The following is a 59,037-nucleotide window of genomic DNA, read 5'->3' as shown; positions in this document are numbered from 1 at the left end:
AAATTTTATTGATATTTATAGAGAAAAAAACTAAAAAAATTGAAAACTGACAATGGCCGTAAACAGCTCAAAAAGAGTTAAAATATTTTGTAAATTTTATGGTGTATAGAAAATGCTAATATAAACATTCAGTCAAAATTTCATGTCCCCTACAGTCATTTGTTTTAGAGTTACACCAAAAACCAAAATCGATTTTCTCGAAAACAAATTTTGCGTAAAAATTCCGGTTTTCCTTAATTTTTCTTTTGTTTTTCACGTCGCTTGTGAAAACTACTGGGAAATTTTTACTTTTGACCCCCCAAAGTACCAACTAGATTCACTTTCCTATCAGAAAAGTTACTATTGAAGAAAATCCAAGCACTTTTACTGTCCTAAAAGGTGATGACAGACACAAAAATAAAAAAAAAAATTTTAAAAATTTAAAAAAATTTTAAAAAATTTTAAAAAAAACACACATCATTGTAAAATCAATACATTCATCGCTTCGCTCAGAATCTAAAATATATGTAATAAAATACAATTATTGTTAATTGCAATTAACTTACTTTTGAATCCACAGGACGTTAAAATCACTATTGTATTTCAAAATAATTCAAACAAAATTAAATAAATACAAGCTTGAATAGGTTGGTACCATAAAAAACTGATTTAATGGTTCACTAATCTCAAATGAATAATAATCAAATCATGGGCCACTGCAACTTACTCAACATTACACACGCAATTCTAAAGATATTTTCCTAATAGCTATAATAATTTATAAATACGACAAGTCGAAATTGAAATGAAAATCAACGTCAATTAACAATAGTTTTGGAATGTATTCTTTTCGTGAAATTGTCAGTTAATGGTCATTAATTTTAACTTGAATATTTAAGAATACACAATATACATCAAAAATAAAATTTCATTCAAGTACTTAATCAACTTTTTTCTTCGGGTTTATCCGAACTAGGACCAAGTTGTCACACCGTCGTAAAATATATTTTATATAATCCCAGAGTCTTCCAATTTTATCCACCTCCTAATGCAGGAATTCAAATACATGACCCACGAGAAACATTTTAGGGCACGCGAATAATTAAAATATTTATATTCTATAATAATATATATACCTATGATTTATATTTTCAATAATAAATAACATCAGAATATTAGTACTTTTTCAGTATCGTTGACGTCTTATAGAATAATTCGATTAGTAGATTTGTTAAAACGTAGCTAACATACTGATCGCAATATAATATTATATATAATATATAATATTTTTCATAATTTTATATTTTATATTACATAATATTTCAATACATTTGCTGATCACTAATTAATACATATAAAATCATCCCAGCAGGACAATGTTGCACAAAAATAATGCAATCATGTTATGAAAAGATTGAAAAAGGTACCACCGATATGTAGCATTCCCAATCGTATTCTACCAGATTTTATAAGATTGCATTTTTTAGAACCAAGCTATCTTTTTTTTTTAGTATGTGTATAAAATTCTTTATATCATAACTTTTCTAAGTTATTGTTTATTTACTTATAATTAATTTAAAATATTACCATCACAAGCATCTGAAAAAAAAAAACATTTTTATTATTCGATAGTTGTAAATCAATAAATTATCCTTACCGCATGCTAATCCTACATTCACTGCAGCAGATGCAGGCTTAACCCAAACTGCAATTACTATACATGTCAGCATTAGTAAATACTGCTTGAAGAAAACCATTTTGAATTGGTATAAGGTATAAGAAGGTTCAAACGTATATGAAATTAATGAAAAATAATAAGAACGTTGAACAGTAAATGAAATAAAATTTTACTTCTCAGTTCTTTTATAAGCGACCTTTTTCCATACTATACTGCCTCAGCACAAAATAAACAATGTTCACAATACGTTGTTGATTTAATAACAACTAATATAATATAAGAATATAACAAGAGCCTAAATATGTCAGTGAACGCCATATGCCATACCTATTTATAATTGTTTAACGCTTCATTAAATGCGAAGTTTTTTTTTAAGAAAACTATTTACAATGTTAAAATTCAATACACATATTATATAAAAAATACATATCTCCATATTATATAATACTTTAATAAAATAAAATTAGTTTTTAAGAAATTTACTTTTGTATCGGTAAAAATGTATACTACATTAATTCTGGGTATTGTACCTATGATTGTATAATGTGGATCTTTCATAATTTGTAAAATTCTATTAATTTGTATTTTTAATTACAATGAAACAAATAAAAATATATTATATTATATAATTATATACATGTTGTAAAAATATATTTAAATTGATCATAGACAATCCTAAGTATTTTAAAATGATATTAGTTGTATATCTATGACTTGGGACCTAACATGGATGCACCGGGCAAAATATGTGGCGAGGTCGCCGATCGGTAAAATGTTCCAGCGATAGCGACCGCAGTATACACGCCGCAGACGTGACCGGTTTCACCCAAATCATCTTCCCCATTTCGCCAAAATTATGTTATGATATGATTACCGTTTCACCAAGACTAGTTCAGATAAATTAAAAATTAAGTTGGCAAAGATTGTTTTAATACAATCATTCATTATCATGTTTTTTTGGACATTCATATATTTTGTATGCTGTATAATTTATAATACACTAGCTGGTTAGCACTTCGTCGCTTGTAAAAAATTACAACTTATAAAAAAATTGTCATTGTTCAACTCCTTTTGGATGTAACTCAGTCTCCCCGGTAGGTAATTCTACTACGTCGGATCGCGGACAATGTCAAGTAGGCAATGTGTGCAAATTCGATTTGATGCATGCTTGCACCTGATCTGCCCGATTAACCAATAGCAACCATTTGTAAACGAAAATTTCCTCCGTAATTCTCAAAATCCCCGTTTGAGCACATCCACGGGTCGGACCTCTACTTTAACCTTTTTAAATCAGCCTATATTGTAATGTTTGAGTAGCATTTAGCATTACCCAGAAAACACCACAATACTTGGTTCTAAATAAATTTCAGTACTTTTTTATACAACGATTTTCTTATTTTGTTGTTGTACAAAAACTAATAACCACACATGCTTGCATTTTACATAATTATATGTTGATTTTATCATTTCCTATACTTGGAAATATACTTTAAATATTTAATAATTTAATAACCCTCTAATATGAGGAATCTCCTATTATATTTTGAAACCTAAGTTTTTTGAATAAAATAGTTTTTGAATTTCTTACAACAAACTACCTACATTTTTATAGTTATAATTATAATTAAACTATTTTATTTAAATATATTTTAATTTTGTGAATATGTCGAAAAATGCTATTATAATTTAAAAAATGTGACAATGTCTATATTTTTCAACTGAGGTAGGTATGTGCAACTCTTCATGAGCATTTTAATATATAGAAAGAAGTAACACTGTGCCATTTCATTCCACCTATGTAAACTTTAAAAACTTTTAACTATACTCGCTCATATTTTAACTTTTTTTTTGTATAAAATACACAACAAAAAATATTTTGTTTCGAAAAATGCAATGAGCAATATTCATAATATGTTGTTGATTCAGTAACAATACTCATATCATATGAAATAATAATATGCGTCGTAAAATCCATAGGTACCTACATTATTTTTTTTTTTTTTATCACTTGAGTAAATAATAAGTACGCAAAATTAAACACGATGAAAATACAATGTGTTAATTTGAACTGATTTTTTCAATTTTTCCACTTTGTTCAACTGACTTCAAAATACTACTAAAAATTTTCAAATGAGTTTCTAGTAATTACATTTGATAGTTATACACAAAAAACTAGTTAGAAACATGTCTAAATACATAATTATTATAAACATATTATAGTATACCTAAGCAATTTAATTGTATGCTTCATATTCGTGATACATCATACTTTTAAAATATATATGTCAAGCCAAAGAAAAAAATGTATGTCTGTTAAATTAAGCAGGCATCTAAATGTAGTCTTCTTCCCACTATATAAATCTGTTTTACCTAACCCGAGGGCGCTTCTCTGGCGATTATTTGAACTGACTTAGTGAACCGGCCAATGAAAAAATTCGACGGGCGGTCTCCCGGCGGCGGCGGAGCCGTCGCTGCGTTATCACTCCTTCTTATCACTTATCACGATTTTTTTCAAAGTTTTTTCAGATTTTCGTCTTTACTCCGTCCGAGGACTTTCCGCGTCCCCGCTCGGACTTTATTCACGTTCCCCGTCAGAATTAGAGACCGCGCGTGGCCGTACTTTTTTCCCGGCGGGCCCTCCACGGCCGAGACGACGCGCTTTACGTCCGCCGCCGTCGCACGCGTTTTTTGCCTTTTTTTTCAAAAATTCGAGTTTTAGCCCTTTTCGAGGCGTCCGCCCTTCCAGTTCGCCTCTTATTCGCGTTCCCCGCTAAATCTATAGGCCGCGTACGCCCGCGCCCCGTTCACGGAGAGCGCCTCCGCGTAGAAATCCGTCGCCGTGGTCGTGGCGATGTCATTGGCAAAAAACGGGGGGGCTTGAGGGGGCTTAGCCCCCCCCCCAAAAGCCCACCAAGCCCCCCCAAACCTTCTTGCAAACATAACAATTTCGTAGTTTCATTTCATGTATTATATTCTTAAAAAACAAGAAATATAACACATAATAATTTTTTATACTATACATTTGTTTGTATAATATTTTACTTAATATTTTATACGAAAATTAAAATTATAAGTTGGAACACTCCGAACACTGTCCTATAGTGATTTGTTTTATCGTCCGTTGAATGAAACAAAATATATAAAATTATATTAATTTGGAAAAACCAATACTGCCGATGGTCGATACAATGATTGTGTTGATCGCTGCACCGTGGCAGTGAAAAATAATATACGATAATGTTTTATTTATAGTCATTAATTGTACATTTGTACGTTGTAGGTTGTAACCATTTATCATCACTAATCATTAGTTCATATCCTGCGGTACCGGTACGTCGTACTCGTATGTTATATTATATTATACTATTTATTATTTTACTATTGAGTTTTGCGTGTAAAGTGTTTAAGACAGACAAGACAGTTATTCCGTATAGTGCATTATTATAATATAATTTATATATTGATATATCATTATATAAATATGTTTAGTATTTTTAATTTAAAGAATAAAAGTAATACTACTAATACACTTGTGAATCAAAATAATAAAAATCATGAAAGTATTGTGACCGTCGAGCCCGTCGAAACAGAAACGTCTGCCACAACCAGTGAAATACTTAGTGATTTAGGAGACTTGAATTCTGGACCGGCTCAACCTAAAACTAAGGTACCTACCTACTTAACTATGATTTTATCATAATATTTTTTTTTTTTTTTAAATATATTAATAAATTATATTCCTACCTTTTATTTTTAATAATAATTTAGTTTCCTTTGACCAAGTTTGGAGAGCAGAAGCGTAGTTTTAATGAATCATACTATAAAAAACATGAATGGGTAGAGTACTCTATATCTAGAGATGCAATATTCTGTTTTGCTTGCCGCATTTTTGGAACAGATTCAGTAGAACCTTCATTGACAATATTGACATTAACGGGTTTCAAAAATTGGAAAAAAGCAAGTATTTTATAAAATGTTATTATTTCGTCATAATATTATTGTAACCATTTAAATAAATGTAATTGCATAGTTAAGTGGATCTAGAGGCACAAAGTACAACAAGTTTTCAAAACTAGAAGCACATAGTGGAACTAAAGTTCATTTAACGTCTATGGCTCGATGGAATGGTGTTACGTGCTGCCCCTTCAGGGATTCACTATGTAGATGATTTGGAAATAATGGTAGCCAAATTAGATTTATAATACAATGTTTTATTAGAACAAATATAAAATGTATAGTATCGTCGTGGTAATAGTAGTAGTAGTCGTCGTCGTGTTGTATATCAGCGGTTCTTAACCTTTGTGTAGTGGCGACCCAAGATATATACCAAATTTTTAATGCGATCTTTTTATAAATAATGTTCAATAGCGGGATAAAAAAAAACCACCGGGTACTCTTAATTTAATAATTTTTTTTACTCTTATTACTTGTACTAGTAACAGGTCATAATATTATTATAGTTTATTATTATAGTTTATTTTTAATAATTGTATTGTACATATTTTTTTAAATAATTTTTAATTTAAATATTTTTTTTAAATAATGAAGAATTTAATGACTTCCTTGGTCTTGATGTTGCTTCACCAATGAATCAATTTGAGCTTCTATGGAGTTATTAAGTGAAATACGCATCATGGGTTCGACATCAAGCTTATTTCTTGCTTTGGTTTTGATCGTAGTTAATGTCGAAAATTCGGATTCACATAAATATGTTGTTGCAAAAGGAACTAATTTCTTTAATGCTTCTTCGTAAAGATTAGGATACTCATTTCTTAAAGATATCCAAAATTGGTTTAAATTTTTAGTGTTAAAAGATTGTTCTAATAATTTATCTGACGATAATTCTAATAGTTGGATTTCATTTAATAAAGATAATTCATGATTTTCACAGGGTAAAAACGGGTTAAGAATCCACATATTGTTTGATCGAATATCAAAAGTTTATTTGGCTTTAAAGAAGCATTTGCTAGTACATTACCGCAAATAACACATTGTGGCAAATCTACTCCGTTTTCATTTATATAAGTAAACCCGTAACCAATATATTTATCAATGTATTTATAAGTGTAGTTCATTGATATTTTTACCTTTTGTCTAGGTATTTCGTCCTTCTCTATTTCTTGTTCATTTGCATTTGATTCCGTCTTTTCATTTTCATTTTCATTATTTTTAACTACCGCAGGTTTTATAAAAAAAGATGAAAGTGATGTCTGTTTACTCATTATAAATGTTTAATACACAATACAAAATTATACAAAATTATTAGTCTATTTACAAATAATATTATATTAAGAGGACGCTACACCAAAACGTATACGCGTGTAACGGCCGAGAGAACGCGCTGTTAAGTGTTTTCGCGATCCGCATGCACGCGACGTTTAAGTCACGCCCACTACCCGCAGTCGGCGGCCGGCCGTCGATTGTGCTCAGTCGGGACTTCGGGAGCGACTTTCATTATTCTATGAACGTTCGTCTAGGACGTCTCTCATCATTATAAAATATGTATACGTAAATGCCGCCGTATTATTTTAAATGTCCGCGCGTACCCATGATCTATTGATTATAATTTAAGTCACTGCTTACCTTAATATATTATGTAGCATTGTATAGATCGTATAAACTGTATAACATAGCTTGATTTGTATTTATTGAATAACTACTTTTCGAATATAATTAAATAGAAAACTTCTATATTACCTATTGCCTATTGGTAATCATACGTAAATTCTTTTGGAGTAGATACAATATACATACCTATAATTTTTTATTTAAATAAAAAATCAAATATAGGCAAAATTTATTAAAATTATATTAAGACCTAATATATATTATATATATATATGTTAATATATAATATAATATGATAACCTAATATAATATATTATACATTTTTGAAAGTTATACTGCTTACCTAAATATAATATGTAGCAATATATTATAGATAGTAAAAACGGTAATACAACATAATATATTGACTTTTAGTTATCGCATTATTACTGATTCAATTATAATACAAAGAGTAAAATATATTTATTGTTGAAAAATATAAAATGCATCAATAATTCTACGACCAGAACTGCAATAGTATTTATAATATATTCATTATTATTATTATTTATTATACATATTATACAATCACTCCTAACTTTTCGCTCACAACCATACTTACGCGATTGTATTTATCTCGTTATTACTTATTAGATACCTACTTCATGATATATAATATATTAATATAGTATTATTTACTATTAGGTAAAAAATAATAATGAATAATACCTAATAAATAACCTAAATACCTAACCCCTAGTCTCAAATAAATTAATATTTCTAAATACTTATCTAAATATTAGTTTTCTTGTAGGTAAATGTGTTGAGTATATTTTAAGTATAATTTTGTATAATATGCCTATACCACATATAATTTGTATAGGACAGTTTTTATTATAACTAATCATACATTTATTTACATTTTAAATAAATATTAAAACCATATCACTTTTATAATTATATTAAGATTTTTTAATTTTTTTCAACGATACTATTTTAAATCTTTCTTGCTGTTTTTCTAAAATGTCATCCGGATCCCTGATATCACTTATTAACAATCTTTTGCCATATAAGGGATCGACGAGTTCAGGCAAAAGACAATTTAAATAAAACCTAAAATACAAATTCGTGTCATATTCAATTAAATTAGTAGGACTGATATTGGTACTTTAAACTACTTACGACATTAATTTTTCAGACATATTTTGTATCCAAAATGTATGATCATAATAAATTTTTTCTACAGTGGTCCACTTTTCAGTGTATACTACCAAATAGCATAGTTCACGTTTAGTAATATGCAGTTGTCCAATAACTTGAAAATAATAATTACTATTTCGTTTTACTATGATCGAAGAATCTTTCATTATCCAATTTGGGAGCTGTAACATGTGTTATAAACACAATTTCAACTGTTATCTGCAGTACATAATTACCTATATATGTATTTCAGTACCAACAATTTTAGATTCTGAACGGAGTGATGAATATATTGATTTTACAATGATGTGTGGTTCTTTCTATTTTTGTGTCTGGGGACAACATTTGGAGCAGTAATAGTGCTTCAATCTTACAAATCAGGGGGGGGGGGGTTGTTTCTGGTAGCAAAGTGAATGTACGATTTTTGTAGTGATTGTATTTTTACGATGATAAAAATTATTGGAAATAAAATTATTCATATTACCCATCACTTACAAGTTTATTGTTGAAAGCTTCGATTAGACTTTCTGAATTACGAGCATTGTAAGGACACTTAATTTCTATTATGGCATTTTCTCCAACTAGACCATCTAATTAAAAAAAGAATATTTAAATGACTAGAAAAAATACATCTATAATTTAATAAATAATTATACCTGGACTTGCTGCCAAATATGGTAGATCAGAATCAATAATAAGACCACATGTTTGGACGTTTACGTTATACATTTCTTCGAACTTTTTCCGACCTTTCGATTCCATAACATTACCATAGGTTAGTTGTTTTGTTTTGGGATTTGGTGCGTATAGCAAGCTATGGATTTTTTTCTTACAACTAGTGTAAGGTCGCATTTTGCATATCGTGCCAAAATTTGACGCTGTGATTCGAAGTCTTCTTTCTTTAAACCAAAGAGAATTATTACTTTGATCTCTTGTACAAATTTCGATCTCAATTCTATCAGCCTCATTAAGTTTTTGTAAAAATAAAAATTTTTTTTTTGTCATAATCCTCTTTGATCATTGTATCGATTAATGGTTCAGCTAACCCATAATTTTGATCCGCTGCTGTACATTGAGATCGGCTTTTGAATTTTGAGCTAGTATTGTTAGAAAACAATTGTCGTCTTTTTAAACAATTGGCTCTTATACGTTCTACATTTTTTAAATATTTTTTGCCAAATTTTCCTTTAAAAAACAGTTTATAGATACAGAATAAAACATAAACACATTAATGTTATACTAGACAGTTGGATTTACCTGGGCTTATATTTTGCATAGTCTTATGAACCTGCCTAAGATACTGTTTTGAATTAAATGCAATTACAGCAGCTTCAACTCTAGTGCTGTAAGAATTTTTTTGTGAAAAATTTATTCTTTTTCCAGATATGTACTTATTAATAACACTATTAAAAATTTCACAAGCGTTATTATCAACATCCGATAAAAGGCTAGATGCGTTGCTAGTAAGTCGAAACAGTATTTGATTTATTTCTCGTAATAAACCACACTCTTCAGCCTGCGGTACTAAATTTATTTCACCTTCTTTTTGTCCAAGACAAAAGTAAGTTGCACAATTCGTGTGTTGGCCTAATCTATGATAAATACTATTAGCAATATCCGATCTGAGTTCTAAAAATTAACAGAACAAATTTAGTGTTAGTAATAGATTTTATTCGATTTACGAGTATATAATATTATGTACGATAAAATTGTTATAAACTTGACAATTTAATTCAAGGATTCTCATAATTTTCCACCACATTAATTTTAAAAAAAAGTCTACCATAAAGCTACATTCATTTTCTACGAGGGTTTGAGTTTGAATTATTTTGTAGACATAATATATAGGTAAAATACAATCTCCACTCAGAAAATAAAATACACAAAAATGGTCTTAATAACTATAAATAATTAGTCTTTTATAATAAACCTGTAATTTGTTGAGCCTTAGGTAAGTCTTGTTTTTTTCTAAATTGTACTGCCTTGGTAACGTCAGAACGAAATCTTAGAATTTGAGATAAAATAAATTTTCTCAAATTAATAGGAAATTCAGTTTTATTTGCTAAAGCTGTCATTTTTTGACCGAAATTCCTTAGCAAATGGTTTCGACATTCTATTTTTTCTATAAAAAAATCTGGTCCATATGGCAATATTTCATTTAATTTTTTTAACACACTGCTATCTCCGTCTCCTATAACAGCGAAAAATATAAAAAATAATGTTTTTTTTTGTGTCTAATTACAGTTTTTGGAGCAGAAATAATACATTAATTCTCGACTTTAGCACATTTCCTTTTAGAAAAGTGAATCTATTGTTTGTACTTTAAAGAGGTAATTTTTTTTAAATAACCAACATTTTACAAAATAAACAATTGTGGAAGAATGGGGGGGGGGGGAAGTACCCTTATTATCTACGTACCTACCTATTAATTTATTATATTTGAGACCATGCATTTCAATGCTGCGTGAAAAACCTTCAACCACTCCATCTGCTTCCATTGCAGTGGAGGCCTTACTCCAATTTAAAAAACATTCGTGTTCAGATGGTTTCTCATTTCGATTCGATGCTCTTTGACAAACAACACAGTACCTATTTCTTATTCCTACAAATAAAACTTTCCTGGTTCTTTTCCCAATAATAGTGGCCTATATAATATTGTTTTAATACAATTAAAAATTGAATACTATATAATAATTTGCAACTTAATTTAAACAATTATACTTTCATACCGTTCCTGATAAAGCATTGTACTTGGACTTATAGCTACGTTTCGACCATTGGCCATCAGCGATAACTGTACACATAGGTATACCGTCCACGTCAACTTCACCATTTTCTAATGCCATCTGTCGTTCTTCGTTTCCAGCCTTTTGCATTTCACTCCATGCAGTTTTTTGTACAACCAAATTAATACAATTTTGCATTTTTATGTACGTCGTATTGCACATAGTAGGTAGTTCAACTGAAGCAGAAAGCTCCGTTAACTGTGCGTATCCTATCCCTTTTGTTGTAATATTCAATATTTTATTAATTACTATTTATTTATACCATATTTTTTAGATTCTGAATGGAGTGATGAATGTATTAATTATACAATGATGTGTGTTTTTTTTTTATAAAACGTTTTTAAAAACGGAAATTTTCACGCAAAACCAGTTTTTGATAAAATTGAATTTTTAATTTGGCTGTCACTCAAAAACTAAAAACTGTATAAACTTGAAATTTTCACCAAATGTTTATATTGGTTCACCTATACATCGTATAATTTTTGAAAGATTTTGAGGTATTTTGAGCTATTTATGGACAGTTGACATTTTGGATTTTTCTTTTTTAGTTTAACTTATAGCCATTAAAAAAATCAAAAATCGTAAGTTACAATTTTTTTTATAACCGTAGAAAGTTAAAATTTTTACGAAATATGATAAAATTGCGAAAATTTGAAGTTATTTTGTAGTTGAAAATTCATAAAATTTTAATTATTTATACCTAAAATTTGAAATTTAATTACAATAGGTTCTCCATACATTTTTCTTCAAATACCTAATAAAAAAAAAAACTCTAACGGGCTAAAACCACCAATTTTTATGAGCGTTTGAAATAGGCATTTTAAATATTCGATTTTTTTTTTTTTTATATAAATGTCCATAAAGATTTTTTGGCTGAGTCAAAATACTTGGGGACATTGAATAAAATGTCCACATAAATTAATCTATGAGTGATTCAAAAATTATCAAAATACATATAGGCTCAATTTTTTTTATAAGCGTTTGAAATTCAAATATTCACTATGATTACGAGCGTTTAAATTAAAAAAATTATAAATTCACGCGTAAAAAAACGATTTATTATCAAACGGTTTTAGATATAAAATGAATAAATAAAATATCCTAGGCTGACAATTAATCGTCTCCGTTCAGAATCGTTTATATTAGTATAATGTATAAACCATTCATTAACATACCTGCAGCGATACTACCATTAACTAAAGATTTGTTAATCGGTATGTATGATTCTTTTGGATTTTCTGAATGAATTATACTTTCAATACTACAAATTTGACATTGAAATTTAAAACTTGAAGTATACCCGTTTCTAATTTCTGATTTAAATATCATATCTAAAAATGAACAATCAGTACCACCACTATGACGATTTTTTTTTATTTGTTCAAAAATATAAGCTATATCCACTATTCGTCTGCCTACTAAATTCCTAAATATAAATATACATTATAAGTAAGTTAGATGGGCAAGACAAAAAATAAATAACGTTATACATACTCGGAAACAATTGTGTCAGATGTAGTGTTGGAAATTACGCTAAAATTATGAGCATCAATATTCTGTGCAGTTACAGTATCACTATACAAACATTAAAATGTATGATCAATATTATCATTTATCAATTATAGTATTATAGTTACAATGTTTTTAATATAGATTTATTGGTACCTCGAACTAAATAGCGTAAAACTGTCAAAAGAGTCAGCTACATTTCTTTCATCCTCGTATTGCGTTTTATTTAAATATACATCAGTATCATGAAGGTTAGGAGTCGATGTACAATCGATATTAGGTGGTGTACCATCGAAACTACGTAGTTTAAATTGGAGTGTGAAAATTTAAAAATATATATTGCCAAACGAGATTAACCAAATAAAAATATTATTTAATTTGCATACTTACGTCACGGTCGTATTCAAATTGTGCGAATCATTAATCTCTATAAATTCTTCCGAAGAAGTTACTTGATTTTGCACACTCGTGGTGGGTTCCAAGCTAGTAAATATATTTATAGTTAGTGTTTTTCTGATCCAAGCTTGATTTTGAGATTTTATTTAATAAGTAAAAAAAAATTTACAAATCATTGATTTTTTATCATGACAAAAATAACAAACTATTGAACGTAATTAGTATGAATTTGTACGACCATTTTCGGAATTTGTACGCAACTTGTTCAACGAGAAAAATGCATTTGACATTAAATACTAACTCTTTATTTATTTAATGTGTACAATGTACATTCATGGTTTAAGATAAAAACATTTTAATAAGTGTTCAAAAATGACTCAAATAAGCGAAACATCAATCGAAACGACAATCGTGCGAATTTCGAAGTTAGTCGTGCAAATTCATGCTAATTACGTGCTGAAATTCTGAATGGTGGCGTAATCAAACTGTAGAAATTTGATTGATTTCGTATTCGAGCGGTGCTGGCGCAACGTACGTGTAAAAAAAATGGTAGGTATTATTCAACTTACCCGACATTATCAATTTCGAGATTTTCTGGATTCAAATTTTGCGGTATTTCTTTTTATAATTATACACAAATTATTCATTGGTATCCAAGTTTGCATATTATGAATAGAAGATAGACAACTAATTAGTAAATAAATACTTACGTAACATGCCGATTTTTTCTAGCCATGCTTAATCGGGCCTTCATTTCCGATTTATGCTGTTTGTTTTTTTTTTTAACAGTTCGAGCTTTTTTGTAGGGAGACATAATAAAAAAACAATTTTCACAGCACAGTAGCAATAAAATAAAATAAACAATCAAAAAAAAAAAGCGTGACGTTCACTGTTTGATATGTAGATCACAATTCCCAAATGAAATTACTACATGTATTTATAAAAGCCGGCTTCAAACATCGACTTGTGTGGCAAATAATTATTAATGTGGTACAAATTAATATTTATCGGAAATATTGCTATTTTTGTATCGACAATTTGGATATTTATAAACTATGCGCGCCTTCGATAGACCGGTCTTTCGATGAACGGTGCGTTACCGTGCGCGGTGTGGGGGTAACGGGTACAGTTTTGTACACAACCGCTATTATAGCCACCAGAGCAGGCAGCAGCACTATACGGTTATACAAATACGAATTTTTTTTCAAAAACATGTCTCAGGAGAATCACTCTCATTTGGGCTACATTAATTATACAAATACCTACTTTCGTAAACACAAAGGTGAGAACATTATCTGTGTTCCTATGTTGGATCTTTTAGATACCATCAACATAGTAACTTTTAATAAATGTTGAATATTTGGTTATTTTATCATTTTCTACAGTCCAAAACAGCCGACTGAGTAAACGTATACTTATTATCCAACATAGGAACCCAGATAAAATTGTTATCCTTAAATGGTCGAAATTTGAATTTTGTGCGATAAATACAGTTCAAATGAGAGCAATTCTACTAAAACATGTTTTTAGGTGGCGAAAACCGGTGTGTAGCGTCCTCTTAATGCTAATGACTATTCCGCACTGGGTACAGGTAGGTTGACGTTAACCTCACGACTACACGAATAAGTACCATACGACGTTCACAACATTGATAGTTGATTCTAAGAAAAATGCTGGTGAAAAACTTATCAAATACTATAACTTATAACTATAATTATACTTAATCGGTTGACATTAACGGAAACGAATGTAATTTGATAAGCTTCTTTGTACCAATTATCAATACTGGGAATTTACGAAAACGGTTTCATTTATTATTTATATTAAAAGGCTTAAAAATAAAAATATTATACCAACGTTTTAAATTTTAGCCGACCCATTTCAAATTATTGGCGACCCAACATTGGGTCGCGACCCTATGGTTAAGAACCGCTGCTGTATATGGTTAGTGGCGTGAAGTCGCTTCTGCGTTGCTGGTCCAGGTACATCTGTCTTTACTGTGTTCCCAGCCCTCCTATATATGATGTCGGTTCCTTTGATGGATCCTGCGCATGGACGGGGCGGTGTATGTAGCTGGTTCAATAAGTTGTTATTCTCGCAACCGTCGCTTCGTAACTTGTTGTTGGCCGCTCCCCTTGATTAGCTTGCCAAAATAGAATGTGGTTTCTAACTATGAGGTTACGTCTAGGAGATCATAACAACTCAAGGAGAACTGCCTCTCCGAGTAAAATAATACTTATATACTAATACGTGAATTGAGTACGTAAAGCTATTCCTTTACACCTCCCTGCCAAAAAAAAGATTATTAGCCTGTAAGGTTAAGAATCTTTAACAATACTATTTAAGTTCAATTGTCAACAGTAGTTGATTTTACAATTTGGTATACATTTACATTTACAATTTGTTATAATATTTACATTTCATTACAATCTTGTTTATAACAAGTTACAATAATTGATAGATATATATGTTTTACATTTACAATTTTGTTATAATAGGTTACAATTTGTTATACATATTTTATGACATTTTACATTTATAATGTAATTTACAATATTATTTAATTACTTTTGTGTTCTTTTTTTTTTTTACAATAAGATAAAATTTGAATACATAATAATATAAAATTTTGATTACCTGAAATTATAATATTAGAAGTGTTAAAATGTTAGTTTATTATATAATATAAGTTTATATTTCCCCTTTTGAATACAATATTTGTTAGTTATAATAAATCTTCCACCAATTGATAAGTTATGTGAATAATATAATAAACTGTTACACATATATGTCAACATAATTTCATTTACTTAGGATATTCGAGTATATAGCTTGGATCTCGTGTTTTCTCTATTAATTACATTCTCCGTTACAATGGTCATTCATAAAGAGTTCAATATTTCTGGTTATCTTATTTAATTTTTTGAAATCATAACGTTCGTTTAATCTTTTGTTTGCTTTTAATATGTGCCAGTTAAAGCATACCGATTCCATCTTATTTTCCTTAAGTTATAAATATGTACTTCGGTGCTTAATATTTTTTTTAATTCTTCGATAAATCTAAAATAATATAATTGTGTTAAGTCTACGTAATTACCTTCACCGTGAAATTATCCTAAAAATCTCTATATATATTTTTATTTTATCCTATATTTTCTACCTAGTCTATACAAATATATCGGTCCTATTGATCATAGTGAATTCGAAATCCATTATGAAAAAACGGATTTGAGAGCTAGAATATATATAAAATATTAAATTTATGCATATTATTATTACTATAGTTGCATATTACTACTATAATTAATTTTCCTGTGTTGTTGTTATTATGTTTTATTCTTCGAATATATGGTCCGTGGATATACGTCGTGAGATTAGTTGCTCTAAAAGCATTCCGACTTCTACACAGATTGAACTATCCGCCCTAGGGTTATTAATTACTGCGTGTATAAATGCAGTTACCGGTACCATGGCTTGATTTAAAACACGTTGTGTAAACGGCATAGTCATTTTCCTATTAGCCTCTATGACATGTCGCTTGAAACATCCTACACAAATCATATCCCCCGGACGAACTTGTTGTGCTGCCCGTTTAATAATTCGTTTTTCAGCTCTCTGAAAAAATCTATTGCTTGTAGTGTCAATGGTAGTTCTGCCGACAATGGTATGTTTTCGTTCATGGTTGTTTCTGTTAAAATCTTTTATATATTAAACTTTTACGTGTATTTATATTTCGTTTCTTCTTATACTCTGAAATAGTTAAAATTTCATTACTTATTACGATAGTTACGTTAATATTACTACTATTCTAATTTCTGTTAATATTACTTATGAAATATTATTTTTACGTATTATTTTTTTCTATTTGTACGTATTTATAATTTATTTTATTATTTTTTTAATTTTATTATTATTTATTTATTTTTATTTGATTTATTCTTATTTATTTATTTATTATTATTTTATTTATTTTTTACAAGGATTTATTTATAAAAAGAAATCGGTGGTAATTATACGTCTATTAATTAATTGATTTAATACTGCACCTATAGTTAAACAAATTGATCTATTCGGACGTGTAAGGTTACAAAATGGATGAAGATAAGTGGTTAAAGGAATCATCACTAAATTTAATTCTTCTTCTAATAATGTTACGGGCATCCTATTGTTTGCTTCTAGTACATGGTGTTCAAAACAGCTTACGTATACTATGTTTCTTCGTACTAATTGAATATGCGCACTAGTTAATAATACTTCCTTTAATTCTTTAATAAAATCGATTGCATGTAATGTAAATGAAAAATCTAAAGGTATTTGTGCATTTCCGCCCATGTTTATAATTTTAATTTAATGGTTTAACGTATATTTTATTTTGACGTTCTCTTGTTTATTTTCTGAAACATAATTTATATTATTTGATTGCATTACTATTATAATTATTATTAATATTAAGTAATTAGCTTATTATTTATATATTTTTTCTTATAATTATTTTTTTTTTCACATATATATATCACATTAGTTTTAATTGTAAAATATTATTTTTGCAATATTGGAAATTAACTGCTATTCCTTGTAAATATTCATTGGTTGTTCTATTTTTATAATCAAAGCCAATATTTTTCAAACGCTGTACTTTGTCTAACTATTTTTTTTCGCAGGTGGATATTCGCCAGCTGTACCTATATTGTTTAAGTTTTACTTTGTTTATATTTTATTTTTCTTCAACGCAGATATATGACTTTTTAAATACTTGGGATGGCATCGATTTAAATTTGAAGTAAAACAATAAATTATGCCATCCCTATATACCTTATTAGTCCTAGGTAAATCTTCCGAAATAAATGAATAACAATTCCAAATTGAAAAGTTAAATTTAGGTCCTTGTTATTTTTGTCTTGCGGTACCATAATGAGCAATATTGATTACATACCTACCTTGAGTTGTTAATATAATTTAAAATATATTTTAATAAACTTAAAAAAGCATATCACTTGTTTTAAATTTGTTTTATCCATTATCCCTAATGAATTGTCCTACAGTAGGTAGGTATATATTTTATTATTTTAAATAAAAAAATTATTTAATGTTATGGATACCATGTTATTTGTAAGTTTATTTTACTCAGTTGCCTGTAATGATATGCTTATTACAATTTAAAAATATTTTAGTATAAGTGCAATTAAGTTATCAGAAAATCAAATTAAAGTTGAAAGTAATAAAGTAAAATAGTTAGTGGGGTACTAGAGACCCGAAAACAAATTCTTAGATAGATATAAAATAATTATGCATGAATTGATAACATTATTGAATTATTGTTTCATCAGACATATAGTTGTTATATTAGTAAAGCATATTATTTTAATTAGAAAATGGTTATTAAAGTAAGTAAGAAAATATATCAAAACGTTAAACCACAGAAATTTCAAATAAATTAAATAAATGTATATTTTATTTTGTCTAGGTAGGTATACGATTAGGTACTGTAACTATTAGATATTTTACGTATCACTATATTCACTAGTAAAGGCTGATAAAAAATATTTTGCACTGTACTAATTAATTATTTAGGTAAGTTATTATTTATTTTAATTATATTTTTAAAATTGAATTACTCATAAGAGCCTAATTCAATTTCCTAAAAAGAAGAACTGACCCCTTGATGTCCTTAAAATTACCAATTTATCAATCAACTATTGTTGTCATTCGTTTATTGTGTAATTTACTGTAATGTTTAAGACAATGTTTGCCCATTGTTGGACCATTTTCCCATCACTGTCGGTAACTAATATGTATAATGGACCTGTATCGGTATATCACATGACATATCTATAATACATCTATTTGACTGTTACTATAAGTTTATAACTGTGTCTACAATAAATTTTGAATGACAAATGCAGGTCTGTAGTTCTGTACCTACATCGCTCACTGCCCTGTGCCCGGGGACAAAATATAATAAATTACAATATTCCAATGTATTTTCTTTTTTTCTCAATAATTACTAATAAATATTATAATATTGTAATACAATATAATCAACCTAATTTGTAATTTGTACTATATCAAACAAAAGCTTAATGTTAAAATATCTTAGAATATCCAATACAAATTTTAATATTTATTATTTATTTTATAATTAGTTTATGGAATAAAATGAATTGTTATTTCTAGTTAATATGGCATAATTTATAAGCTGTTTTTATTATGTATTGGACTAAAATAGTCACAACACTCCGTATATCGCCTAAACAGTTAGTTTTAAAATGGTTTTGAATAGACACATTTAGAATTCCCAACACGTGTAATAACTTTTTATCCTAAAACTTGAATTTTAATTTTGGTTTTGAAAAATCTAACGAAAACCTAAATCCTATAATAGTACAATATAAGTCCTACTCCTATAAAACCTACAAGGATCAAAGCAGAATCGTACCTACATGGCTACATAATTTCCCAGATGGTAAAAGTTGTTTAACACATTACTAAGGAGGTAAATTACGTGTTTAAAATTTAAATTATTAAAAAAAAAAATTGGTGGGTAATTTTGTTTTGTCAATTTGTCAATCTTTAGATCGATACGCGGCTTTTTTGAGAGCAGAAATTTGATCTAGAGGTGTCACTGCGTTGAACCTTGAAGATTTCAAGACGATACGACCAATATTGAAGGAGCTAGTACTTCAAAATGTACATCCAGCCGTTCCAATTTTGTGTTGTCGGCTCAAATATATTATATTAGAGTGAATTGGCCTATTATTTTATAGGTTTTAATATTTTATTCTTCTATACCTATCGATTTACATTAATAAATAATGAGATACACGCCTACTAAAATAAAATGTAAAAAAAAGTTCAAAATAATTATTACTTAAAACGTTTAACAGACGTATACCATAATGAAACGTCTGGTTATACGAATAATCACGTAATGCGTTTTTAAACTTTTTGCTACTCCGATTACAGACGAAATAATGGTCGTACGTACTTCGAACATAAACCATTTTTGAATCCTTGTATACCAAAGACTAGAATCTCGAGTTTTGTAGTGATCGAATGAAAATCCAAAATACAAGTTACAACGTAATTTTTTTAATTTTAGATTCTGAGCGAAGCGATGAATGTATTGATTCTACAATGATGTGTATTTTTTTTTTTATTTTTTTTATTTTTTAATTTTTAATTTTTTTTTTTTATTTTTGTGTCTGTCATCACCTTTTAGGACAGTAAAAGTGCTTGGATTTTCTTCAATAGTAACTTTTCTGATAGGAAAGTGAATCTAGTTGGTACTTTGAGGGGTCAAAAGTAAAAATTTCCCAGTAGTTTTCACAAGCGACGTGAAAAACAAAAGAAAAATTAAGGAAAAACGGGAATTTTTACGCAAAATCTGTTTTCGAGAAAATCGATTTTGGTTTTTGGTATAACTCTAAAACAAATGACCGTAGGGACATGAAATTTTGACTGAATGTTTATATTAGCATTTTCTATACACCATAAAATTTACAAAATATTTTGACTCTTTTTGAGCTGTTTACGGCCATTGTCAGTTTTAAATTCTTTTAGTTTTTTTTTCTATAAATATCAATAAAATTTTATCTGTTGAGTAAAAAAGCTTGAAAATTTAATAGAAGGCTCCTAGGTTATTGTTTCAAAGGCAGATGAAAAAAATTAAAAATCCTTAGTCACAGTTTTTAATTATAAGCATTTAAAGTTCAAATTTTGACAAAATACGGAAAAATCACGAAAAATAGCAAATTATTTTGATGAGAATTCATAAAAATTTTTCTTTTTAAATCTAAGATTTGAAAATGTAATATAAGATTACTCATAAGTTTGTCTACCTTTATCAAAAAAAAAATGTCTAGAAGAAACTTAAATTAAATTTTTATGAGCGTCTGAAATTTATATTTTTACAACATTTGATATTTACTCGATTTCTCATGTAACAATTTTCTTATTTTATTGTAATTAAAAAACGAATGACTGTAGATACTTGAAAATTTCACTGAATGTTTATATTAGCATTTTCTATACACCATAAAATGTTGAAAATATTTTGACTCTTTTTGAGCTGTTTACGGACATTGTCAGTTTTCAATTTTTTTAGTTTTTTTTTCTATAAATATCAATAAATTTTTATTTGTTGGGTAAAAAAGCGTGAAAATTTAATATAAGGCTCCTGATATATCGTTCTAATAGCAGTTGAAAAATATTAAAAATACATAGGCACAATTTTTTTTATAAGCATTTAAAGTACAAATTTTGACAACATTTATCAAATTTATAATTTATTAATTATTTTGTAGTTAAAAATTTATAAATTTTTAACTTTTATGGCTAAGGATTGAAAATTTAAAACAAGGCTCCACGTAAATAGGTTATATATAAATTACTTTATTCACAATAATATCATCAAATATACTTGGTAAAATCATAGGCTGACTGACCGTTTTCGCTCAGAATCGTTTTTCTTATACAATGATATTATATCATTGAATTCAAATTTAACACCATCCATTACAGTGACCCACTTGTAACCTACCGTACAGCAGAGCGACATCCACTTATCCACCTTTTTTTAATTGTTTTTAGATATCACTAATATTGGATTCTTTAAGAATATGCTGTCACACATTACTCCAATACAGTCAGCCATTACTGTACAGTCTGTGCACACATATAAATAAAATTTAATGATATTATAATATTTGATATAAAATACAATTTATATCAAATTATTTCATAATTTATACAACAATATTAAATTATTAGAATATTGTAATACAACTTTAATTGATAGGTATACTCTAAAATATAAAATATATTCACTATTTCATTAAACTAGTATGGACCCTCAAAAAAAAAACAGATTGAGGCTTTTAAATAAAAAAATAATTGAGTGTAGGTATTACTTGTACTTACATAAGAAAGTAATACAATTAATGAGATTGAAATTTTTTATTTTATTACGGCTATGTAATTATTGTGTAGAATTGAAAAAAAAACATTACCTACCTATAGTCTGTTCAGAATGAGATCGCTTCTCGGCGGCGACCAGTTTTCGTCGGGCGGCGGTCAGACGTTGTCTCCACTACGGCGACGCGTCGGGCACTGCCACGTAACAAAAACACGCCCATGCGCACTATTTGGCCGCCCGTACCGATCTCATTCTGAACAGACTATGAGTATGATTAAAATCTTTTAAATTATAAAATGTTAAAATATTACTTGTTAAGAATTTGAAATGGTTAATAAAGTTAATTTATATAAATTTCCAAAACAAATTCTGTATATAATATTCTGTAGGTAATTTATTTATACATGAATGCATCAAAGTTAGTTCAGACAAATTGAATGGTTTTAATTTATTATGGTGGATTTCAATATTAAAATAATACAAATTATACTACATTAATAAGAAATTTAGATAAGGAAGATCAAATGGTTGATGTTTGATAACTACCCATTTCACATTCGACATTTAGGTACAAGTAAATATGAAGTAATGCAATAATATAACGTACATAGGCGTGTTCAAACTTTGGTGGCCGAGGGGGCACAAAAAATTTTTAAAATGTGACACCTATTTTTTTTTTAGACATTTAGAAACTTTCATTTTTTATGTTACAAAATTCACAATGGTAGGAATATTTTTTAATTATGTTCAAAAAGTATAACCTTTGTCAAAACAATAAAAATACATTTAAAGCTAAATTAAAAACAGATACATAATGAAGTAAATTGTTGATAAAAATAAAGTGCATATATTATATGATTATTACTTATTAGTTGGGCTCGGATTTATATGTAAATACATATTTTTACTGTGACTTGATAAATTAATTTAGGTAAGTGATGAATTCGTTTCAAGGGATTTCCATTGTAATGAACTATATATAAATTCAAAATGGTCAAACGCTGTGTGCTATGCAGAGTTGTGGACAACATCGATGACGTTTCCGTACACAGGTATTTCACACAACACGTTAATACATATCGATATATATTATAATAAATAATGTGTCGCCTCTTAGATTTCCAATCGCCGTACATCGTCGTATTGAGTGGGTGGCATTTGTGGTGGACCAAGGTTTTCCCGTGAACCAAACATCTCAGCTGTGTTCGAGGCATTTCGTCCCCAGTGTCGACTACGCTGTGGGAAACGCGCAGCGCCGCCGTCGCCCGTCTGTGGCCCACGACAGTGCCTTCTTTGGTGAGTGTGTTCAATAAATATCATTTCATTGCAGTACACCATGACTGTATGCCCGTCTGACTGGACTTACTAATACTGTTGTATACTCTCGTGAGTTTGATGTACCTACTGTGTATTTCAAACCTAACTTAATTTAATAACTTAACTCAATGGCATTCAAGGTTTTTGTTGTATATAATACATATGACCTCACAAAAGTATACTTCTAGACCTTATAAATAGGCACGTGCTACGGTTTAATACACAATATCAAGTGAATGACATAATATTATAACACAATTCATGATATTACACTCATTTGGATCACATATCTTTATTATTTCAAGTTTGATCAATTTTCACAACATTTACAATTTCTGCAGTGCTAATTTCATTTCATTTGTTTACGTTTATCCCATAGTATGTAATTATCAAAGTTAAGCCAATGACAATGAGTAGTATCCAACCTACGGTTAAAATTCACTGTGCTCTTAGATACTACTATACTACTATACTATACTGGCTCGGTACAACATTCTTGAAAAGTAAATGTCTATTTTATCATAAAACTTTCATTCAACTTATTATATTATAATTGTATAGATAATTGTAAATTAAATTGTAGAATAACTTGAACGACATTCAATTGTGTTACTGCTGTTTCAGATTCCAAATACTGGGCCAAGCTTATTTTCATACATTGATTAAATTCATACATTTGATACCTAGATTAACTTATAACTATACTTATATATCAACTTTTAATATGGGTATATTGACCTAAACAGAACACTTAACGTTTTCTTACATACATTTTATTACTACTGCACAAAGTAGGTATTACTAGACTCTTAACTAACCTCTCCTTTTTTTGTGCATTGTTAACTGGATGAGTAAAATTTCACATATTGTCTTAATGTTAGCAATGTTAAGATTATTTTAATACATACTTTCTTTCCTTTAGTTATACAACAACTAACTTTGTTCGTACTACAGTGTAACATATTTACTACTGATGTGTGTTATATCAATACATAATGGTGATGAATATAGGTGTACTTGATTGAAGACTCACACCATGTATGATTTTATTAGTGTAACATAAACCTTACATTCAACTTATTATAAATGCACTTATTGCATATGAGTACTTAAACTTACTGTTATTGGGTGCTATACATTTTTAAAATGTAAGTCATTATTGTTATTGTTACGGTAATACCTAACCAACACAAGATTATATTAAATATGTATGAACAATACACAACACAGAGTTTTAATTTTAAGTTAAAATTTATTTATTTCACTATTTAAACAAATTTAAAACATATTTCATTATCTCAATATACCTGCTTACTGCTCACATTTAACACACATTTAGCTAAACATTATTTTGTAACACTTATAAACATAATTTGAACCGCAATTATTTGTGTAACAGAAACCTTACATTCGTATAAATTCAATTATTGCATATTATAGGTACCTACACTTACTGTTATAGAGTGCAATAATTATTGTTTTTATTGTTGTTACTGAAAAACATTGGAGCACATTACACAGTTTTAGTTTTTCAGCCTAACAAAGATTATAAATAATATGCATGAATACACAACTAATTAAACTGTGATTGGTACTTCTTAATTTTTTTAACTACATTTATCTTATACTAGCCATATTGTTGTACTGAAATTATTTAGGAATACTTTTTTCAGTGCTCACATACCTTCAATGGCAATAAGTAGTATTGTAGTACAGTTACAGTTAGTTATTACTCACTATATTTTAAATGTTCTTTTAATATAGGTATTCTTAATGTTTTCTTACACAGTTCTAAATTGTTGTTCTTTGCTAACAAATATTATGTTATCATAATTCCAATTTTGGGTACCACCAATGAGGTTTTCACGCATACCACAGGTTCAGAAAAACAGGATTTAATAGTTATGTATACAATTTATAATGTCATATTTTAATAATATATTATTATTCATTATGGGAAAACATACTTATCACGGTACGCTATAGGTAGGTACTTCTGTTATTGAACATATTTTACTAATTTTTTTCCTATTCATTTTTACCTTTTTTTTTTTTTTTCTGTTTGAACCGACGGCGTCGCGGGAACAGCTTTCGCATTACTTCCGCGACGCCGCCATCGTTTATTGATAATCAACATTTTATACATACATGAGGGGGGTAGACGGGACAATACCCCGACTTACCCCCCTCTTTATACATGACAACAAATTTATGTTACAATTACAGGTTGTGTGTGGGTGTCTGGTGTTTTCCCGAGCCGACCCGAGTCCGCCGCTCTGGATACTCGTGCTGGTTCGTTCGTCCTTTTGGCGGGCCGACCGGAGTCCGCCGCCCTTGCAGTCTCGTTCTCCAGTTGTCCAGCGATGCCGTGATCGCCGTCCCGCCCGTGGTGTCACAGGTGGGGGGATGAACAACGTGGTCGGTGACACCTCCGACGACTCGCGGTAGCGAATAGTGTGAGGGTCTGTCCAGTTGTTCATCGTTCTCGTATTCATTTTTACCTACTTATTTACAAAATAACTTAAAAACGTTTAACATCTACACTGATACACACTATATTATTCCTGGTTAAACAATAATTATATTATGCAATGGAATACTAATACTATGTAATACTGATGTAATAAAATACTCTAAACTCAATCAAACTTATAGGTGTTCAGGGACATCCAGATGGATGTGGACGCCAGATACATTGTTAATATTAAGTATGAGACATCCACACATTTTATAAAATCCAAAAAACTGGAAAAAAAGTGTATAAGAATAAAAAAAGTTTTGTGTATAGAACCTTTTCATTTTTCCAACTAAATTATAATATGATATACATTGAACTTTTTTCTTTTTTTGTAATTCCATACAATAATTTTACTTCTTATCAGAGTTATCGACACATGCAACATCAATATTTATGATCAAATTTGTTTTTACATTATTTTAACGTTTAATCGAAAACAATTATTAAAAATTTGAGCGAATAAATAATTAAATTGCTTAATGTACCTACCTAATTTTATTATTTTTGTTTATTTTGCAGATTGAGACTACATTATAATTTTTAACCCGGCAAATACTATAACAGTTATTATGGTTACTATAATAAGTAATATCACATCATCGTTGACACGTCTTAAAAAAAACATTAAAACAAAATTATAAATATAAATTGGTGGCAATTGAAATTGATAACATACTAAATAGATTTTAAATTCAATTTTTAACAATAAAATAATATTATTAAGTCTATATTATATTATGCCTGTTTTACAAAAATACTGTACGATATTATTGTAATTTTTATTTTTATTGTATCATCGACATGCATTATTGATAATACCTTTTAATACTAACCAACTTTGAATAACATGACGATAGAACCTTTTTATACTTACGTAAACTTATCAGAATAAAAAATATCTATCGAACTACAACTATAATCAGTAATTTTTCATGACATGGCACCGTTTCATTTTCTGTATCCCACTGAGTATTGTATGTAGAAACACCGTTTTTGAATAAAAAGATTCACAATTGAAAATTAAACAAATGTATGCAAAAAAACAATTTTTGAAAAAAGTGGACATAGAACCTTTTCATTCTCAGCCCGCGTACTTACTCTATTACTTTTAATTTTGTGTATTCGACTATCGTAGTCCTAGTGTGAACTTTTGGGGGGCCAATATAAATATTTATAAAAACAGGAATAGTCGCTTTTCGAAGAAAAAATAGCACTGATTATATGTATTTTATAATAGATGATGGTTTGTATAATCAACGACAATAGACAATAGTATAAAAATAAATTGACCATCGCAAATAGAAATATATCTGACTATCGATATTAATCATAACTGTGGATGATTTTATTATAAGCTAGTTATACATATTAAATTGTTGAAAAATTAAAAACATTTATTCAATATCCTGTAACGTATCATCATTACGTTTATTTAATAAGCACCATAATATGCACAGTAGACATATTATGCGCTGACTATAATATATTAAGCCTTTCCGTTTTAGGTGCCACTTATATATTTCATGATTGTAAGGCTCCGGCCAATATCGCTATGTAAGAGAAAGTTCCCCGCGATTTCATCACGCGCACCTGAACTTCGTACAATCCTACCTTTTTGGTTACTTTGTTCGTATATTGTAAGTAATAATAAATTTGTTTTTATTAATAATAATTTAGATCAATTGTTATTTATTTGTAATATTAAGATCCTAATACCATTCGTGCTTCCGAGCTACGGTAAAAATATATTCAAAAGAACTAATTTCCTCCCTGAATATCTTATATTTAACGGGTCATCCCCGACCACGTTACAATTCTTTTTGGTATATTTGAAATAAGTATTTAAATATCCCTATATTATAGTGTAAATAATATAAAAAAAACACTGATATTATATCTGGGTTGTTGGTTGAGGGGTGGGGGGGTCCAATACCCCTGTACCAACCCACAAAACTAAGAATATTGTTTTTCGTATGTATACAATTTTTAGTGTCTATGATTGGACTATTTTGATTTTTGCTATATCATTTTACGGAATAAAATATTATATAAGAGGGTTAGTTTTTTTTTTTGGAAGATACTATTATATTATTTTTCCTGAATAATATAATGTATAATTGGTGTAATTGTTTAACATTTTTCCTGGGTTGATGAGCGATTTTTTTGGTAAATCGTCCATATTTTATTCCCATATTTGGTACTAAAAACTTCTGTTTATGATTACTATATAGTCTCTTCGTTGTGTTTAATTTTCATAGGTATCTACTATTTATTTACTTAGGTGATAAAAAATCAAAAATACAATTGGTACTGTACTTATACGGTGTTTACGACGACTGGTGAATTATTGTCTCATAATATATGAGTTGTAATTAAATCAACTACTTAGTATGAACATTGGTAATTTTATTTTTCAAAACAGAATATATTTTGGAGTATTTTATACAAAAAAGTTGAAAATTAAAAGAGTATAGTTTTAAGTTTTTAAAATTGAGATAAGTGGTATGAAGTGGCACAGTGCTACATGTGTGTATATATACCATGCTCCAAGTTTGTCTACCTTTATCAAAACAAAAAATGTTTACAAGAAAGTCAATTTAAATTTTTATGAGCGTTTGAAATTCATATTTTTACAACATTTGATATTCACTCAATTTCTCGTGAACGATTTTCTTATTTTGTTGTAATTAAAAAACTTATGACTGTAGGTACTTGAAAATTTCACTGAATGTTTGTATTAGCATTTCCTATACACGATAACATTTTGAAAATAATTTGACTCTTTGTGAGCTGTTTACGGACATTAACAATTTTTTTAGTTTTTTTTTTCTATAAATACCAATAAAATTTTATTTGTTGGTTAAAAAAGCGTGAAAATTTAATATAAGGCTCCTGAAACAATAGCAGCTGAAAAATATTCAAAATATATAGGCACAAATTTTTTTTATAAGCATTTAAAGTTCAAATTTATCAAATTTAAAATGTAATAATTATTTTGTAGTTCAAAATTTATAAAATGTTCAACTTTTGTAGCTAAGGATTAAAAATTTAAAACAAGGTTCCACGTAAATAGGTTATAATATATAAATTACTTCATTCACAATAATATCATCAAATATACTTGGTAATATCATAGGCTGACGGACGGTTTTCGCTCAGAATCGTTTTTCTTATACAATGATATTATATCATTGAATTCAAATTTAACACCATCCATTACAGTGACCCACTTGTCACCTACTGTACAGCAGAGCGACATCCACTTACCCACCTTTTTTTATATTTCTTTTGTGTTTGTGTATACGATAAGTATTCGAAATAATGCTTTGATTTTCAACTTCAGTATCTTGTTCGATGGTATCTAAAATATTGTTGGTGCATTGAGGAGGTCAAAATTTAAAATTCCCAATAGTTTTCAAAAGCGCCGGGAAAAACAACGTAAAAATTAAGGAAAAACGTAAATTTTTACGCAAAATTGGTTTTCCACAAAATTGATTTTGGTTTGAGGTTACGAGAACTCGCTTTTCCAGCATGTGCACAAGATTTGCTGTTAGGGCGTTGCAGCGCATGTACCCTATGGTATTTCATGTCAATCTATTTTGTATTATTTATGTTGTTGTTCCAATAAAGTTCATAATTATTATTATTATTATGTTTCTGACTAGTTTTTTGTCTATAACTATCTAATGTAATATTACTAGCAATTACTTTGAAAATATTTAGCAGTATAATATACTATATAGAAATCGATCGGAAAAAGTGGAAAAATTGAAAAAAATCTGCTCAAAATGTACACATTGCATTTTCGCCATGTTTACTTTTGCATACTAATTAATTACTCAGGTGATAAACAAAATAAACAATAATTTACTTATGGAGTTTATAACGTATACTGAATTATCGTTGCATGTATGAATTGTTACTGAATCAACAACTTATTATGAACACAGCTTAATGCTTATTGTATTTTTCAATGCACAATAATATTTGTTGTTGTTTATTTCGTACAATAAAGTTGAAATTCAAGCGAGTATAGTTAAAAGAATTTAAAGTTTAGATAAGTGGAATAAAGTGGCATAGTGGTACCTCTATCTATATAATAGTACCATGCTATTGAGGAGTTGCACATATACACCTCGGTTGAAAAATATCGACATTTTCACAATTTATTTTTACGATAGCGTTTATACAGTATGTAATATAGTAGTTAACATTTTAAGAAATTCAAATTTGTCGGGTAAAAAAGCTTGACAATGTAAAGGAATAGTTTTACGTACTCAATTCATGTATTAGTATATAAGTATTATTCTACTCGGAGAGGCAGTTCTCCTTGAGTTGTTATGGTCTCCTAGACGTAACCTCATAGTTAGAAACTACATCCTATTTTGGCAAACTAATCAAGGGGAGCGGCCAACAACAAGTTACGAGCGGCGGTTGCGAGAATAACAACTTATTGAACCAGCTACATACACCGCCCCGTCCATGCGCAGGATCCATCAAAGGAACCAACATCATATATAGGAGGGCTGGGAACACAGTAAAGACAGATGTACCTGGACCAGCAACGCAGAAGCGACTTCACGCCACTAGCCATATACAGGACGACGACGACTACTACTATTACCACGACGATACTATACATTTTATATTTGTTCTAATAAAACATTGTATTATAAATTTAATTTGACTACCTTTATTTCCAAATCATCTACATAGTGAATCCCTGAAGGGGCAGCACGTAACAACAATTTAATACAAGGCTCCTACTATATTGTTACAATGATATTTGAAAAATATTAAAAATCCTTAGTCACAGTTTTTTTTTATAAGAATTTAAAGTTCAAATCTTGACAAAATACGGAGAAATCACAAAAACAAACAGTTAAAAAAAACACGTTCCTAACTTCAATACGATATCAACAAATTCGCTCCAAAACTTGCTTCTCAGTGTTATGATCCGTGAACGAATTCAAATGATCAATATTGTTGACTGCAGCCTGCTGTAGCGATATATTTATATTCTATGGTTGTAACCATAATAGTTTTGATACTTTGTAAGTACTCTAAAGATTATTTTACTTAATTTATAGTAGGTATTGTGACGTCCAACGCAAACGATACTACCATAGTTTATAATTGTACTAGCAGGTACCGGAGAGCGCGAAATGCGACGAGATAGATAAGGAATACTATCCCCCGCGCCTCAGTCTCCGCCGTACTACACCACCGTTCCGGCAGTCGCACACACGCTCCCCTCCTAGTACCCACGGCCCAGAGTACCGGCCACTCACGTTATCTGTACATATGTGCCCCCCTCCCTCACCTGTCGTGTTCCGTGCCACCAAAGGTCGCAAAGAACTGACCGACACCAGCAAAAGCCATCACTACCTTTTTTCCCGTCTGAGCTCCCGGTACCATGAGCGAGTAGCACGCGTTTCGCTGATGCGCCGAGGGGCGGCACGGGACCCACACTAATTTACTGGTAACGTTTTGGGTACATTTTTATTACTATTCTCACCGTGGCCGGTACTTATTTAGGGTATTATTATTATATTATTATTATTATTATATTATTATTATTGTACTTGTATTATTATTATCTTTATAGCTTTACTTTGACCGAGTTTTATGCCTTCGGCTTTCTCGGCACCAACTTAATACAAATTTATTCAAATAAACTCATATATATATATCTTTCCCCAAATTGAGGTGTTATTATTTCACCGTCGGTCACCTGTCCTATTACTGGGTCAAATGTATTCCCGTTCTTAAATAATAAAAAAAAAATCCACGGCACTCCGGCTTTCGGGTCTCGGTCCGTGGTTGGCGACCGTGAAATGTTCGAGGCGGCCACATGACTCTCGAGAACATGACAAACATGATCGAGCAGTCACAGATGGCGACCGTGACAGGACCGAAAAAAAAAAAGAAAAAAAAAAAATTCATATTTATATTGGGTACGTTTTGGACAGTAATGTGACCGGCATTTGATGAATATATTTGACTATATTGTGGGTATCCGAATAATTATTTTATTTTGGTATGCTATGTTTAATCACGGAAACGGCGATGACCGGGAAAAGTGAATAGTTACGTAAGGTCGCGACGACGCCGACCGGTCAAAGGCCGGAGTCACACGCCAAGTACGTGCGCTGTGCGGCATTGCCGCGACGTCGTTGTGCGATAACGCCGAAACAGGTATCCGTGGAAACAATTACATACAATATGGTTGGTTTAATATAATATAAATTATAATAATCCGTGTGTAAATATATAAAAAAAAAAAAAAAAGGTGTAAATCGATCTTTTTGAGATCGCTTAGGGTGTTCGCGAAGGTGATGACTGAAGCTCGAACCACCAAACGGTTATGCTTGGTTGAGTGTAGGTACCGGCCCGGTGAATCATAGGTGATAGGTCCCTGTACAGAGCAAACTGTTGTCTGCGTATTTTCCAGAAATGCTCCAGTGTAATATTGGTATTGGTGCCGTGATGAGTACTGACCGCCTATGCTGGGAACGGAGAGTATTGCGTGTGTGCGTCGCCATCGTCCGGGTGTTTTGAACTGACTGGACAGGATTCGTCATTGTTGGACTACACCGTCACCAACGCCGCGAAACTGCTATCCAGGTGTCCACCATCGACAGGAGGTGTCTCGTCATCATGGTACAAGTTTGATCGGCGGAGATGGGGCGTAATGCAAAGTGCTTATCTGTATACACGTCGACGTGTGCCCGTATACATATATCTCATCCTATTTTACCTGTTTCACTTACATAACCAGTAGCACTTTATTTATCGGTCTACCGCCGCGCCGCTGACTATCTGTATAATATTAATGTTCTATTTTTGGGTGTGTATCGTTCCACCACAGCTGTGCGGTCGTTCCCCATATTATTTTGTTTAGTAAATTCTGATAGTATCAACGTTCTACGTATATCATCATTATTATCGTATTGCATATTTATTTAGTTTATTCCTGATCATGCTCATATAGCCCATCAGTCGAGATTTTGTTTTGTTCGCCTGGTATACTGTCTGACGACGATTTTTCCGTCCACGTATAGATCCACGCGCGTTCAATTTAGTTTTTTATTAATGTTTTATTTTTGCAACAATGATTTTTTACGTTATACGTAGTCGAATCCCGGTTGGTAGACTGAAAGAAAAAAAAAAAAAAAAATTTAAAATTAATGATCCACGTTAGGCCCGTACACACACCGACGGTTAGTTATAAGTTTGCCATACGTTGTAGCCCGTGGTGATTATCGTCACTCACAATGTAGGTTGTCGCACACCGGTGCCGTCGTTTGTACGTCCCGTGCACGTATGGTGGGTCTTAAGGAGTATTTGTGCCTACTTAGTAGGAGCGTAAAATGATTACTTGGCGTGGTGCCTAACACTATATCCATTTTATTTTATTAATGGTTACCGAGTTGTGGTTTCAGTATCGACGATTGTCGCGTTTTCGTATTATTCCGTACTAACGACTCTGATTTTTGTCGTTCAACACGAATAATTATTTTTGTATTCTCCTAGTACTGTATGAGTACAACTATTATTCGTTAATCATTCTTCGTGTAGTATTGAGTTATTTTAGTTATTATTTTTTTATTATACTATTCATGTGAATTATGCACATATATTCTAATATATCCCGCGCCACGGTGATTTTCAAAATTGTATTACCAAACAAACTAGTGTGTTGTTCATGTGTCGTCCCGGCGTTACCGGTGATCATTTTCATTGATAGATTAATTTCATAACTTATTTCGCTATCGACATATTTGTCCTAGGATACTCATTCTCGTTTTACATATTGTTTTTCTTAATTAATCTTTTGTCGTAAGACAATTAGATACTTATTTATTTATTCTTCTCGCTGTTTGGCAGTCGTATTAATATTGTTTTTGTCCTCAATATAATTTGTTGACCGTTTTCTGTTACTTTCGAACGTCTCGTTGTGGGTTTTCTGTTTTTTTTTTTTTGAATCTCATCAGTCGTAGTATCTATATTGGTTGACCTGTTCGTGGATGGACAGTGCCGGGAAAAGAAACACCAAGCCACCAGTCCGATTAATCGATCAAATTCTCCAACCAGAAATTTTAACCCCGTCCGGATCCAACATGCCTCCTGTTGTCACAACGTCTATTGACACTGGAACCACTGAGACTGTAAAGATGATCTCTAGTCAATCCACATCCAAGCCAAGCACCCCCGATCAAACCATTCAGAATATGTTTAAGCAGTTACTGGCAAGTCAACGGTCCAATGAAGCCGGAATCCAGGCCATGAGGGAGGATATGACCGCGCGGTGGGATGAATGTTTGGAGAGGTGGCAGTCAATTGATACACGAACCACAAAATTAGAAGATGACATGGCCAGTTCTGAACATCAAACGGTTAAACTGAACGAAACTATCGGACGCAACACCAACCGTATAATCTCGCTAGAGGACGATGTTCGTACAATCCGGAGTGAGTTGAACCGTTTTGTCGAACAACCACATCCAACACCACCCGCCAATGAGGCAGCTGGGTTACCAACGCACACCTCAGCACCGCCAGATATGTCCCGAGGTTTTCAATCATTTAAGGGAAACACCATACCTACATCATCAACAATGAATCCCGTGGGTAATTATACAATGTTGAATACCACAGGTCAGGGTCATTCGTCATTTTTTGGGTCTCAAGAACGCCTCAACGATGCTGTGTCGGAATTCTCAGGACAAACCCGTTCCATCCATCCAGAACGTTTTATCCGCCAGCTTGATGTATATTTTGAGAATGTTCCAATGTCAGCAGACCAACAATTAATTTCTGCACAACGTAGACTTAATGGAGATGCTCGTCTGTGGTTCGATTCACTGATCCCCACCCCTCCGAGCTACGATGATTTCCGAATATTATTCCGTCAACGTTTTTGGTCCGCTGCAACTCAACGTAAGACTCGCAACGAGGTGTTTCGGCCATTTCAATACACGAGATACGATGGTCTCGCAACGCACGCCATGCAATGGATTGCCGGGGCAAAGTATCTGTCACCACCCATTGACCCAATTGATTTAGTTTCGACAATAATACAACACTATCCGATTCCCCTTAGTATGGCCCTACGAGGACGTGGACCACGTGATACAAACGAATTGTTAGCTGTTTTGACTGAATTCGAAGAGTCCACATCGTTCTGCGAGCCACGTCAGGATGATCACCGACCACATCACAACAATATTCAACCCAATCAACAAAACGAACGGAGGGCACCGGACAACCGACAAGGATATCGCGGAGGGTACAATCGAGGACAGCCACCGAGGAATCAGCCTGCGACTACAGCCGCCCCGCCCATTCATCAATTAAATGTGTCGGGAAACGAGGAAGCTTCTCGCCAGTGATTGCAGCACGTGACGAGAGCCAAAACCCATCTGCCTGCAACCAACCATTTTCGTCTCCCATTGATTTTCCTGAACGCACTGTGAAACGTCCTGAGCTTCACGTCGAAATTTTCGGAACAAGTACGTCCGCACTGTTGGATTCTGGTGCGTCCATATCTGCGGTCTCCGAACAATTTTTCGCGACCCTGAAGAGTCAAACTAACACCGCATCGAAACTGTCTACGCTTCCCGTAACGGGGGTCACTATTTCCACCGCCATCCAAGGTCGAAGTAAGAAGATCACCCGGCAGGAGTATGTACCACTAAGTGTGTTTGGACATGAAGCTCCAGGGATTTTTCTGGTTATTCCCCATCTGTCCACTGAAATGATTCTCGGCGATGACTGGCTTACCCAATACGGTGTCGTTTTGAATTATGTAACCCACCAGGTCGAGTTCCCGAAATGGAACACCGTTTTGCCATTCCGACCAGAGATCGGAGATATCACATCTACCCAGATAACCCAGATCATCGTACATCATGAACTAGACCGACTCATGCCTACTGCAATGGAACACTGCATATCTGACATTTCTTTCGTAAAGCAAGTCTCTACGCTAACATCCGATCCGTGTGACCCATTGGTCTGTGTCGATCATACACAACCAGTTACCGATCCACTTGCAAAACCATGGCCCGAGTGTATAGTAAATTTCTAAGAGGTACCGGATAAGGAACGATCAAAGCTCATAAGTCTACTGGACCAATATCATAGCATTTTTGATGATCGACCTGGGCTAAACAAATTATACAGTTGCTGTTTTGAAGTATCAGAAGATGTACCTTTCAAAGTGAAACCATACCCGATACCATTCTCCCGTAGACCTGCTGTTGAAAAGGAACTCCAACGAATGCTCTCATGGGGGGTTGTCGAACGATGTTCCTCCCCTTACTGCAACCCGATTGTATGTGTAGCGAAAGCGGATGGGTCAGTTCGTTTATGTCTTGATGCCCGACGCGTGAATCGGTTAATTTTACCGATGCGCGATACGTCCCCTCCACTTGACCAACTTTTAGCTCGGTTCGGGGGGAAAACAATTTTCTCCAGTCTGGATTTTAGTGCCGGATATTGGCAAGTGCCGTTACATCCCACAGTACGTAAATTCACAGCGTTTGTTTTTGAAGGGCGGACCTATCAGTTCTGCGTCGTACCTTTCGGTCTAAACATTTCGAACACAGCATTCGGCAAAGCACTAGAAGCGGTGCTAAACATTAAAATCAATGGGACAGACAACAACCTAGACGATCTGCACATATATGTCGACGACGTTTTAATTTCATCCACCTCGTTTGACGATCATCTTGTACGCCTCGCCGCTTTGTTTAAGAGAATATCCATGTCAGGAATGACATTGAAATTGTCCAAGTGTGAGTTTCTCCGACAAAAGATCAAGTTCCTCGGACACATTGTGACTCCACTTGGGATGTCTATGGATCCGTCAAAGCTTCAAGCCATTCGTGAGTTTCCCCAACCTCGGAATAAAAAAGAGCTACAATCATTCATCGGTTTTTGTAATTTCTATCGGAAATTTTCGTGTCACCATGCCTCAATTATAAGCCCGCTTATTGAACTCATCAAAAAAGATTGCACTTGGCGCTTTGGGTATGAAGAGCTGAAACTATTTAATGCGGTCCGTGAATCATTCACAGAACAATATCTGTCACATCCACATTTCGACCAGAGGTTTTACCTTCAGACTGATGCGAGTAAAGTTGGACTCGGTGCTGAGCTGTTTCAAATCTCTCCAAGCGGAGACCGACGTACCATATCTTTTGCTAGCCGCACGTTAAACACCGCTGAGCGTAATTACTCCATAACAGAATTGGAATTGTTATCTATAGTCTTTGCTTGTGAGAAGTTTCGGGTATTCATCCTAGGATACCCAGTCACTGTCCTGACTGATCATCAAGCCTTAACTTTTTTATTCCAATGTCGCCTGCGAAACGCTCGATTAACTCGATGGACGTTACACCTTCAAGAGTTCAATCTACAAGTAAAACACATCCCCGGCTCAGATAATGTTATTGATGCTCTATCCAGAAGTCCTGCCGGACGAGAGGAGGCGAAGAAGGTGATATCCAGTTGTCCATGTGTCTTAACAATCACGTCAAAAAAGGTTCAAGCCGAGTTTGAGCGTCAAATATCGTCTTTCAAATCAATTTGCTTGTCCCAGAGGGAGGACCCTAACCTCGATAGACTTCAACAGTTGCTGAAAGAACCCCAGAGTTAGCAGACCCCGTATCTCGAACACTATAGCTTAGTAGAGGGGGTACTGTTTTATCGACGACACAAGTCTACTGATCAATGGCTGGTTTACATCCCCATCAACAGGGTAGAAGAACTGATCACTCAGGTGCATCGTCATTTTGGCCATGTCGGACCAAAGAAGTGTATACTCGCCATACGGGATTTCTGTTTTTTCAAAAGCTTCCAGTCACGTATCCGGGAAGTAGTCCGAAGTTGTGTGTTGTGTCAGAAGACTAAAGCGTCCACAGTCCGTACACAAGGGGAAATGCGATCTGTTCTGGCCGATGTCCCACTCGGGCGTGTATTAGTCGATCTATATGGCCCTCTCCCTCCGGGTTGGAACCAAGTCCGATATATTTTTGTCGTACTAGATAACTTCTTCCGATTTGTCCGTCTATACTCAGTGAAGAAGGCCACTGCTGTCGCGGTAACCAATCGCATGATTGATGACTATATATCCACATACGGTAAACCCCGATGCATCGTATCCGATCACGGTGTACAGTTCCGGAGCAACGTGTGGCAGAATCGGTTGTTAGCCCTCGGTGTTCCGCCAACAATGACGTCTGTGTACCATCCCCAGTCCAATCCAGCTGAGAGAGTAATGAGAGAACTCGGACGCATGTTCCGGGCGTACTGCCACGAAAACCATACCGAGTGGCCACGGTACGTATCGTACATTGAATGGGTGTTAAACAACACAGTCCATGAGTCAACAGGCCACACCCCACAAGAGCTTTTTCTTTCCGTTGAACAATATAACCCATTCGGAAATGTCGTTTCGTTCCCTCTTCGTCTTCCTCTAGCACAGAGAACTAAACTGACCATGGCACGAGAGATCCAGCTCACCCATTCCGAAAGAAGAAAACACCGCCATGACAAGCAGGGCGTACCCCTATCATTTGTCATCGGTACCCGCGTGTTGGTGAAAACGCATCGCCTAAGTTCATCCGTCGACCAATGTATACAGAAATTCTTCTTGCTATACGAAGGGCCCTACGTGATCACCAGCCGTCGTCAAGACAATGCATATACTCTGGCAGATCCAAACACCAACAGAACTATTGGGACTTACAATATTGTCCACCTCCGTCCGTTCTACGAACCGAACAGGTCACCATTGCAGCAGGCTGAAGTCATTGTCGGCACTCAGGTATCATAAGAACGGATCAAACACATCTCTCGTATGAAATTCCCGTCAATTATAAATTATTACCGATTATTATTTAAGTTTGCGTTCAAACATCGTCATCCATGAAAGCTCTCTCCGATGTATCGAACTTTCATGGGGGGGTTTCTGTGACGTCCAACGCAAACGATACTACCATAGTTTATAATTGTACTAGCAGGTACCGGAGAGCGCGAAATGCGACGAGATAGATAAGGAATACTATCCCCCGCGCCTCAGTCTCCGCCGTACTACACCACCGTTCCGGCAGTCGCACACACGCTCCCCTCCTAGTACCCACGGCCCAGAGTACCGGCCACTCACGTTATCTGTACATATGTGCCCCCCTCCCTCACCTGTCGTGTTCCGTGCCACCAAAGGTCGCAAAGAACTGACCGACACCAGCAAAAGCCATCACTACCTTTTTTCCCGTCTGAGCTCCCGGTACCATGAGCGAGTAGCACGCGTTTCGCTGATGCGCCGAGGGGCGGCACGGGACCCACACTAATTTACTGGTAACGTTTTGGGTACATTTTTATTACTATTCTCACCGTGGCCGGTACTTATTTAGGGTATTATTATTATATTATTATTATTATTATATTATTATTATTGTACTTGTATTATTATTATCTTTATAGCTTTACTTTGACCGAGTTTTATGCCTTCGGCTTTCTCGGCACCAACTTAATACAAATTTATTCAAATAAACTCATATATATATATCTTTCCCCAAATTGAGGTGTTATTATTTCACCGTCGGTCACCTGTCCTATTACTGGGTCAAATGTATTCCCGTTCTTAAATAATAAAAAAAAAATCCACGGCACTCCGGCTTTCGGGTCTCGGTCCGTGGTTGGCGACCGTGAAATGTTCGAGGCGGCCACATGACTCTCGAGAACATGACAAACATGATCGAGCAGTCACAGTATTAATATTATTAACTTGATATGATTACGTCAAAATGTACTATTATTGGATGAAATAATACACTATGACGTAATCAACATTTTAAATTATCAATTTAAGTAGAGAAATAATATATTTAAAGAAATGTTTGCATTAAAAATATATTAAGTATATTTTTCTAAATTATTAACATATTTTACTGTTTTCTTACTGTTTAACTATAGTTCAAATTAGAAAATCGTGTTACTTGAACAATATGAAAAGTGTCAATAGTACATTTTGGAATGTAACCACTCTTATACCCAATACGGCATACGCCTTACATATAATATCCAGGGTGTCCCGTGAGGATATTATATCGATTAGCCGTAGGGAGGAACTCGCCACCCGGACAAAATCAGTTGTTGACACTGTACAGTAAGTTGTCCACTGTTGAGTATACATCATCTTCGATCAAGTCAATTGAGGTCACTGTAGTCTGGATGTAATAGACGTAATGGATCACGGATGTGTTCATTATGAATTCAATCATTGGGTAAAAAAAAGATACAGCGTTGAGATAGACAAACCTTTATTATTAAGTATGTATTAGTATTATAATATATAATATATTATTAATTTATAATTTAACCTACTATTAGTAACATTTGGTATACGTTGAATCATTTTTTGTCAAATACATCGAATTTATTTTAATATGAATTATTAGAGCATAGTATATATTTATAATACGATTTATAATAATATGATATAATATAATATGTAATTGTATGACACAGCTTAATTTATATGTATTTTCAAATGAGTAAACAAAATATTTATTTGAATTCAAGCAGTAGTAAACAATTTTTTAATAAAACCTTTTTGTGAATCCTTCATATACTTCTGACAGAAAAAAGTAATCGGTTTTTCTGCAAAATAAATTGGTATTAGATTATTTTAATAAGATAGTTAGATTTCCCTTCCATAAACACGTATAGAAGTCAATTTGTTTATGTATATAAAAACAATTTTTAGCCCACAAACCCGTCAAAATTATATTTAAATCACACCAATTTAATCGTACTTATTTTAGCTAAGAAAATATTGACATTTTTTTCTATGAACTAAAAAACTAAAACATATTTTTAAAACTTCCCGATTTTTATAAATCTTACCAATAATTTGTACAGAGATAGAAAAAAATTATCAACATAAATATAAAAAAAAAAATATAATTATAAAATGACTAACACTTAGACAACAGAACTCGCTAATTAATATCCAGCCCATAGAACAACCTGATTTTATTACACTGTAAGGTTACTTGAGCAGAAAAACAATGAGTTTAGTCTAACCCAATGAATTATTTTTCACATACGAATAAAACCTATAAATGTTCGATTGACTATGAAAAATCTTGGCTAAAACGATCAGTCACGGGTGTTTTTGGCATTGATTATAACCATTTATTTATAACATTAATTATACATACCGTTTGTGACATATTTTCTGAGATCTTCTGCAAAATACGTAAAATAAATTACATTATTGTGATGATTTCCTATATTTTTTTGTATAACTAATATCATATAAGAACGTAAACTCGGTTGGTTAAAATCTTAATTGAATCTTAACATATTTTATTTGAAGAAAATGGACAGGAGTTATATTATTACTTATTTTTTTTTTTTAGTAATATTAATATAAATGTAATTGAAAAAAACTATTAAGAATATTTATGGTTCTATATTTCAACATCGAACTAAACATCATTCTATTTTTTCGAACACAAGTAACAATTTAATTTTTTTCCTACGATCGGCCAGATATTATTATTTTTTTTTGGTCACTTATTGTAGTTAATCTATAAATATTTCGATTTATGATTTATATAACTAGTTGTCCGAGTAATTTGAACATAATGAATTTCATTCATTGCATACAATTCCATTTTGTCGATACCTAACGGTTTGTCTGGAATGACATAAGTCTCTGGAGTCCATATTTTAACCCACTGTGAATGAATAGTCTAGTGAGTAAATCTTGGTTTTAGAATGAAACAATATGTTTATGGAAATTCCGTGTTTCATTATTTTACATTTATATTTTACTTACTCATTTTTATATATTATGATATATAATATAATATATGATATATGTTATATAATAAAATATATGTCATACCCATATATATTTTTTTATATAACTATTTTTTTTTATTTAAAATAAATAGTAATTCATATGATGATACAATTATTTATCAAGTGCTTCTATCTCAAAAATATTTGCCAAATTTAAAGTATGTTAAAGATTTAAAACTAGGAGAGTATAATTGATATCTTGATATAGGTGATATTACAAATTATTGAATGGTGTGATAAAAGAATTGTTAGTCTTCTATCAAACTTCCACAAACCCCGAACGTCATGTAACTTTCGTTCAAATACTTAAATCATTTGTTTGTTAAAAAAAAAAGGTATTTGTGCCTCACAGGTATAAACACAATATTCTGTGGTAGACAGCTTAATTACACATACAAACAGAGAATAATTATACATACTGCCGTTATACAATAGTTTGTATTGTTTTGAAAGATCTGTAAAACTTAACTTTATTCAATAATTATTCAATTTCCAATTGTTTTTGGTATAAATAATAACACATAACAACAACCTAACTATATTGGTTAAAATGTTAAAAATATTTATTTTAAAATATTTAATAGTTTCAATAGATTGTTCTACAGGTAAATAATGTTAATGTAATTTCAATATTTATTTGACGTATACGAATTTGTACGTATATACTTGTTTAGTAATCGCGTATTTATATAATTATAATTAAAAAATATGGAAAAGTGGGTACCACACTGCTGTACAGTTGTAGTTGTCGAGAATGTCGTTGTAATGGATGTGTCAGATTTGAATTCAACGATAAATAATTTCATATGAAAAATGTTTCTGAGCGGAGACCTTGTGTCATCTTAGCATACTTGTATAAATAATCAGATTTCCTAGTTAAAATAAATGTAAAAATAAAAAAAAAAATTTTAAAAACACACTTTTCCATAAAAACATTTAAAAAAAAATTTTAAAAATTGCACTAAAAAGACAAAAATAATTCTCTGTACTTAAAAATAATGAAAAATTTATTGATGAAAAATTTAAAAGTGTGTGGTGCTCATACACTTGACATATATTCCCAGTCACTATCTTATAAACATGATTGAACAAAGAAGTGTATGTGAGACTTTCCTTGGCTTTTAAATTTTTCATCAGTAAATTTTTCATTATTTTGCTCTTATACTTGACATATACTGCCAGTCACTATCTTATAAACAGGATTGAACAAAGAAGTGTATGTGAGACTTAGCTCGGCTTTTTATGTTTTGTATGATGCACCACACACTTTTAAATTTTTCATCAATAAATTTTTCATTATTTTTAAGTACAGAGAATTATTTTTGTCTTTTTAGTGCAATTTTTAAAATTTTTTTTTAAATGTTTTTATGGAAAAGTGTGTTTTTAAAATTTTTTTTTTTATTTTTTATTTTCTACTTTTTAGTTGAAAGTAAATATTTTTATTAAACGTTTAAGAAATATGTTATCCGGTGTTTTCGGTACCTATATCAGAATACCGGTATAATGTTATTTGGTAATAATTACCGTTGTTACCATAGATATTATAATAATGGATAGGACACGCCTATACTTGCTTCGTAAGAGGTTGCGGTTTTTTTTGGGGAAGAGAGAAAGTTCAATATCTGCGAGAGATATTACGGCGACGTCGTGGGGACAATCCTTTTTTTTTTTTTTGGTCCATGTCCCAAAATGACAACGGATTATTGTATTGTCATCCAAGACCAAGGTCTATACCAATTTTCAGAATTTTTCATCTTCAAAAAGTGCCTCAAATCGAGCGCGCAAGATTTGATCACAGACAGACGTGAAACCAAACTTAAGAAAAGTGTTAAAAAATTGAAAATATCCCATAGCTTTAAATAGCTTAATATTCCACTGAACTTTTTTTTTGATAGAGGAAGAAAACTCGTTGAGAACATTCTATAAAAATTTCAAATGTCAAGTACAAAAATAAAACTTTTATGAATATCTAACTGCAAAATAATTTATGACATTTTAAAAATCTAGTGGAGCGATGAAATTATTGATTTTACAATGATGTGTATTTTTTTTTTTTTGAGTCTGTCGTCACCTTTTAGGACAGTAAAAGTGCTTGTATTTTCATCAACAGTAACTTTTCTGATAGAAAAGTGAATCTAGTTGGTACTTTGGGGGGTCAAAAGTAAAAATTTCCCAGTAGTTTTCAAAAGCGCTGGGAAAAACAAAAGAAATTAATTATTGAAAATTTAAAACAAGGTGTAACGTAAATACCTATGTCATAAATATACATTACTCTATTTACAATAATATCATCAAATATACATAGTAATATTAATATACCATAGGCCGACGGACTGTCTTCGCTCAGAATCGTTTTTCTTATACAATGATATTATATAATTGAATTCAAATTAAACACAATCCATTACAGTGGTCCACTTATAACCTACTGTACTACAGCAGAGCGACATCCACTTGACTACCTTTTTTTTTATAATTCCAAATTGTAGGATTTTATGATAATTTTTGTTTGTAATTTGTATTCTTTATAATATTCGAATCAAAATATTGGATGATCTACTTAGTTTTTAGTTATGTTTTAATTTAATATTATATATTAGTTTTTAATAAATTTAAAACGATTGAATTCATCATACTCTAATGGAATGCAAATATTTTGAATAATTTGTGTAGTGGAAAATGTCACTCAATGGTTATATATAAAGTTTACAAAAAATTGAATATAATATACTGTATACGTACTTGTTGCTATTCTAACTAAAAACAAAATATTTATAATAATAATTTGTGGTTAATATTAGTATATTATTATTAGACTATGGCCCTACCGTACAATTTTAGATACAGAATAATCAAAATATAGTAATGCTTTTAAAATTATAATGTTCGTTTATATAGACCGATTTTAAATCCATCGAAATATATGTTGAAATGTTAATAATAATAAAATATACTTTAAAATGTTAGTTGATTGATTTGTATAGTTTAAGAACCTTTAGTAGTCAAAATTATATAAAAGGTGTATATGTGTATCTGGACCATAATAGTAATTGTCATACCCAATAATGGGTGACGGCTTGTCAACTAAACGGGTTCTTAGCTATAATATTACTCATTGAGTAGGAAAGTAAAATTTTTAGGATCATACATATAAATGATGGCTTATGAGACATGATTAATCAAAAAAACTGAATTAAACAATTGATCAAATTAAAAAATAAATAAAACAATAATACAAAATGCACGTACTTATTAATCCTAGAAATAAAATAACAAATAAATAATATTTTACCTTATCATTCACAATCTAAGAATTATGGCAATACCTTAATTTATAATTGTCCTACAAAATATATTATCACCAAGAATTTCACAACGATTTAGATGAGGGTACCACTACAATGTATGTTGTTATCACTATGTTAAGTTAGATTTAGTTGTTCTGATTCATAATAAGGATAAATGGTTTTCCAATGTATTGTATAAGCATCCATCGTAATATCTATGTATATATACCAGAATTATAGGATTAAAGACCACCTGAATTGTGTGTCATATTATATAGATATCCATATTAGTTTAAGTAGAATTTTGTATAATATAATGACTCTTGTTTTTTAATGGACATGTTTAAAGGTAAGTAGCTGTTGTTGTTGGTGTCTTCCATTTTTGAGTATTCTACGTTTGAGGTGAATGTGTAGTGTGCTCACTGCTCATGTAAGCCGGCTATTTAAGGTTAGCCCAAGTTATTTTACATTGTATAGGTTTGTTATTGAGCTATAGTTGAGGACAGTCTCTTGGACGTAACGTAAAAGAAAATAAGTTTCATTTAAATTCAAGCGCCGTTTCGTGTACCACAAGTAAAGCTAATGTAAATTGATTAACTTTTATAGTTTAAGAACCATGAATAGTCGATATTATATAGAAGGTGCATGGGTCTACATAATGGGTAACGGACTGTCAACTAAACGGATTCATATCTTAAATAGTATTTGGTGAGTAAGTCAACCTTTGAGGATGATGATCATAATATAAGGTATAACTTAGGTATGAGTTATGAGACACAAATCATACAAATTGAACACAATAAATTTTACAAATTAAAAATTAATAAATAATATAATATACACGCACCTCTTATATCTAGAAATAAAATAATAAACGTAGTATTCAATAAATAAAATTATACCTTATGATTCACAATCTAAGAACTATAGGGATAACGTAATTGTTCGCGCCGAGCAATTAGTGCTTATCGCGTGACAGTAATCGGCGCGCCGCCGGCGACATCTCCCTTCTCGACCACACAAGACTCCTGTTCTGTATCCTATCATCATTGTGTATTATTGTTATTGTATTAATTGTCATATTTATTTTCTTTGTTTTCGTAGCTCTGTATGTAAATTTATTAGTCGGGCTGTTGCCAAATTATTATCATTTTTCTGCTCATCATTATAATGTGCGGAGATTTTTTTTTTGTTTATATTCCGCAACCAACGCCCTTATTATTATTTTTATTATTATTGTGCTAGTAAACCTTGAGTAACAAAATGAAAAAAAAAAGTAATAACAATAATGTGATTTATACGTACTATTACTCTCTAGAAATAAAAAATTAACATACTATTTAATTAATAATATAATTCCTTATGATCGTAATCTAAGAGTTATAGGGATAAAATAACTATTGTCCTGCAAAGTATATTATCACCAAGAATTATACAACGTTTTACTAACGAGGGTCAAGCATTAGCAAGAATTTATAATATATTAACTAGCTGTCTCTCCCGGCGTTGCCCGGGCATAAGTCACCTTTGTTACTTTCGTTACCCGATAAATGTACAAACTGTATACCTACGACTCAAACTTTGTTCAATGCCTTATTTAATTATTTCGGTGTATGATGTTCTAGATCTATTTTAACTTTTCTGTTGCATAGAATAAAAATTCTTCTTCGCAGCAGTATATTATCAGGTAAACAACCGTGCTGTTTTTAAGTAAGTGTATGATTTAACTCTTAAGTATTAAAGTTATACCAAGTTTCTAACCTACGGTGGATTAATATAATCAATTAATACAAAATCCTAACCTTACCTAACCGTAATAAAATTCGATGAATAAAAAAAAAACAATTTTAACCCCCACACACAGAGTCTTATTTAATTTATTTTTATTTTTATTAAAGTTCAGTATATTTCTATTATATCTTGATTTGCATACGAATCTGTTTGAGCTGATTAAGTTTGTGAATTTGGTAAGTAGATTTGAGACGGCACAATTGAATTGGCTCCTCAATACAGGTAGTCAATATTTTACCGTTGAATTAGCTCCCGAGAATTAACTGTTGAATTGGCTCCATACTGTTTTTTGTTTTCAAAAATATATTGGTTACCAAAATGTTGTTGGTATTTTAAAGTTATACGTTATTTCCTAGTGTAGTTGACGTGGGTTCTTAATTCGATAAAAATATACAGCTGTTTGAATAATAATTATATGTATTTTATATAAATACAAACTTGAATAATAATTAGAAAAAAAAATAATATTCAATAATTATGCATATAATTATTAATTACATACTAATTATTGCTTGTATCGTGCTTTCTAAGCGCATCATTATAAAATGTATGTTATACATTTATTTAAAAATTAAGAACAAATAATAATGTACACAATCAAACAAAAAAAAGGTGGGCAAGTTGATGTCGCTCTGCTGTACAGTAGGTGACAAGTGGGTCACTGTAATGGATGGTGTTAAATTTGAATTCAATGATATAATATCATTGTATAAGAAAAACGATTCTGAGCGAAAACGGTCAGTCAGCCTATGATATTACCAAGTATATTTGATGATATTATTGTGAATAAAGTAATTTATATATGACCTATTTACGTGGAGCCTTGTTTTAAATTTTCAATCCTTAGCTATAAAAGTTGAACATTTTATAAATTTTTAACTACAAAATAATTATCAAATTATAAATTTGATAAATTTTGTCAAAATTCGAACTTTAAATGCTTATAAAAAAAATTTGTGCCTATGTATTTTTAATATTTTTCAACTGCCATTAGAACGATATATCAGGAGCCTTATAAATTAAATTTTCACGCTTTTTTAACCAACAAATAAAATTTTATCGGTATTTATAGAAAAAAAAACTAAAAAAATTGAAAACTGTCAATGTCTGTAAACAGCTCAAAAAGAGTCAAATTATTTTCAAAATATTATCGTGTATAGAAAATGCTAATACAAACATTCAGTGAAATTTTCAAGTATCTACAGTCATATGTTTTTTAATTACAACAAAATAAAAAAACTGTTACATGAAATATCGAGTGAATATCAAATATTGTAAAAATATTTCAAACGCTCATAAAAATTTAATTTGACTTTCGTGTAGACATTTTTTTTTTGATAAGGGTAGACAAACTTATGGATAATCTTGTATTACATTTTCAAATCTTAGATTTAAAAAAAAAAAATTTTATGAATTCTCAATTTAAAATAATTTGCTGATTTTCGTGATTTTTCCGTATTTTGTCAATATTTCAATTTTAGATGCTTAAAAAAAAATTGTGACTGGTCTTTCTTTAAATTTTTTTATCTGACTTTGAAACAATATACTAGGACCCTTCTATTAGATTTTCAAGCTTTTTTAACCAACAAATATAATTTGATTGATATTTATAGTAAATAAAAACTAATAAAAATGGAAACTGAAAATGTTCGTTAACAGCTCAAAATAAATTTAAATATTTGGACAATGTTATGGTGTATTGAAAATGCTTATATTAATATTTAGTCAACATTTTATGCACCTACTTATGTTGGCCATTTGAGCGGAGTTTATGAAAACTAAACTTAAATTTATCAACTATAAAAATTAATTTTTCCCTTTCACTTAGCATTTTCTAAACGGAATTCATTTTTACACACTCGCGTTAATACAACGTAGCTACTAATAAAGTATAATACCTACATTGCTGCCGTGGTCATTAAATATTAACAACAAATTAAAAGTAGTGTATTATAGGAGTCAATGATAATCGATTATTATAGTAGATTAAGACGATTAAGAAGATAAGACTAAATTCAATAATATATATAATAGTTTTGGGATATCCAGTACTATACTATATTTGAGTGCAAACTGCTAAGCTATGTAAGGTTGACGTCGTAAAAAGTAAACGTGTAAGATATGAGAACTCCTGGTTAAATAATAATTATTTTACAGTTTAGGGAGCCATTTCAAACATACATTTTTCAGGAGCCAATTCAAGGGTTGAATTCATATTTACCCAACATCGGGAGCCAATTCAATGGTAGCCATTTGAGACATTTCCCACAGGGGTACCTTAATCGGTAACGGGTGTGACGAACCTTCGTCGCCCAATGCATACACATGCATTGCAACAGTCCCACAAGGGTTCCAACAGACTTTGGTGGCTAGTCCTTTAAGTTGGGGGTTGGACGGTGGGCTAACAACCCACTATTGTAAAAAGTCAATGTTCAGGAATTCAAACATTCACCTAAAGAAAGAGTAATGGAATCAAGACAGGAAAACTGGAAATTGGCCCTAAGTTTTGGAACATGGAACATATGAACTTTATATCAGGCAAGAGCAGCTTCAGCATAAGTTAAGGAATTTAATAAATAAAGGTTAGGGATTTTAGCTATACAAGAAATAAGGTGGAACAAACAAGGTTCCACAGAATTAGGGAATGCAAAAATATTTTTAAGTCAATGCGATAATCGCAGAATAGGATGCACCATTTTTATCGTTAAAAAAAATGTAGTACCCGCAATTAAATATTTAAAAATAGTGAATTCCAGACTGACAATACTTATAGTAGAGAAAACATTTTTAAAAATAGTATTGGTCGTTGCACATCCGAAAAGTAAAGGGACAAAGAAAAGAATGAATAATATTTACTATTGGAATCCTCTTTAGAGGGAATCCCATTGTATCAAAATCTTTGTAGGTGACCTTAATGCTTAGATTGGTAAAGAAGAGTGCTTCAAAACAACTACTGGATCTCAAAGCTTACATCAGCTATCGAATAATAATGGGTGCAGACCAATCCAATTAGCTATAATATGAAAAGGTTTGAAAAAAAGCACGTCATTTCTACATAAGTAAATAGAGAAAAGTACCTGAATGTCAGATACATTAACCAAATTGATCATATATTGGTGAAACAAGATTCAGCAATAGTGTACTAGATGTAAGGACCTTCTGCTGGTGTGGAATATGGGTCTGACCGATTCCTAGTTGTAGGCTTAAAGTGAAATTGAAGAAAATAGAAAAGAAAAAAGAAAAACAAACAGAACTCTTTGACATACAAAAACTAGATGACCTCAACATTTCTGAAGATTTTCGTAAGGTTAGGTTAATAAATGAGATTAAAGATGTATAGTTTATAGTATTACTATAGGGAGGGTAATCATGGTAGACAACTACAAATAGGTCATCAATATTATAGCTACTAGGTACTTGAAGTATATTTAATATAATATGAATATTGGAGTCATGAACTATTTACACATTTAAAATTAATCGAATATAAAACTGTATAAATAAATCAAAAACAACTTACGAAAACTATTTTCTAGAAATAAAACAACCAGTGGTAATTTATAATTATAATTATTAAATAATTATAATTTAGCATAATTAAAGTGCTAATCTAGTAATTTATTTAATAAGCTCTCGATAGTTTTACAAAATGGGGTCCAACTTTGAAAGAAAATGGTTTTTTGTATAAATAGAAAACAAATCTAAATTTGATTTTAATTTGTATATTAATTTCAGTTTTCTAATAAATTATTTGGGAATCCCTAGTATATTCTTCAATATTTTGTAACATACGGCTATCATATCTACAAATAAAATACAATAATTTTAGTCTTCATTTACTATGTTCAAATGAATGCTAAAAAATTTTAAGATTTAAAACATATTTTAGAAACATACGTGTTTAAAATGACCATTTTAAATAAGTTAGATTAGGTGAACAAAATGTATTTGCGCCTATCAAACCACACTGAAAAAGTTATCGGAATTGCAAGTATGTAGTTGACCTAAGAACTATAAGTACATTCGAAGGTAAGGTGATATTTTGTTCCGTGGACATTTTGTTCCTTTTTGGGGACATTTTGTTCCTTTTTCAAAATAATCAATCTTAGAACCAAAATCTTAAAACGGAACAAAATGTCCTTTGAAAGGATTAAATTAAAAACGGAATAAAAATCCTAAAACGGGACGAAATGTCACAAAATGTCAAATATATTTTATTCATTATAATAATTATAAATGCATAATATACATAGTGTGGTGATATATTATCAATAATTATATTATCAATATTATAGGCAAGATATTTATAATCAATCTATCGCGGACCGTCACTCCAACTTACCACTACCACTTTTTTTTTGTTCCATCCTACCGATCGATCTAATAATACGATAATATTTCAGAAAACTGATTTAAATTCGTTAGAATGTCTATTTGATATTGGTCAGTCCACATTTTAAGATTTCTGTTTATATTCCGAATAAATCCCAAATAATCAATGTTTTCAAATTTCGAAATTCCTAAATATTCAAGTTAAATTTATAGATGTTTGGGGGGTGAAATTGAGAATAGTGGACTGATCAATATCAAGTAGACATAATAATGAATTCAAACCAGTTTTAAAATCTATAACTAGATCGATCAGTATAAGATGGAATAAAATTGTTTTGGCTAAAACAACTGTTTAATTTATAATAAATTATAGTATTTCATCAGGAACGTTTTTCCCGGCCAACCCGCATTGTGCCATAAAAAACTTCATTTCAAAAAATATGTAAAATAAAAGTTATATTCTCGAAAGTATTCAAAACACTAAATAAATTAAATTCGAATACTATACAATCCTATGCTAACACGTTTTAAGTCTTAAGTATTTAGTCACGTCTTTAGTCGCCACTCGTTATTAGTCAGCCTTGTGTAAATAAATAGTGGTTAAAGCGCAAGTCCCATATGGGAGTGTAAAATATTTTCCGTCCAATTAAATAATAAAAACAAGTTGGTAAATACTTAATAGTAAAATTGTTTACTTTTAATTAAATTGTATTTATTTTTAGGAGTACTTGATTAAATTTTTTAATTTGATTTTATACATTTTTCGGTTTGAAGAAATAATAATTTAAGAACTATATTAGGTACTATATCAGAATTCAGAGTACATATAAGAAAATATAAGAAGGGCTTAGTATATTAGATATTTTATAACTTTATTACCTAACTATTATTTTCAAGTTTTTGATTGTTGTACATTATAAAATAATACCAAATAATTTACTTGAAGAAAATGTATTCGATGAACACTGGTTATAATAAGATACATTTTGTTCTTATAACTGTTTGGCAATTTTAGATAAGTACTTGGTAGTTTTGCAGGATAAAGTGGGGTATTATTGAGACAAATATAAACTGTATTTCAACAAACTATATTATAATTAAATAAACCAAAATAAAGCTCCAGCGTATCATGTTATAAGGAGTAATATTTAGGCAATTACCATGACATCAACATTTGGGCTATGTTTATGTATGAGTAGTAATTTATTAGTAAATTAACATTATTTAGTGTGTTTCCGAGAATCATTGTAAATCGCAATACTCGCACACGCACGCACGTCAATTCTTATGAAAAATGAAATATATTCTTATTTGTATAACTATAAAAACTAGTTATCAAAATGCCGGAAAATATTCGGAAAAATTCCGAAAAAAACAGTTTTTTTCCCACAGTCTCGGAAAACGTGGAAAACATGGAGAATATTAAAATAATACATTTCCAAAAAAAACCAGTTTTCAGAAAATTAAAAAAAAAAACCGAATTTTTTGAAAATTAAAAAAATTTATTTACGCTTAAAAATTAAAATTAATTATGTTAAAAAAAAAACAAATTAAAAAAATTAGATAAGAAAACTGTAATTGTCATTTCACATTTTCAAATACGGTTACATCAATGTAATATTGTATTCAAATTTAAAATTAAACTATTAAAAATATTAATGCGGATATTTCAATATTTGTTTTAAAAACAACCCACCGTGGTCTATCGTCTATGACCAATGACCACCCACCCGGATACACATTGAGTATACATATAGGAGGGCCCCCACTGCTAAAATGTGATAACAGAAACAAAAAAATAAAAATAAAAATAATTTCCTCTATTGCATATTCCTGAGCATGCAGGACCTCCACTGTGATATAGGATATTTTTTTCCACTCTTAAATTTTATAAAAGGGTTTAATTATTCACACAATTGAATAAAAAGTCCTTTGAGAGAACACAATATCCTCCGTTTTACTTTTGATTTTTAAATTAAGGAATAAAAAATCCTACTTTATTTTTGTTAAAACATTAAAAAGAATCAAAATGTCTCCACAGAAGAACAAAAAATCCAAAAACAAAACAAAATGTCTCAAAAGGGAACAATTAATTATCGAACGGAACAAAATATCATCGGGAAAATCCACACTCTTCCATAATTTATAGCTTTTATAACGTCTAATTTCTAAAGAGAGTTGCAAATTTGAAAATTGTATCTTATAATATGATTTCCAATTGATTAAAAAACAATGTAAAAAAAAAAATTTTTAATTTTGCTTTTGTAAATTTACCAAGAAACTTTCAAATAAAAATAAATTATAAAATTCATCGGAACAAAATATTCAAAATTGTTACTCACGGTATGCTGGAAAACAAGTTATAAAATATTAATTAGTAATATTATTATTTATATATCTAAAAATATTAGATCTAAAATTAACAAGTACTGCCAAATATTAACAATATTAATGTCTTTTTTGATTTTAAATATTTTTTTAAATATTTTAGTGCATATAGCTTTGTTTTTTTAGGACCGTCTAAGTTTTTGAGAGCACTGAGTGAGTCAGTATAATATATGGTTTAGCATTTATTCTCTACGGAGAAGCTTATTCTGTGGCTTTCAATATAGCTAAATTTTCAGCTGTACAAATTAAGTTTTGTATTGGAATCCGATTGCGATTTATAAGATTGAAGACCATTAAACAATTATATCATACAAAATAAAAATGATAACAATAAATAAAGACAGTACAAAAAACAAAGATAGCATAAAAAAACTCAACATAAGCCACCTTAATAATTGGTTATCTATTTTTTTTCTATTTTACTACAAATGTAATGCGATATAAAAATGTTGAGACCAATAAAAAAAAATTGATTACATACCTGCTTCAGCTGAAATAAAATAAAAACTGTAGTTATTAATTATAGAGTATTTATAATATTGTTTTAGGTACTATAAGAAAATGCAATCAACTAAAAAATAAAAACAACATATTTAAATTTTGTAATTAAATAGCTTCATTTTTTTTTTTTTAAGAATCTTAAAAAATTAATGTAACTACTTTATTTAATAAAATAATATGAGCATTATAATTTTAAATTATATACACATGTAAGATTAATCTAATATAGGTAGTAGGTACCTAATATATAATAAAACAACTTACATAGGTTTGCTAGAAAAAAAATACCCGACGGTAATTTATAAGAATAATTATATAATAGTTTTGATATACTACGATTAATGCGACAAATATAGAGATATTTTGAAAAATTCTCAATAAATTTACAACGTTTTAGTTGAGGATTTTAAATTAAAATTTTTTTTTTTATAAATAAAAAAAATCTAAAATGTATATTAATTAAAACGGTACTCAAATTGGTCATTTCTACCATGTCTTAATGATTTAAACTCAGTTAAGTGCATCCATTGAGAATCTGACGTCTGAGGTCTTTCCAGTGTTATAATAAAAAAACGAATATAAATTTGATCTTAATTTGTATATTAATTTCAGATTTTAATAAATTATTTATAGTATATCCTTTACCATTTCGTAACGTATAAATATCTTAATAACTCCATGGCTTATAAAAATAAAATATAATATACACTATGCTCAATTGCGTGTCAACAAATATTAAGAATTAAAATTTTTATCAGAAACATACAAGATTAAAAGAAGCATTTTAAATAGGTTATGTTAGGAAAATTTGTTTACACTATCAAACCGAAATAAAATATTTATTGGAATAACAATAGAAAAACCAAATTTGGAAAATGTTATCATAGCTACACACAATATAGCTGACCTAATATTTATACATTCAGAAAAAATGCACACTCTTCCATAATGTATAGCTTTTATAACGTTTAATTTCTAGAGTGTTTCCGATTTAAAAATTAAAAATCAATTTAAACAATAAAAAATATTTACTAGTTTACTAATCAACTTTCAAACAAAAATACATTTTAAATATCCTTAAAATAAAAATTAATTAAATAAATCTTACTGTAAACTGTAAAAAAAAATATGAAATATAAATTAATAACCATATTATTATTTATGTATTTAAATATAATTAAATCAAAGTCGTAGGAAAACCAAGTATTATCAAATTATTAAAATCATTGTTATTAATGACTTATTTAAAATTTAATAATAAATAGTTAAAAGTGGGTAAGTGGATGTCGCTCTGCTGTACAGTAAGTTACAAGTGGGTCACTGTAATGGATGGTGTTAAATTTTAATTCAATGATATAATATCATTGTAGGTATAAGAAAAACGATTCTGAGCAAAAATGGTCAGTCAGCCTATGATATTACCAAAATATGATATTATTGTGAATAAAGTAATTAATATAATATAACCTATTTATGTGGAATCTTGTTTTAAATTTTCAATCCTCAGCTATAAAATTTGAACAATTTATAAATTGAAAATAGTTATTAAATTTTAAATTTGATAAATTTTGTCAAAATTCCAACCTTAAATGCTTATAAAAAAATACGACGGGTTGCACTGCGGAAGTGCTGGCAGAAGTAAAAACTTGAATATTAACGTAGTGCATTTTTGATATTTTGGAATGGTCAGGTAATAATTTTGCACGAATTGCTTTAATTATCATTATAAAAGTACTATCATTTATTTATGTGGTAAGATACAATATTCATTTATTGCGCTATAGTTAATTATTTTACATCTTCAAAACTGATATGATAGGTTGCTGATAGCTGAAGTAAGAAACGAACAATATTGATTCGAACCTATTTAAAAGACCGCATCAATAGTACTTTTGTATATCGTTGTGCTAAGATTGCGATCATTTGACATCGTTATACCAAATTCATTATTTAACAATTTAATTAATAGTTGATTTTTTCGTCTGGAATGTTTATGTTGAAATCTCCACTCCAACGCCAATCATTCATTTTAGCTAGTAAAATTAGAAGTATTTGAGCGTCACGAACGTTGTAAATGGATAAGCTGGATACGATCTCCAGGATCACCTCCCGTTTGTCTGCTGATTTTGGTTGTTAAAATTGTTAAAAAGTGTAGAGTCGATAGGTTTATTCGTTTGTCTAGGTATCATTCATAAAATCGCATAGGTAAGGGATCCAACTGCATCGGATCGTGGACAATATTTAAAGCGTATATTACCAGGTATAGTTGCGTAGATAGGTGAATAATCGAAAATATAGTTAGACCCTGGACCCCCGTATTAGTTGTAAGTGAGTACTGATTTTGGAGACACATTCATTCGAATTATAAATGTCGCACTTATATAGAAGGTGATTTTGTGATAAGAATTTCAGGCCTTGCTCTTTAGCGGTCTCGTTTCGAAGGCGGGAACGTTTGAAAGTCGAGTTTAAGTGTCTAGAAATCTCCCATGGCCCATGAAAACCGGCAGTTTAATAATGATACTATCCCCCAGCGTATGTCTGGTGCTTTTTTGTATGTGTAAGAAAATGTAAATTCGAAAACCTGCATGTTAGAGTGTCCAGCAAGTCAGTCATTACCCGTCTAAGATGAAACAAAAATAAGCAATCCACCTGCGGTGGATAGAGTGGCATGTGTCGTCGCATTTCTGGTGCTTTTTCTTGTGTAAAAAGTGTAAAGTCGAAAACCGTGTTGAAGTGTCTAGTAAGTCAGTCATCTCAAGTCAAAATCGATTAACTTCCAATTAGCCACTGGTTCTCTACTTATCATTTTATAGTATAGGATTATCATTATTATACTATTAGTCAATATGTTCAATTAAACACACATTTTTAGCTGTTTTTCGGTCAGTTAATGAAAAACCATGTGTACGTCTTTATAAAAACTCTCATAAAAATCATCAGGTATATGCAAAACATTTTTTCCAATCGATTCGGTTTTTCATCCTTTTTCATCTGTGTATAATATGTACCTGATTCACGAAGTTACATTTACAGCTTGATTTACAGTCATGTCAGTTAAAACGTTAAGTAACAAATACAAGCCCATTGTAAAGAAGCGGGATCATATTTCAGCGGAAAATGTATCTAACTTAACCTCAGAGCAAACAAAAGTTCAATTAGAATTGTTAGAACAAGCGTTTGACATCTATAATAAAGAGTTTGAGCAACTTACGATGACTGCTGAAGATGAGAAGATTGACACTTACATAGAAGTATTGGAAGAAGTAAGTGACATTTATGCACATACTAAAGAAATTTTATCAGCACATATACACAGATCAGAAGAAGACATTAAACCGAAAAAATTACCACATGACAGAAATGTACATTAATTGATAAAACTTCCACCCACGAATATACCTACATTTAATGGCAAGTTTGAAAAATGGTACTCCTACCGTGATCAATTTATGTTGATAGTTCATAATAATGAAACTATTGATGATGTGCATAGAAAGTATTATTTGAAGACCAGTCTACAAGGTCAAACACCGGGAAGTCATTGCAACCTTATCGTCAACGGCTCTAAACTATAAAGAAGCATGGTCACTACTCATTAATCAGTATGATAATAAACGTCTCGTAGTACAAAAATAAATGCACTACTTTTTATCACAACTTGTCATTAATGGTGAATCAGTGAACACTATAAGAAATCTGTTGGACGTTACTAGAATACATTTATCAGTACTTAAGGAACTAGAACTTCCAGTAAAACATTGGGATACAATTTTATTATATATTGTATCTAACAGATTAACAAATAACATACGGCAAACCTGGGAAATAGAAGGTTGTAAGTCAACTGAGTTGCCATCATGACATAATCTATATATGTTCATTGGAAATTGATACATGCACTTGATATTGTATAGCTAAAAGTTAATGGTACTTTAATGTCTATAGACTAGTTGTCTTTGATGGATCTGCTATTGCTTGCAATGGGAAGTCACTGAACGACACGTTACATCGAGGTCATAAGCTACATCGTGACATAGTAAGAGTTATCACCAGATAGCGTATGTACAGACATGTTTGTACTGCTGACATACGTCAGATGTTTCGGCAGATTGAGATACACCATTTTAAAATAATATTTTAGAATCAACATTTAAAATAGTACATTCCGAATTATTAGTAATTGGAATTTGGAGTAGACCACGAGAATGAAAAAAAGTATTTAATATTCTAGAATAAAAATACAAATAAAAATTTTTTTTTAAGTTTTTAGAATACATTGGTCAAAAAGTATTTGAAAAGTATTTGAAATACAAAAAAAGTATTTAAATACAAGTATTTGAATACTTAACAAGACTGCTCTTAAGGTACTAGAACTTCCAGTAAAACATTGGGAAGCAATTTTAGTATATATTGTATCTAACAGATTACCAAATAGCATACGGCAAACCTGGGTATTATAAAGTTGTAAGTCAACTGAGTTGCAATCATGGCAGAATCTATATATGTTCATTGAAAATCACATACATGCACTTGATACTGTACAGCTAAAAGTTAATGGTACTTTTAAAAGTAAACAAATTACGTGGACGACAACACATGCTTTGCTAACAAATGAGTCATCAATTGGTCTGGGAAAGAAATCACGTCCAGTATGTGCTCAAAGCTACCATTTAATATATCAGTGTCCAACATTCATGCAAGTTACACCTTCTTATAACATCAGATCATACATCACATCTCACTAGTGACAACCAAATGGTTACAAATAAGGCATATGGCGAGCAAGGGGTGCAAGCTGTCTCGACAGAGATGGCTAACAATGTTGTGGTTCATCATGGCACTACTCAATCAACAATTACATCTACAACGTTATTAGTCACAGCCTTAATACACATACATGGTACTAATGGTCAAAAAGAAATGTGTCATGCACTATGAGATTCTGGTACCCAGTCTCACTTCATATCATCAGTATTGACTAAACGGCTATATTTTAAACGCCAGAAGCGTAA

The 59,037-nt window shown here is 30.7% G+C and overlaps 4 protein-coding genes, 1 long non-coding RNA gene and 1 pseudogene across 9 annotated transcripts; 1 reads left to right on the top strand and 5 right to left on the bottom strand.

Moving 5' to 3' along the window:
* Positions 1–6,208: 6,208 nt before the first annotated feature.
* LOC132938804 (protein FAM200A-like) lies at positions 6,209–6,574 on the bottom strand. The gene has a single exon (XM_061005814.1). It carries the CDS (start codon positions 6,572–6,574, stop codon positions 6,209–6,211), a length of 366 nt encoding a protein of 121 aa, XP_060861797.1.
* A 1,592-nt stretch (positions 6,575–8,166) lies between these two features.
* On the bottom strand, positions 8,167–10,935 carry LOC132938803 (uncharacterized). Its single transcript, XM_061005812.1, is given in 7 exon segments — positions 8,167–8,317; positions 8,889–8,994; positions 9,061–9,391; positions 9,393–9,589; positions 9,662–10,033; positions 10,335–10,595; positions 10,827–10,935. Coding segments are annotated over 7 exon segments (1,494 nt in total). The 5' UTR covers positions 10,903–10,935.
* Positions 10,936–12,770, bottom strand: LOC132938802 (uncharacterized; the record flags this gene model as incomplete). Its single annotated transcript, XM_061005811.1, has 4 exons — positions 10,936–11,049; positions 11,134–11,405; positions 12,366–12,616; positions 12,685–12,770. Coding segments are annotated over 4 exons (723 nt in total), but the record flags the coding sequence as incomplete, so codon positions are not given.
* A 3,658-nt stretch (positions 12,771–16,428) lies between these two features.
* On the bottom strand, positions 16,429–16,935 carry LOC132939759 (uncharacterized; annotated as a pseudogene).
* A 4,356-nt stretch (positions 16,936–21,291) lies between these two features.
* LOC132939758 (uncharacterized) lies at positions 21,292–27,787 on the top strand. 4 transcript variants are annotated; one of them, XR_009664007.1, is made up of 4 exons: positions 21,292–23,061; positions 23,127–23,305; positions 25,553–25,782; positions 26,364–27,787. XR_009664007.1 is itself a non-coding variant. In XM_061007109.1 (3 exons), exons 1-3 carry the CDS (start codon positions 23,000–23,002, stop codon positions 25,696–25,698), a joined length of 387 nt encoding a protein of 128 aa, XP_060863092.1. In that variant the 5' UTR covers positions 21,296–22,999; the 3' UTR covers positions 25,699–26,337. The 4 variants fall into 4 exon arrangements, 1 of the variants encoding a protein (XP_060863092.1); XR_009664005.1 differs by having other exon boundaries at positions 25,553–25,788; XR_009664006.1 differs by having other exon boundaries at positions 21,297–23,061; positions 25,553–25,724.
* Positions 27,788–40,157: 12,370 nt separating this feature from the next.
* LOC132938414 (uncharacterized) lies at positions 40,158–54,060 on the bottom strand. Of its 2 annotated transcripts, XR_009663912.1 has the most exons (6): positions 50,325–54,060; positions 44,976–46,327; positions 44,469–44,483; positions 42,146–42,181; positions 41,078–41,104; positions 40,158–40,514 (listed from the first exon to the last, which is right to left on the bottom strand). It is a non-coding gene; the product is annotated as an uncharacterized LOC132938414 (long non-coding RNA). The 2 variants fall into 2 exon arrangements; XR_009663911.1 differs by lacking the exon at positions 50,325–54,060 and having other exon boundaries at positions 44,976–47,936.
* Positions 54,061–59,037: the final 4,977 nt, after the last annotated feature.

The sequence above is a fragment of the Metopolophium dirhodum genome, chromosome 2, assembly GCF_019925205.1.
Source record: "Metopolophium dirhodum isolate CAU chromosome 2, ASM1992520v1, whole genome shotgun sequence".
Lineage (NCBI taxonomy): Eukaryota > Metazoa > Arthropoda > Insecta > Hemiptera > Aphididae > Metopolophium > Metopolophium dirhodum.
This window is presented reverse-complemented; position numbering and strand designations above follow the sequence as displayed.

Coding starts and splice junctions, on each gene's coding strand:
- LOC132938804 (XM_061005814.1), bottom strand. CDS start 6,574: ATGTGGATTCTTAACCCGTTTTTACCCTGTGAAAATCATGAATTATCT.
- LOC132939758 (XM_061007109.1), top strand. CDS start 23,000: ATGGTCAAACGCTGTGTGCTATGCAGAGTTGTGGACAACATCGATGAC. Junction 23,062..23,126: donor GATGACGTTTCCGTACACAG/GTATTTCACACA, acceptor GTCGCCTCTTAG/ATTTCCAATCGCCGTACATC. Junction 23,306..25,552: donor CCACGACAGTGCCTTCTTTG/GTGAGTGTGTTC, acceptor TTACAATTACAG/GTTGTGTGTGGGTGTCTGGT.